The 68,981-nt window shown below is 60.7% G+C and overlaps 2 protein-coding genes across 2 annotated transcripts in view; one reads left to right on the top strand and one right to left on the bottom strand.

The window, feature by feature from the left end:
* Nucleotides 1–19,003: 19,003 nt before the first annotated feature.
* TESK1 (testis associated actin remodelling kinase 1) lies at nt 19,004–41,343 on the top strand. The gene is made up of 10 exons (XM_067530869.1): nt 19,004–19,234; nt 34,373–34,494; nt 34,788–34,836; nt 35,199–35,345; nt 35,754–35,836; nt 36,095–36,185; nt 36,734–36,817; nt 37,959–38,048; nt 38,583–38,724; nt 39,274–41,343. Exons 1-10 carry the CDS (start codon nt 19,019–19,021, stop codon nt 40,296–40,298), a joined length of 2,049 nt encoding a protein of 682 aa, XP_067386970.1. The 5' UTR covers nt 19,004–19,018; the 3' UTR covers nt 40,299–41,343.
* Nucleotides 41,344–51,717: 10,374 nt separating this feature from the next.
* Nucleotides 51,718–68,981, bottom strand: part of CD72 (CD72 molecule) — a 25,277-nt gene continuing 8,013 nt past the window's right edge. The window contains exons 3-6 of the mRNA XM_067530878.1: nt 63,883–63,972; nt 62,398–62,754; nt 60,643–60,791; nt 51,718–51,819 (exon numbers count right to left, since the gene is read on the bottom strand). Coding sequence (XP_067386979.1) covers nt 51,718–51,819; nt 60,643–60,791; nt 62,398–62,754; nt 63,883–63,972 — 698 coding nt within the window. The remainder of the gene's footprint in view (nt 51,820–60,642; nt 60,792–62,397; nt 62,755–63,882; nt 63,973–68,981) is intronic.

Here is a 68,981-nt window from a genome sequence, read left to right on the forward strand (position 1 = left end):
TCTGCAAACTGGACACAATCCGACTGGGTCTGAACAGGGGCTTGGAATGGTTCTCTCATTACAGGATGTAATTGTCACTGCTCACACATTCTCACCCTCTAATCAACGGTTGTGAATAGGCCTCATCTACTCTAACTGAATGGACTTTGCTTCCCCATTGTTGTTCCTTACCCTCTGTTACCTCACAGACTGGGATCTGCTATTAGTGTGCTCAGGAATTGACACGACTCTCGTTCGATAATGACAGAAAGGCTTTAATTACTATACTTATAAACATATAAAATGAGCCCCCAAACCAAAAGTCCAGTATATTTTAGCTGCAAAAGCAATTATCCTCACCAATGCAGGCAAGAGGCGGTGATGGTTTCTTAGCAGCTTCCCCCGAGAGCCTGGATCCGTGGTCTCAGAAGGCAGCTGGGTAAGATGGTAGTTCTTCTCAGTTTCTTGTCAAGAGTGATTCCTCTTCTCTTGAAGTTTGCCTGCTTGCTTATTTCCATTGCTTCTCTTTTATATTCTTGAATCCAATGTTTTTCAAAGCATTTTGGTAATTTACATGAGTAAACACAGGAATTCCAGAAAACAAAACAAGAGGGAGAGACCCATGTGCTTTAATTAGTGAAAAGGTGCTAGCCACCTTGATTTGTTCTTTAGCTTCAGTGTTCCACCCTTCAAACAAAGGGGTATTGGAGTTCTTGTGATTAAATTGAGCAACACCTGAGATGGTATCCAGCCATTAGCTTTGATCACAAGGTATTTTGAGAGGTCTGGAGCCATGGAGGTATAGCACGCCCTGCATTTAACACACTTCTGTTTACTGCATAAATGAGTTACTCCCAGAGGATAAGTTCATTAGGGAAAATGGTCCAGACAGAGAGGCAATTAATAAACAGTTATCTTAATGAAATAACAGACATACTTTGAGAATAGAAAGACAGCATGGGTGTGTTGCAATGAGAAACAATCACCTCTTTTCAAAAGGGACTCCAGCCACCATTTCACATATTCTGCAATGTGCACTTATTAATTTGGTAGTTTAATTTTATAAGTAGGCCCATCTTAGCTGAAATTTCACAGTCTATACCCTCAGATATGTATATATGTACACGCCTCCTATGTGATTTCTATTCCTTACATCTGACGAAGTGGGTTGCAGCCCATGAAAGCTTTGCCTTCACAAATTAAATGTGTTAGTCTTTAAAGTGCTGCAGGACTCTCCTTGTTTTTGCTGTGTACAGACTAACACGGGACCCTTCTGGAAGTTATTATAAACATCCAGTGCCTCCTTCCCAGCAACCGGTAAACAGACAGCTGATTTTAGGTTTTCATGTTTATTCTGTGCCCCAGTGGCAGACAAATACAACAGAAATCGCTGCTTAAACTTTAGCCAGTTCTCTGCAACATTGCCTGAATTTGCAGAGGGGAAGGAGGTTGTAAAACATCCATTCCTAGAGCTTTCACTTACCCACTGAAGGCTTCAAGGCCCTGTCCTGTGTTTGTCTTTGCGTTCAGATATGCCCTGGTTTGTCTGTGTTTTCAGCTGCAAACACAGGAGTTTTCCTCCAAATCCTTGTAGTTTCTGAACTCATTCACCACTGCTGACACCATGTAACGATCTTGAGGGTTCATTGAAGAAGAAACTATTGAGTGAGTGAGGAATAGAACTTCAATAAAGCAGACAGAAGTGATCCCTAGGTGTGCAGCCGGGAGCAGCCATGTTGGATCTGATGTAGGGCACATCTCCCAGTTCACACAACGCTGTCCCATGCTAGTGTAAGTGGGTGAATGGTCCCACTCACACACATCTCCCGTGGAATTGGCTACCAAAAGGATCTGAGTCCTTGCCCCCACTCCCTTTGTCCAGAGGCCAGCCTGACCTCAAGGGCTCCCCTCCCGCTCTCCTGTGTGTTGGGATCCTTGTAACCCCAACAAGGCTGGGCCCAGGATCTCTGGGGGGCTCAACCCCCAACCTTGTCATGGTCACTTAGGGCTGGGGTTGGGTGTCTCCACTCCAGGGCACTCTCTGCACTGGTCACTTCCCTGCCCCACTAAGCGATGCATGCGGCTCAAAGCAAATACAATTTATTAAACAGCCACCAATTAGACACAAGGAGAACACAGGAAAGGTTCAAGGCAAACACCCAACACCGCCCTGGGGGCCTGGTGGGGACTCGGCACCCAGCGTCTCTGGGGCGGGAGGGACGCTCACAGTCTGTGTCTCATGGGTTGCAAGGCCCTGCGCAGGCCCAGCTTCGCGGCAGGGACACCGCGGGTCGGACACTTGCTCTGGCAACGGCCACACGGCCCCTGGCACTAGGGGCAGGGCCCTTCTCCCAGCGTTGCCCCCGTCGGGGTCATGACCCCCCTCCCCATCCGGCCTGTGCAGCCTCTGGGCTGGGGGGCGCCGGGCCCTGCCCAAGACCCACCTCGCTGTGCCCAACCGCTCGCTCACCGCGCCCGGCTCTGGACGCCTCCTGCCCCTGCCCCTGCCCCACTCCACTCTGCATCAGTGCAACCGCTGCTGCTCGGCCCCCGGCCTGGCCTCTCCTCCGGCCCCCAGCCACCGGCTACTCCGGCCTTAGCCGGCCCCGCTCTGGCTCCCCCGTTGCCCGCCTGCCCTGTCAATCAGGCTGACCTGGCGCGTTGACTTCTCCCCACTGGCCCGGCTCAGGGTCCCGCTCCCTGAAGAGACACCAGCCGAAAAGCCGGGCGAGGTTTCGCCATGGGGCTCACAGCCCCTTACACCAGGGCCCCTAAATCATGACATTCTCCAGGCGTATCTGCACCGCGGCACACGGTCCTTTGGGGCCACCCGCACCCCCTTTCTGAACACGCCGGCAGCGCCCCCCAGCGGCCCGGCTACGGCTCAGGGCCAGGCAAGTTGTGAAGCTCTGGCGTTGCCGGCCCAGGGCAATTTCTGCCCCACATCTGGATGGGAAGCGTCTTGGCCTGTGCTGAGCCCTGAGGCGTCGCCACTTCTCCCACCTCCCAGCCCTGGCTCTCCCCGCCCTGCCGCCCAGGCTGGCCCCAGTCCCCCTCCTCCGCGGCGCTTGCTGGTGCCCGCGGAGCGTGTACGGCACCCGCCGAACTCCCGACCCAGGGAGCAAGCGACGGCCTGAAATCACAGCCCAGTCTCCTGCCCCCGGCCTCTGTGCTGCCCCTGGCGTCAGACCCCAGCTGGGAACCGAAGGGCAGAGTCCTCGCCACCAGCCTGCTGGGCCATGCTCCTCGCAGCCCTGGGGCAGCACGAGGCCGGGGCTCTCCGTGGGGGGAGAGCCAAGCTGCTGCTCTGAGGAGTGCCGCTGCTGGGACCTGCCCGCACAGTGAGGGAGAGCAGGATCACGCAGACGGGATCGGGGGGCGGAGAGCCTGTCTTACGCGAGGCGACACAAGGAGCTTGGCTTGGTTCACCAGCAAGACGAGGGCTGAGGGGATGCAGGGTCCAAGGCTGCGCCGGGGAAGCAGGCCACAGTGAGGGTGTGTGGTGTGTGCTGCGGGGCCTGTGCTGGGGAGTCCTGGCCTGTGGCGCCGGGACCGGTTTGGTTACGATTTACGTGCCGGGGACTCCAGTAACGGCTACTGGGGAAGATGCTTTGGATTATTTCAGGGGCATCTGCAGGAGGGAAACTGAGGCAGGCGTGCTGGTGGTGCCGAGCTGCAGGAGGGCGTTCAAGTGGGGGCTGCCCGACGACAGAGCCACTCGTCAACCGTTGCTGGCCCCGAGGGTGAGCAGAGCCTGCCCCGCAGCCGGGAAAGCGGCCGGGCTCTCTGCTCAGCCTCCCCCCGCTGAGCTGAGTGTGCAGGGGCCAGGCTCCCAGAAAGGGCCTGGCTTAGCTCCCTTTGCCGCCCCGCGCCTGCCCGGCTCGCAGAGCACTGAGAACACCGGCGAGCTCGGAGTGCAGCCGGCTCAGGGAGCCCCACAGCTTGTTCCTGCCATTGGCAGCCCCGGGCGTCTCCCCGCCCCTTGCCTGTGGGCAGCACCAGCGCTGGCGGGCGAGCCTGCCCCACATTCCCCAGTGGGCGCGGTGCCGGCACAGGCGGCTGGGAAGGGGTGTGGGGCAGCGGCTCCCCGATTGTAGCGTGTCATCTCCTCAGCGCCCACCAGGTGTCTCTCGGGATCCATTGGCCACGGCCCCTCCACGGGTGCCAGCCTCCCGGCCCTGTGCTCTGCAGAGAGCAAAGCTGGCCAGGCATCCCCACCGCACAGCACCAGGCCTGGGCCGCTGCAGGCCCTGGTGAGGGCACAGCGCTGGGCACCAGGGGCCCTGGCGTCTATTCCACGGACCTGCCAGTTCTCCCTGTGGCATCGTGTCTCCCGGGGAGACCAGGATCCCCCTCTCCTGGTGCTGATTACCAGGTGCTGACCGGAGAGCCGGAGTCTCTCTGCCCCAGGGCGCTGGGGCCAGGGTCACGCCGGGGCTCGCATGCGCTCCTTGTTCTGAACACTGACTGCTATTCCTGAAACGCTCCGTGGCGGATCGCTCGCTGTCTGCGAGGAGCCTGGCCAGGAGAGCCAGCCCCACTGGCTGCCCCACTGCTGGGGCTGAGCCGCGAAGCTGCTTCCCGGCTGTTCCACCCCGTTGGTCTGTGCGGGGTCGTTTTATGACAGCTCCTGTCCTGGGGACGGGATGGCAGCGGGTTATTCGGAGCACGCCCCTGGTTCCCACAGCTGCCACCCTGGGTACACACGCCCCACCGGCCCACCCTGCATGTGCCCCCGTGTGCTGGAACCCTACCCCACCCTGAGTGTACCGGGCTCTGGAGCCCCCATCACACACCGGTGCGCACCAACCCATGAAGGGAGCACAGGGTTTAACAGACTCAGTGGTAATAAAACTGCAAGTGAGAAAAGGGAAGTGGGGGCTGGGGAGGCGGGAGCCTGGCTCCGCGCTCGGTGTGGGGAAGCCAGGGCTGCGGAATGGGGTTTCCGACCGCACGTGAGCAGCTCTGCCTCTGGCCCAGCAGTTCCCACACTTGTTCCCACCGCAGCCTGCGGCATGTGGCACGCAGGTCATCGGACACGGGACCTCAGCCTGAGGGGGGAGGCTGGAGCTGTGAGACCAGCCTGGCTCAGCCTGGCCAGGAGCAGGGGGCTCCCGGCTGAGCCGAGGGGAGAGGATCCCCCTGGGGCCAGTTTGGCACAGCTCCTAGAGCTCCTAGAGCTGTGCCTGGCTCGGGTCCCCGTTGCAGTGACGTGCAGGCTGCCCGCAGTCTCTCTGCTAGCAGCCGGGCCCCTGCCCTCTCCTGGCGGTGTGGAGAAGCAGTGGGGACGAGGGGGATTGTCTTTCTCCCAGGCCATGGTCCTGACCCCTGGGCAGCCAGCACTGACCCGCCGCACCCCCTAGTCTGGCTTGCCAGGTCTAACGCTGAGCATGGCCCTGGCCCAGCCCAGCTTTTGCTTCACTGCCCCCAGTAACCCACGGCTGCCGAGGGCCGGGGAGAACACAACTCTGAGGCCTGAGGCGCCCTCAGCGCCCTGCTGCCCAGCGCCACGGCCCGGGGCCTGCAGCAACCCTGACAGCTCCGGGGAGTGGGCAACATGAGCGTAACGCAAGGGACCCAACTCCCCCAGCACCCATAGGCCCCCTGGACCTCTGCCACTCCTGGGGGCAGCTCCCGCACCGTGGGCTAGTGTCCATCAGGGCAGATCTCTGCCCGCGCACTGGGGACGGGAGCCCTGCGCCTTGGCCTGGTTCGTTCTCTGGCTCCGTCTCTCCCCACATCAGACTGAGCCCAGTGGGTTTCACGCCGACCTGTGCCTGGGGCACCCCCACTCCATGGGGCGTGTGCTCACGCCAAGACCAGAGCCACAGCTATAGGGGGAGGGAGGATGCTCCAGGGTCTCCACCCCTTTGGAGCGAGCTCTGGCCCTTGGCCTGGAATAGCCTGAGTCTGCTGCTCTCCCACCCCTGGCAAGCCCTGGGCCCTGGCAGCGGCGGGTACCACAGGGCGCTGGCTCAGGAGGGCAGTGGGCCGGACAGTGGGCCTGGGGGTCACTGCTGCCCTCTGCCATGTGCCTGGGGGTAGTGACGTGCCGGGGATCGACTGCCCCAAGCAGGGAGGTTGGTGGGGGCTGGTGCCCTCCCCAGCACCCCTGTGGCAGCAGGTTCTGCACAGAGAAGGGGGAGGCCCTGGGCCTGGGTGGGACGAATCTCACCAGATACCCCCATTGCCATGGGAATGCCTGGGCGGGATCTGCTCCCTCCACCCCCGACAGGCCCTGAGGTGAGGGAACCGCTTCTCACTCACAGCCCCACACCAGGCCCGGTGGAGCAGCTCTCCTGCCCCCCGGCATTCTCCAAAATGCCAGTGCCTGGTTCTGCTGCTGCCCCAGGGCCCCGGGCGCCGGACGTGCTCCTGGCACCAGAGCCACATCTCTAGCCTGCTCGCCTGCCCCGGAGTGCCCCGGCGTGCTGCCCCTGACACCTGTAGCAGCTCACGGCCAGCCCTAGCCAGGGAAAGAGCTTGGAGCAGCCCCAAGGGCTCAGCTGGTCCAGGCCTGAGTCTGGCTCTGGGGTCCTGGGTTCAAACCCCGCTTGCCATGCAGGGCCAGGGTTCTGATACCCAGGGCCTGGCCTTTTCACGTCAGGCTCCCGGGGTGGACAGGGCAGCTGGGAACAGGGAAGTGCCCCAAATACCCTGTGTCCGGAAGGGTCTGGGCTTGTTTAGTCTGCAGAAGAGAAGAATGAGGGGGGATTCAATAGCAGCCTTTAACTACCTGCAAGGGGGATCCAGGGAGGATGGAGCTAGGCTGTTCTCGGTGGTGGCAGATGACAGAACAAGGAGCAACGGTCTCAAGTTGCAGTGGGGGAGGTCTAGGTTGGATATTAGAAAAAGCTTTTTCAGTAGGAAGGTGGTGAAGCACTGGAATGGGTTACCTAGGGAGGTGGTGGAATCTCCATCCTTAGAGGTTTTTAAGCTGCAGCTTGAAAAAACCCTGGCTGGGATGGTTTAGCTGAGGTTAGTCCTGCTTTGAGCAGGGGGTTGGACTAGATATCCTCTGAGGTCCCTTCCAACTCTATGATTCTATGAATAGGGAAGGAAAAGCCGAGCAGCTGCTTCCCAAACCTGCTGGAGCCGCAGCGCGAGGGGGGGCAGCGGAGCAGGGGCACATGGGGCTGCTCCAGCCTCTTCCCCCTGGGGAGCCAGACCAGTGATGCCTGGCACTACCACGCACATGCCCTCTGCGGTCCCAGCCCCCCTGGGCAGGTCCGTCATCCCCCTGCCCCGCCGGGCTGGGCCGGGTTGGAGCAGTGACACCCCGGCCGTGCAGAGGTCTCCGGGACCTGGCCGTGTAAATCGTCAGAGAATTCCAGGGACCTCTGCCAAGCCGGGCGTCACGGCGGGCACGAGAACGCTCCAGGCAGTATAGGGCCTGAGCACTTGTCAGCAGAGCCGGGGCATGAACCCAGGCGTCCGGGCAGGCGCCCGGGAGCAGGATGGCAAAGGATGGGAGAAGCCAGGCCTCTGGCACCGCGCTGATGCCAAGGGCTCTGCTGGCTGGCCAGCTGACCCTCCCCGGGCCATGCAGTGCCAGCTCCGGTCTGACCCTCAGCCCCTGGGAGTCAGAGAGGGGGAGCGCTGGCAGGGCATTGCCATGAGAGCCCTTTGAGTGTGGGCTTCACCCCGTGTCCCCCTGGGGCTGAATCAGTGGGAACCTGTAGCCCTCGCCCTGGGGTTCCCATCAAGCCAGTCCACCCATGTCAGGCCCCTTGCAGGCTGGAGGACAGAGCCACGCTGGCTGGCTGAGCGAAGGCACAGGTGGGAGCCCAGCCGTGACGGAGCCCCCAGGACAGGGCTCGGGAACCCCTCGGGCGCAGCCAGGCAGTGCTCCAGTGCTCAGAGACCTCCCTCCCCCCCCGGGTCCCCACACACCAGCACAGCCGCCTCCTGACCCTGGCCTTGCAGTGTTCAGCCCCCCTGCTCCACCTGAACTCCCCATCGTCCCCCTGGACCGGACCCTGGGGAGCCCTACACGCCCCAAAGGGCCAGGCACCCGCCGTGCAGTCCGAGGTGATTCCCAGCCAGCGTGGGAGTCGGAGGGTTGTTAGTTCCCAGGGTCACACGTTGAGACTTCGTTAGCAGCGTAACTAGGAGTTGCAGCAGCGACCAGCCAAGGAGCCCCCGAGCCCCAACCATGGGCTCTGCTCCCATGTGAACCCCCACAGGAGCCTGGGGTCTTCCAGCCAAACACCCCCAGACCGGTCCCCTGGCCCTCCCCCGTCCTTTGTCTCCTTCCCGGGCAAGGGGGCCACTTCTCCTGGTCCCCACCTGCCAAACCTATTTCAGCTGGCTGGGCCAGGGCAGGTTCCTGGCCAGGTCTGCGTACCTGTGGCTGGGGGAGGCCCATCCGCCCTCCAGTGGCCTCTGCAATGATCACACACCCGGGCCCCAGCACCGAAACACATGAGTAACATATGGGGAAACTGAGGCACACACACAGCACTCAGAGAAAACCCCAAAGATACCTCCACTTCGTCACACCAGCTCCCCCTCCCCAGAGGCAGTCGCCTTCCTCCCACCTGCTGGCATCACTCTGTGGGCAGGGGAGTGTGGGACCTATTCCTCTGCAGGGCGCTCCATGGCCGGGGTGTGAGCAAGTGGGAATAGTTTGTGATATTTGTATGAGGCCTGTTTGTGCCTCAGTTTCCCCTACCTGCTGAGACAGATCCTGGGAGAGAGAACGCGCCAGCCAGGTCTGCGGCGATGCTGTCTGACAAAGTGGGAATACATGCTAATATTTGTATTTTAAATGATGTGCCTCAGTTTCCCCTACCTGCTGCATTGTTACCCGGCGGTGGAAGGGGACTGCTTGCTCTCAGAGGCTGGTGTGGATGTGGGTGGCTGGGCCTTGGTCCCCACATCTGCAGCGCATCTGCGAAGACAATGGCAAATCCAGCCGCCAGGACCCTGGCACCTCGCACCCAGCGCCCCAGAGGGAGGTGGATTCCCCGGCTCTCCGCAGGGAGGCTGAGCAGCATGGCCCAGCTGGAGAGCTAAGGACGGGGGCGGGGTGAGGGGGGGGTCAGAGCTGGCTGCTGGCAGGAGCCGGGCTCTCGCCTGGAGTCTGACCTGTGAGATCAGGGACGCACGGAGCTGGAACCGAGGGGCTCGCTGCAGCGTGGCCGGGCGCTGGCTGGACCATGCTTTCACCTCCCGTCTGCTGTGCTGAGCCCAGGACTCCCTGCGCTGGTGCAGGTGACTGACAACCCGGCTGCTGTGGCAGCGTGTGGGTGTCACTGCACGTGCCGGGCGAGGGGCGCTAGTTCCTGCACAGCGGACAAGGCTCCCTCGGGGTCTGGCTCAGTGGGACTCGCTGAGTGGGGCAAAGCAGGGGGCTGCAGGCCCAGAGATGCAGTCTGGGGGGGCGGTGAAGCTGCATGGCTCGCCCTGGAGGAAGAGTGAAACCCCCGGGGGGGGGCCTGGCCCCCTGACCGGTTCTTCCCAGCGATGGTTCCAGCGCTGTGGCTGTGGCACCGATCCTGGGGGCCCGGGGCCCGGCACAGAAGGGCCTCGGTCCTGCTCAGGGTCTGGGGGTGCCACTGAAGGGCGAAGAGGGACTAATCCCACCTTGCCAGGGGCCCTGCCCCCCCTTGCCCGGGTGTCCGTCACGGCCGTGCCCCAGCCCTGCCGCTGTTGCACTGGGTTGCACGCACGCGTGTGAAAGCCCCTGGCCCACTTGGCTGCTAATCTCCTCTGGGGACCTGTCTGTCCGGAGCCAGGGGAACCCGCGTGCCCAGGAGGCAGGCAGAGCAGGGCGGGGTCACTGGACAGGACAGGCGCAGGACTAGGTCATGTATTCATGTCATGGAAGCACCCAGAGACCCAGCTAGAGCCGTGCCCGGTGGCACCAGGCGCTGTGCCAGGTGCTGCTCAGACACGGTGGGAGGGAGTCTCCATCCCCGGGCAGAGAGAGGCGCCACGGGGGCGATAGCGCCGCGGTCCTGTCTGCACTAGCACAGACACAGCTCCCGCTGCCGCAGGGCTGGGGGGCTCCCGCCACGGATGCAGCCACGCTGGTCTCACACCCAGAGCCCCCACGGCCCCACGCCTTCCTGGGGAGCTGCTCACACGGCTGCTGTTTAAACCCTACCCTGACCTCAGCGTGTCCGGGACCCCGCAGAGACCGGCGTCACCCCATGGCCCCAGGGGCTCTGTCTGCGCCAGGCTGCGGGAGCCAGGCACACACGGCCAGGTGGAGAGGCACGGGATGCCCAGAGCAGCCAGCCTGCGGCTCGGCCACTGCCACGAAGCTGGCTCTTGACAGGCGGCTGCGGGAGGTGGGCTCCCCCCGGCCGGCTGGTTCTGATCCAGGCCCCATGGCGGGCAGGCTGGCTTGGCTCACGCTCCTTCCGGCAGGTGCGGGCGGCCTCGGCGCTCAGTGCAGGAGGAGAGGATGAGAAACGTCGCCGAGCAGCCCTGGTAGCTGAGTCAGCGCCAGCTGAGATTTGCCAGGCCGGGAGACGCACTAACGGGCAGTGTCTGAACCGGCTCTGAGCAGCAGCATGGCTGGTGCCCCACGCACCGTGCCCCAGCCCAGCCTGGCAGCTCCGAGTGGGACGGGCCCGACCTCTGAGGGTCTCTAAGGGTCAGTGCGGCTGCTCCCGGGGGAGCTGGGGCTCCAAACACAGCCGGTCCCCGCTGGCTCCCTGGGTTCTGAGAACAGCCAGGGTGGATGGCCTGCGGCTGGGGCCGTCTGCTCGCCTTGTGCTTTGCAGAATCTCTTGGTTCAGTTCGTGGCGGTTACTTAGCAACAGCCCCAGACGTGCCCTGCCCAAACGACGCCGTCCTCCACCCCACGGGAGGGGCGAGGCACTGCTCGTCGTGCCCCCTCCAGGCCCGGCACTGCTGGGGTAACACCCCCAGCTGCCCTGGGCAGTTCGGAGCGATGGGGTGAAACGCACCATAACCTGGGCACTTTCTCTTGGGCTGGGGAGAGGATCCAAGAGGCTCATGGGGCAGCTCACGGGGGCTCAGCATGGCCCCATGGCAAGGATCCCCCCACAGCCAGGCCCCAGGTCCCAGCCTTGTCTGAGCCTGCGGGGCACAGCCTGGCTGGTGAAGGACAAACATCGGTCAGATCGGCTTCCTCTCCTGCTCCCTGAGCCTGTGCATTGCCGTATCTCTTGTCCTCAGCCCTGCCCGGCTCTCGGCTGCCCCCGACTGCCGAATCTACTCACCTTCTCTGCCCCCAGTCCAGCTGGCACCAGTCCCACGGTGCCCCTACACCCAAAGCAGCCCCCTCTGCATGCCCAGCAGCTTCCCTCCCCTCAGAGCAGACTCCTGGTGCCTCCTCCCATCAGGCCTGATCCTGGCCTCGGCACCCGGGGACCTGCCGCACCGCCTGGCCCTGGCTGGCGTGTCACGTCTGGTCTCTGCCGCCAGCTCAGGACTGGCTGCTTTCACGGTCACTGCAGGAGGCTGCTTTGGGAAAGGTGGGTAGTGCACTGGGAGCTGCACAGGGCGGGTTCCCAAGACGGGCGCAGGAGGTGAGACCTGTCACCTGAAGCCGGTGGCTCTAGGCGCTGACGGCTCCATGAGAACGACGGACTGTGACACCCCCCGACCCAGCCCTGCGCTGAGTTACAGCCGGGGAGATGCAGGCTGGAGCACTGGCAAAGCCAAAGGGCTGAGACTGCAGAGAAGGAAAGAGGGCACAAAGGCTCCCCTCTGCCGGCGGGAGTGGTTCATGAAAGGTGGTGCCCAGCTCTCTGGGCTGGACACGCTGTGTGGACTGAGCTCTGCCAGTGAGGGAGATGCACCGTGTTAGACAGGGCGGGAGCGTGGGAACAGGTGTAGGCTCTAGCCTGAGTGGGGTGTTTTCCTTTTATCCGTAGCTGCTGTTTGCAAACTGTTCATTTGCGTTTCTGGCTCTGCTAAATAAAACTCAGTCGGATTTTGCTATTCACCTGTCCACGGGCCATGTGCTGCGCAGAGCGCGGGACGGAGGTGAAACCAGCCAGCTGGGTGCACTGCTTCCCCGCGGGCCGCCGATTGGTGTGCACGGCGGTGGCCAGAAGATAAGGGACGGGTACTGGAGTGTAGCAGAGAGGTGTGTGTACATTACTAGTTTGCAGAGGGACAGATCAGGGCTTGCGGTTGCCCAGAGCGGGGCGCTTGTGTAGGGGCAGCCGGCAGCTTTGGGAGAACGTCCCCCAGTGGACACCGACAAGACACTTCCACACTGCGAGCACAGTACCAGGGCAGGGGGAGCGGGTGGGGAGATAATACCAAGGCTGGGAGAGGATAAACCCACCCCGCTCCCCCGGGCGCCTCCCCCAGCTCGGTCTCCCTCTCACTGCCGCTGGGACGCTCTGTGGGGCACAGGCCTCAGCTTACGCTGCACCCAGAGATCTCACCACCGACGCCCGGGACCGGTCCCAGGGCTGGAACACCTCCCAGCAGCAGCCCCTCGATGGCGCGACCCTGCACCCGTGTCACCAGCCCCTGCCGGGCTGCGGCTCTCCAGCCGGCCCGGCGTGGCCAGGCAGCCGGGGTAGCCCTGCCCCAGCCAGTCTCCTGGCTCTGAGCTGAGGCAGTTTTGCCTGAGCAGTTCCTCTCCCCAGGAGCCAGGCAGCCAGGCTGGGGACTTCTCTCTCTGCAGTGGCGCTGCTCACGGGGGCAGGGGCGTGGGAGCTGGGAGGGAGCAGAGGGGAGGAGCCGCAGACAGAGTGGTCGGATGCTGGGGTAGTGGGGGGTGAAAATGGCCGGGGGGCAGGGGGAAAGAAGGCTGTGCCCCAGAGAGCTGTAGCAAGTGTAGCAGGAGCTGGGGGACAGAGCGGCAGGGAAGCTGTCGGGGCAGCAGGGAGAAGGGCTGCGTCAAGGTGTCACAGACCCATGGGATCGGGGCGATGCCCCAGCTTGGGAACTGTCCCTTGGAGGATCCCTTCAGTGGGCCAGACCCCCCAGGGCCCCGCTCTTCCTTCAGAGGACCCCACGGCCTCAATGCCTCCGAGACAGCCCCTGGGCTCCAGCCCTCCTGCGCCACACCCGCAGCCCTGCCCGGCGAGCCCGCCTGCGCTGGACTCTGGCATGGACTTGCCCGCTCCAGGGGACCAGCGCAGCCCGTACCTGCAGCGACGCCCGGCAGCCGTTTCCAGCCAGAGCAGGGTGCATTGGTCTATGACCAGCGGCTGTGGGATCCAGCCTGCCCTGGTCTCTGTCTTTGTCTGCCAGCCCCAGGCGAGAGCTGCTGGGCCTCGCTGGGCACAGCTCTGAACACAGACACCGCTCACCTCTCGGGCCATTGCCCTCCTGCCGCCCGAGCCACGCTGGGTTCACAGGCTCTGCCTGCTGGAGATTCCCCTCCGCAGTGAGCTTGGGGCTCCCTTTGTCTTCCTGGGTCCTCCACTGAGCCGGCTGGTTCCAGCCAGTCTGTTAACACCCCCTGCCCCGAACCCCTCCTGTCGCCTGCTTCTCCTTCTAGGCTGTTCTCGGTGGTGGCAGATGACAGAACAAGGAGCAACGGTCTCAAGTTGCAGGGGGGGAGGTCTAGGTTGGACATTAGGAAAAAGTTTTTTACTAGGAGGGTGGTGAAGCATTGGAATGGGTTACCTAGGGAGGTGGTGGAATCTCCATCCTTACAGGTTTTTAAGCTGAGGCTTGACAAAACCCTGGTTGGGATGATATAGCTGAGGTTAGTCCTGCTTTGAGCAGGGGGTTGGACTAGATGACCTCCTGAGGTCCCTTCCAACTCTAATATTCTATGATTCTATGATTCTATGATTCTCCCCAGGAGCATTGTAACCTTCTGTGCCCACCTCGGAGCAATCCCAGGCCAGGCCAGGCACTGCCCGGCACAGCGTACGTACAGGTATCACGGACGTCCCACTTTGTCACACAAGGGATGGTTTCTTAATGAACCAAGGGCCAGGCCCCGGAGACGGGCTGCGGGGCGGGGTGGTGGTGAATGCTGCATACCGGGGCAGAGGGTGATCGCGGCTGTTTTCTCTCACCTGGCTCAAAAGAAAACAACCTGAAATTCACCAGAATGTGAGCAACACCCAGACCCACCCCTAGGAGAGCTGGTCCCCCGTGGCACCTCCATATCCCACCCTGCCCCAGGGACCCCTATCTCCTCAGCAGCCCCCAGACCCCCCTCCCAGCCTCCCCTTGGCATCCCCCTTCTGGCTCCCCGTCTCCTGGTGTATTTGGAGATTCGTCCCTGGCACATTTCCTCCCGTCTCGGCCCCTCTGCTGCTGTACGTGCCAGGCAAGGGACCAGGTGCCGGACCGGCGCGAGGGGCCCTGGCCTACAGGGAGAAGGTCCCAGCTTCATTGACCAAACTCCAGCTAAAGCAGGGGCCCAAGGCAGCTCTGGGATGGGTGACCCGCTGTAGGTGACCAGCTGTCCCGGTGTTATAGGGACAGTCCCGATATTCGGGGCTTTGTCTTACACAGGCGCCTACCACCCCCCGCCCCGTCCCGATTTTTCACACTTGCTCTCTGGTCACCCTAACCGGCAGGACTACAGGCCCCGGCATGCAAAGCCTCCTCTGGCTCTGAGCGGCCTGGCCCCGCTGCGTGCTGGGATCTGCAGTCCCGCCCCGCCACCTTCTCGCTGGGAGGAGGGTCGGTGCCACTCTTGGCCTGGGCCCGCGCCAGCGAGCGACGCCCTGCGAGCGTTGCAGCGCGAGGCGGGGCAGAGGGGGTTGCTTGCTTGGAGGGCGCGGCTGGGAGCCGCAGGGCATTTGTTACTGGTCACGTGGCCGTCGCCGGGCGCGGGCTGACGGGAACCTGCCGTGCCAGCTGGCTGCTGACATATGCCTGGCGAACGAGCCTCCTGCACATTGAGCCGCCCTTATCTCCTCTTCTCACAGCGATGCTGGGCTCTGCAGCCACGGGCCGGGCTGGCTCTGCACACCCAGCAGTGCTGGGAGCCACCAGGGACCCGTGGAGCCGCAGCGCCATCAGAACCCGGGCTGGCCTAGCCCTCAGCCCCGAGGAGCAGGCCTGGCCCAGCAGCCCCTCAGGGTCTCCATGAAGCCAGGCCAAGCCAGCCCCTGCTGCGGCCGCCCCATCTCCATGGGTCACTGAACAGAGTGACTGAGGTCAGGGGAAGGGGGCACCCCAGCGCTCTGTCTAGCCCATCCTGCGCGGCCTGGCCAGGGCTGCTCCCAGCGCTCTGTTCTCACGGCTGCCTGGCAGCTGGGCAAAGGGGCTCTGGCGGCACCTGCCCTGCAGGAAGGGGGCTCACAGATATCCAGCCTTGGCTCTTCCTCTGCGCTTGCTCTGGGATGCAGCCGCCATGGGGCTGGTGTCGCAGGGCGGCGGAGCAGAGCGGCTCCAGGGCCCGGGGGCCAGTCCTGTCAGCCCTTGCGCGGGTACGGGAAGCGGGCGAGGTGCTGGGTGCCAGGCTGTCCCCGGAGCACAGGCAGCCCAGGCGATGGCAGGAGGAGCCCCTGTGCGTCGAGGGGGATTGGGGCGTAGGGCGAGTGCTGAGCACGCGGGGCCGGCTGACAGGGCTGGCTGGAGGCTGAGCTGGTTTATCACAGGCTGGGGGCCGAGCACAAACCCAAGAACCCGCTGGGCACAGGGCAAAGGTGAGTTTTCTTTGTGCGTGTCCAGGGCTGGAGGCAGAGAGGTTGGGCCCAGCCTGCTTTTCCCTGAGCTGTTCCACGGGGGCAGCCCCGGCACAGACTCTGAGACGCCGGGCACGCCCTTCGCCCCCTGCCACCCCCGCACTCCTGCCGACACCCTCTATGGAAAAAGAGCAGCCACAATCTTCTCTCTCACCCCTTCCTCCTCTCAAATCTATGGCAAAGAACGTACATTCCCCAGCACTGGCGAGCCGCTCACAGACTCCTAGCTGTGGCCAACGTCACCTCTAGCCAGGTACACACCTGAGTTGTGCAGCTCTGGTGTAACGGTGGTAACCCAGCCCACACTAGCTCTGACACCTGTCAGATCACGGCCTTGTATACTCAGCCTTCTTCCAACACAGGGCTCACCGTAGTCTGTACAGATAACATCCCGTGGCAGATGGCGGGCTGGGCACTTGCTAACACGTTCAGAAGTTAGGGGTACTTGCTACTTACAAGGCTGAGAAACACGGCCTCGGCAGAGCCCTGCGGGTGCCAGACCCCCGCCCCGAGGGGTCCCACCCATCCTTCAGGAGAGACCACGAGGACCAGCCCACCGAGACGGAGCCCTCCGGCTCCACACCCTCAGCCCTGCCCAGCGAGTCCCACCGAGCCAGGCTCTGGTACTGCCGAGTCCCCTCCGCAGGCCCAGCGCGCCCAGCCCGTGTCTGCAGCGGCGCCCGGCAGCGTTTCCAGCCAGAGCAGGGTGCATTAGGCCCGGGAGCGCAGCATGGGCAGCCCTCAGGTTCCCCCGGTGTCAATGCGCTGGTCACTGGGGACTCCCGTCGCCTCGCTGGGACGTTGCATTGCCAGGGGGTCGCTTTCTGCAGGGTGTGGCCAGCTCCTTAACGACCCACTTCACTGGGGCCCAGCCATGGCCCCCGCCCCTGCGCTGCCCCCTCGAGCAGACTGAACACCCCCCCCGGGTAACAGTGCAAAGTGCAGAGGGAAACTGAGGCACACCGAGGATTCATAAAGCCATCACAGACCATTCCCCTGAGCACCTGCCCATGCAGCCTCCCCAGAGCGAGCCGTCAGAGCTGTGCCAGGAGAATCTCTGCCTTGGCAGCGCTGGCAGCACCTTTTCCCTGCCAGGCTTTGTTGTGCACCCGCCATGCATGGCCCCGTCCCTGCCAGGAGCACGCCGCCCTGCGGGGCCCGTTCCAGCGGTGCTGCAGGACAGAGACTCCGATCCCGTGGCTGGGCCGGGGTTATCAAAGGCACTGAGTCCAGTCACCCTTCAGACTCAGAGTCCACTCAGCCCACGGGCCCAGGTGCCAGCTGGAAAAGCCTGGAGCCATGGCAGCAGCCACCAGAGCGGTGCGTGATGGGAGGTAGGGGGAACTGGAGGAGGGCTGGTACCTGAGGGCAGGTCCACACACCCAGCCTGCAGCTGAACCGCCATAGCGCGTAGATTGACCAGAGAGCGTCTCCCATTGCCATAGTTCATCCCCCCAGAGCGGGCGGGAGAAGCTCTCTCTTCGTCACCGTAGCGCTGTCTACACCAGGGTTAGGGCGGTGTAACGGTGTTACTCGGGGGCATGCATGTCACACTCCCAAGTGACATCATCATAGTGATGTTCGTCTGGAGCGTAGGCCTGACCCGAGCTGGGGGCTGGAGGAAGAGGAGCCGGGTGAAGAAGGGGGATTTGGCCAGGCCAGAGAGAACAGACATGGGTGTGGGAACGGCAGAGCCCTGACTGTGGGGAACCGCTGGAGAAGGAGACAGGCAGGGGCAGAGGCGGGATGTGTGGGGCAGGCGGAGGAGAGGAGGGAGCGGGGGGTAGAGGAGGAGGGGGCTGGCCTAGAGGACGGAAAGCAGAGACTTCTCAAGGGCTGGGGGCAGAGCCCCAGCGACCCCTTGACAGCGGCCAAGGTAGAACTGGCCCCTCAGCAGCCTGCCCCCAGACTCTGACCCTGCTCTCTGCACCCCCTCCTTCCTGGGGTAAAGCTGCCCTTCCTGGCTGTGCCCGGAGCGCTCGGGACTGCCGGCTCTTCCGGGCACTTACCCTGCTCACGCCTGCCCTACCAAGAAAGGGGCCCACGCAGCACACCCAGTGCTACACCCAGGGCTGCTCTCCGGGCCCAACCACTGCCCCACCCTCGCGCTCCAAGAACAGGAATAACCCGCGCAGACAGGGGGGCGCGGAGCCAGCTCGAGCCCCCAGTGCAGGGACTGTGTGGTCACCGGGGCGGAGCGGGACTGGGACCCAGGGCTGGAAATGGGACAGGCAGGGCAGAGTCCTCAGAGCGCCAGGAACGAGGCAGGCGGTGCCCCACGCCGGGGGAGGAGAGAGCAGCAGGCTGTGCGACCCACACCCACCCCAGAGCTCTCCCCCACTCACCCTGAGACCCCCCCCTAGACACCCTCCAAACCTGGCCCAGCAGAGATCATACCACGCTGCGCAGCTACCAGCACCCAGGGGATGACATAAGAACGACCGGGGGGGGGGTCAGACCAATGGTCCATCCCGCCCAGCGTCCTGTCTGCCGACCGTGGCCAGGGCCAGGCGTGTCAGAGGGACAGAGCAGCGACCCGTCCCGTCGCCCAGTCCCAGCGTCTGGCAGGCAGAGGCCAGCGACACCCAGCGCAGGGGCGTGTGTCCCAGACCCTCTGGCTAACAGCCATCGAGCCCCGTGATAGCCTCGGCCTTCACGATGCCCCGGCGAGGAGTTCCACAGGTAGCCTGTGCCTTGTGTGAAGCAGAGCTTCTTCCTGTTTATCCGACACCTACTGCGGGTGTCCTGGGGGGGCTCGGACCCACATGCCGCAGAGAGCCCCGGCCCAGGCAGGTGCAGCGCGCCCTGGGGGGCTCGGACCCCCGCTGCGCCAGGGAGCCTTGTCCTGGCAGATGCTGGGATGGTGCCTGGGGTCCTTCGCAGCGTGAGCAGCGGGGCGAGGCTGAGGCAGGGGCTGAGGGGACGTGGGGGAGCGGGCAGAAGCCGGGGCGCAGGAGGGAAGGGCCGGAGGGAAGGAGCCGGGGCCGGGGCCGGCGCAGGAGCGAGGCGGGGGCCGGCGGGGAGGCGAGGCCGGTGCCCAAGGAGTTAAGGGCTCGCGTCGCCCCGCCCCGGCTCCGCCTCCCCGCTCGGCTCCCAGGGCCGCGGCCGCAGAGGAGCGGAGACGAGCCGAGCCGGGCCGGGCCCCTGGCGAGCCCCGCTGCGCCCCGAGGCTGCGCCGCGCTCCCTCCCCGCCCCCTCCCCGCCCTGGCTATTGCCCCGGGGCTGCCCCACCCCCGGCTCCGGCCCCACCCCGGGGCATGACCCCCCCGCCCCCGCCCCGAGGCCGGCTCCCCAGCGCCCCTGGATCCCCCCGGCCCCGGGGCCCCCGCGGCCCCGCAGCGCCCTGCGCCCTGGCCGTGCCCCGCTCCCCGGCTGCGCGCCGGGCGGGGGCCGCGCCGGGCGCCATGTGAAGGGCGCTGCGGGCGCTCCGCGGGCCCGACATGGACCGGGCGAAGCTGGCCCGGCGGCCCGGGCTCTCCCTGCGGCGGGACCGGCTGGAGGAGGGCGACGGGGAGCCCCCGGCCGCCTGGCCGGGCTGCGGCCGCCTCCGGCCCTCCTCCTACCGCGCCCTGCGCAGCGCCGTCTCCACCCTGGCCCGCATCGACGACTTCTACTGCGAGAAGATCGGGGCCGGCTTCTTCTCCGAGGTCTTCAAGGTGCGGCCGGGCGCGGGGCGCCGCGGGGACGGGCCCCTCCGAGCGGCGAGGGAGGGGCACGGCGCTGCAGGGGCCAGGGACAGGTGCACGGCGCTGGCCCTGTGGGCGGGGGCCCGTGGCCGGGCGCGGGGGCAGCGCGCGGGAGGTGCCGGGGCTGCTCCGGGCAGTCGCCTCTTTCTTCTCCTGGGTCGGTGGCTCCAGGCCAGGGATGGGGATGGGGCGGGGGCGGCTCGGTGCCCTGACAGCTCCAGTTCCCCGGCTCCTTGGGGCTGTGTGAGCGCGGGGCCGGGGCTGGGAAGTAGGCGGATGGGTGCCAGCGGGCACCGGCCACTGGGCTAAGGTGGGGACACCCCACTCCCTCCCCTAGGTCCCTGGCACCGCTTCCCTCCCAGACAGCTGCTTCTCCTGCTCATTGGGCCTTGGCCCAGGCCTCCACCCCCCCAGACACGGCCGGGGGAACCCTGCATCCGGCACCATGGCTCTCGGGTTCCAGGACAATGGCTGCCCCCTCCCGCACCCAAACCCAGGAGCCCAGGGTGCCTGGTGCCGGGACACGGACCGGGCAGGGCTCTGCTGTGGGCAGCTGGAGGGGCACCACGGTCAGTCGGGCAGCGTGCCCGCTCTGCGAGACCAGAACACGCCCCCCCAGCACTCCTGGGGCTGCAACATGCCAGATGCCCGCCCTTGTGCTCCCTTCCCGGGCCTCGTGCTCTCTGTAAGTCTGGGGTGGGCCCGGCCTGCTAGGCAGGGGGCCTGGGCACGAAGCGGGGGCTTTGTTAGCGGGGATCCCAGCCCCTTGGGTCTCGTGCTTTCTGGCCGGGCGCGTGTGGGGCTGTCGGGTGTTTCAGACACCCTCCTTTGCTGAGCTCGTGTGTGTGTGTGTGTGTGTGTGCGCGCGTGTGTGACAGGGCTCCATGTGTGTTTGTGTGTCTGTCTGTCTGTCCACCCCCCGGGCAGGGGCTGCTGTGTGCTGAGCCGGGGGGACTCCCTGCCCCGCCTGCGAGGACAGAAGGCCGGCAGCTGTGCCAGGCAGCGCGCAGGATTGTGCTGACGCTGTGCAGGGCGGGGGTGTGTCCGGGGCTGTTTACAGTTGGCGCTGTCGGGAAAGTGGGAAGCCAAGCCAGGAGCTGTGGAATGCTGCCGCCTGGCCGTGTGCGGAGGCCGTGGGGCCGGTGGGGTGGGGACAGGGGATCCCTTGCAAAGCCGTGGGGCAGGCCTGGGAAAAAGCGACATCCTCGTACCTCTGGACAGCGGCTGCCAGCGGGCCGGCGTCGCCGGGTGCAGCCGTGGGCCCCGTGTGGGGGTGCTGGGCCCAGATGAAGTGGGTCCCACCCACTGCTGAGTGCGGTGGTGGGGGGAAGCGGCCCTTCCACGTGCCCTGCCCAGGGTACGGGGTGCGCAGGGTGCCGGGGGCAGCTCTGCCATCGCTGTCCCGGGTGGTGACTGGGGCCGGGGAAGCAGTTTGATCACGGACTCGCGGCCCAGGAGAGGTCGGCTCTGGTGGGGGGGGTTCACAGGGAGCCGGTACCTGCCCCGGCGGCAGCAGAGCCCATCACGCCAGGAGCCCCGGGCCGGTGCCCTGCCTGCCGCAGGGCTGGGGGAGGGCAGGCGGCGGGGTGGTGCGGCCCAGGGTCGTTGCCAGTCGAGGGTTTTGTGGTGGAAGGGGCGGCAGGGCCTGGCCTGGGCTCTCCACACAGCCGGTCGCGGGTTGTGTGGCGGCTGTTGCGGTGCGGTGTGGTGTGGTGTGGGGAGGGGCCGCCAGGCGGGGGAGGCTCCTTCTCTGCCCCTCCCTGGCAGAGCTGTATGCATGTGTGTACGTGCCGGGCGCCCGGCTTGTTTGGGACGCGAGGCGCTGGGTGTTCGAGGCGCCCGCAGGCCATGGGCAGGTTACAGCCTCCGCCTCCCCTGCCTGGCCCCATGTGGCTTCGCCCCCGGGATCCTCCCTGGGGTAGCAGACAAGAGGGGGGCTCCCCAGGGTGCTGCACAGCGTGACTGTGCGTGGCCCGCCCCCCGTCGGCAGCACGCCCGGGGCTGCGGGGTCAGCCCGTGTTGCTGGCTACACTGGGGGATCCCCTTTAAACTCCCCTTGCCCTGGACTCCTGCCGTGGCCCCTGGCACCTGGGCCTGGTGCCTGGCGTGCTGCCCCCTCCGGGAGGTGCTGACAGAGGGGACGGCCCTGGGCTCTGAGCGGGAGGGCTGGCTGCCGTGGGGACCCGCTAGTCTCCTCGGCGAGGCTGCCCGTCCCCGGGAGAGGCCGAGGGGTGTGTTTAGTACTGCCGGGCGGGTGGGGGGTCGCTCAGGGGATGTGGCTCCATCTGACAGTGGCTCTGTCCTGCTACCGCACCCGGCACCCCCAGCGGCTCGCCCAGGCCAGGGCCGGGCCCACCTTGCTAATGAAGCTGCCCAGCCCGCAGGGGAGCCACTGGGGTGGCTGCGTTTCTCCTTGCTAGTGGTTCACCCACACGCAGGGATATGGAGGGGCAGGGAGGTTGTGGGGGTGGTGGAAGAGTAGGGGGTTGAGAGGCAGGGGCGGGGGACGGGCAGCGCAGGGCACTCGTACCCGGAGAGGTTTAGCTCCACACCCAGGGGACCCTGCCTGTCAGCATCTCGGGCAGGCCAGGCGCCTGAGCAGGGGTGGATGAGCATCAGCAGGTTCTGTGTGTGTGTGGGGGGGATCTGGAGCTGGGGGTGTGTCCTGGGGGCAGGTCCCCCACACTTGGAGGGTTCTCACTGGCCCTGTGTGGACTGTGAGCCTCCCCCTCCTCTAGCCGGGCTTCTCTGAGCAGGAGGGCTGGCTGCCGTGGGGACCCGCTCGTCCTCCCCAGCCCTGACCTACCCCCTTCTACCAGCCTTCTCCTACTATCCCCGACCTGCCCCCTGCCTCATCCCGGCCTGGGCCCTGGATCTCCGGCGGCCGGCACACACCGGCCTGCTGGGGCGGGAGCTGGCCACCCTGCAGTCACCCTTGCCTGAGGCTGCACAGCTCCATGCAAGCGGCTGCTGGAGCACCTGGCTTTGGTAGTGCAGGGCGTGGAGCGGGCTGGGTGCGTGAGCCGTGTGCTCCCCCGTGGCCTGGCTGTGCCCTGTGCTGTGTGCATGGGAGCCCCTCTCTGCCTGGGCGGGACCCCCTGCCAGAGCCCCCGGGTACAGTGTAGGGTGTGCTGCATACCGGGGCCAGTTGGGGGGATCGCGGCCCAGGCGGGTGTCACTGGGATCCGGGAGCGCTGGCTGTGCTTTTCATACGGTTTGAGGCCAGAGGGATCCGTTTCTGTCCCCTCGTCTGGGGTCCTGCTTGGCACCGGCCAGAGAATCTCACCCACTCCCCTGCGCTGAGCCCACGCCCTTGTTTGGCCAGAGCACCCTCCGCAAAGGCTCCGGTCTGGCTGTGAGGCAGCATGAGAGGGAGAGTCCACCACTGCCCGGGGCCGCCTGCGCCGGTGGTCAACCCACTGCACTGATACCCAGCGTCGTCTTGCTAACGTGAGCGTGTCCGGCTTCAGCTCCCAGCCGGGGCTTCTGGTCCTGTCTTTCTCTGCTAGAGTCCGGAGCCCGCAGGCGCCGGGGAAGATACATGCGCACTGCAGCTGTCTCTCAGAGCCGGCTTTCCGAGGCGCTCAGCAGATTCAGCTCTGCCCGCCTCTCGCTCGTCATTTTCTCCAGCCCTCGAGTAATTTTTGTGGCTCTTCTCTGCACCTCTCCAAGTTTTTAACACCTTTTAAAAAATGCGGAGGCCAGAACTGGACGCAGGATCCGGTGTCGGCCTCGCCAGCACCGTGTACAGCGGTAAAATACCCTCCCTGCTCCTGCTCCCCTGTTTATACGTCCCCTGGGTGCATTAGCCCTTTGCCCCACAGCATGGCACGGGGAGCGCTGTTCACGCTGAGCCCGGGGTCCTTGGCAGAGCCACCATTTGCATTTGGCGCTTTTAAAATCCATTTTATGTGAAGGGCCCCGCTTAGCCAGTGATCCAGATCGCGCTGTGACGGCCTGTCCTGCTCATTGTTTGCTGCAGCGCCAGTCGGGGCCCCCTCCACGGATTTTCCCAGGTCATTGATGGAGAGGATCGCTCACTTTTTCACCACTTGCTCTCAAGGCACTTTACAAAGGAGGGCCGTATCATTCGCCAATTGCACAGAAGGGGAAACCGAGGCACGGAAGCAACTTGTCCCAGGTCACCCAGCAGACCAGTGGCTGAGCTTGGCATAGAACCTAGGTCTCCTGAGACCCAGCCCAGTGAAGTAGTCCAGTATTCTAGCCACTTGGCCATGCTACGCTTACCTTGATTAGGATCAGGCATAGGACCAGTCCCTGCAGAGCCCCCCTAGAAACACGCCCATTCTGTGATTTCCCTGTTGATGACCACAGCTTGAGATCCATCAGTTAGCCAGTTCTTAACCTATTTAGCAAGTGCTTTATTGGCAGGGTACAGCGCTCGTCTTTACCCAGCATGTCAAACACCTTACAACAGTCTGTTACATCTGCGCCGTTGCCTTCCTTAACCCAGTTTGTAATCTCATCAAAGAATGAAATCGGATATGTTTGACAAGACCTCTTTTCCATGAAATCAGGCTGATGGGCATTCATTATATTCCTATCCTTCAGTTCTTTGTCAGCGGAATCCCATATCAGTTGTTCCATTATTTTGTCTGGGATTGATGTCGGGCTAACAGGCCTTTTGCTACCCAGATCATCCCACTTGACCTTTTTTATTATTGACGCGACTTCAGCAATTTTCTAATCTTCTCAATTTCCCTGGTATTCCAAGATTTATTAAAAATTTACCATCAGAAGCCAGTGATTTCCTCAGTCAACTCTTTTAGGACTCTTGGGTGCACATTCTCAAGACCTGATTTAAAAATGTTTACCCCTAGTAAATATGGTCTCACATGGTCCTTAGTTACTACTGGACTGGAAAGTACTTCCACCTTGTGTGATTTGAGTATCTCATCCTGCTTCTTTCCAAATACAGAACAGAAACATTTTTGAATGCTGCTTTGTTTTCTGCATCATTGTGAACAATTTTGCCATCTCCGTCTAACAACGGGCCTATGCTGTTGCTAGGATTTCTTTTATTCCTGACATACCTGAGAAAAAAAAAAATCCCTCCTTTTTACTGTCCTTGGCCCTGTTGATTTTTAGCTTCCCCTATCAATTTTCTACTCCATATAACTTCTCATTTATATCCGTTATAATCTGTTTGCCCCATTCCTGTCCCCCCCATTTCCATTTGTTAGGTATTGCTTTTTTATTTCCATTCGCTGCCTTCGCTCGCTTTGCCACTGAACCTAGGTGGGTTTGTAGCCCATGTGGCTAACATGCCTAAAGCCTGTGGTGTAGACTGGCCCCCACGACTAAGCACAGGAGTTCTGGCCAGTAGGGTCAGGAGCTATGCATGCTGGGATGCGTGGCTTCACAGCCACAGGGCCGTACTGCAGCAGCCTGCCACGCTGCAGCGCTCCGTGGCTCATGCTCTGGGACCCCGCGAGGGCCGGAGGGCACAGTGCAGCTGTAGGTGCCCAGAGGAGACGCTGAAAGCCAGGGCCCGGAGAGGCTGACCTGGAGCATGGCAAACGGCCGGTGGTGGAGGGCAGGGTGCCCGCAGCACGGACACGGAGACTTGTGAGCGAGGAAGGCTGGCGGGGGGAGCTACAGGCGGATGATGGGGATCTCATGCTCAGACTCCGTCCTAGCAGGCCGGATCAGCGTGGCCCGTTGGGACGCTCGGACCCGGGCGACCCCAGTGGGCAGCGCAAGGCCCCCGCGACCTGCCACCTGCGCCTGGGGGCACGCTGTGTGTCCATTCCCGGCACGTGGCAGGTTCCCTGCCGTCCGCCGGGTGTCCAGCAGCGCTCAGTCACCGACGGCTGGGGCATGCCTCCCTGCGCCCCCGCGGGCAGGTCTGTCCCCATCTGCAGGAGGGGGCTGGGGCTGGGGCAGGGGCAGACCTGGGTCACAGCATGGCTGAAAGGCTCCCTGGTGCATGGGTGTCCAGCTGGGATGCCCCCTTGGGGGGCTCTGCCAGGTGGGGCAGCCGCCCCCTGGGGAGCCCTGTCACGGGGGACTGGCCCATGGGGCAGGGGCGGCCGGGCTGCGGCTCGTGGGGCTGAGCCGTCTGCTTGCCCTCGTCTGGGTGCTCGTTAATCACTTCTAATGCCGGCTGCTACCACAGCTCAGCTCCTTTGTGCCTGGGCGCGGGGGGGGGGGGGGGGATGGACCTGGCAGCCAGCGTGCGCCAGGGCCCGGTGCCGGGGTCTCAGCGATGGACTGACCAGACAGGAAGCCAGGGCGTGGGGGGAGCCCGGGGGCGCCGGGTGGGTGTCAGCGGGCTGAGGCTGGCAGGCAGACGGGCCCGTCCAGCCCTGTGGGTGGCTGCAGACGCAGCTGCCTGCCCGACACCCGGAGCGGGGCCGCGTGCGGCTGCCCGGCTGAGCTCAGCTCTGGGGAACGTGCCGGGATTCCAGGGCGCAGTGCCAGGCCACGGGGAGGCCGGGGGCGGGTGGCGTCGCTCAGGGAACCTCTGCTCCTCCCCCGGCCCCGCGCTGGGCTGCAGGGGATCAGGCAGCCCCCTAACGTGTCCGGCCAGGGGACCGTCACACACACCCCGTGCCCAGGGCACACGGCACAGCTGCCCCCCACGGGGCTGGAGTTGCAGGCCCCAGGGATGGCCCTGGGCTCATCCTCTGTCCAGGGGCCATGCTGGGACCGGCCCTGGGGGTGAGGTGCTCACGTGGCCCTGGGGAGTCGCGGCCCAGGCAGAGGAGATGCCCCGACGCCCGATGGCAGGGGCAGGGAGTGGGGTTCAGGCACCCCCCGCCAGAGACACCTGGTGCACTGGAGCCCTGCCTGGAGCTGAGCCTGCCCGGGGGTGCCGTGGCTTCCCCCCCCCCCCCCCGGGTCCCCACACAGCAGAGGGGGCGGCCCTATGAACGTGGGGGCAGCTGGCTGCAGGCACACAGCCTTAACCCCTTCACCACTGACACAGGGCGCCCGCCGGCTGTGGGGGAAGGGTGATGCGGGGGGCCCGGGGGCTCTGCCCGTGTGCTGCAGCGTGCCCTTTGCCCGGCCAGAGAGGAGTTCCTGGGGGTCCCGGCTGGTCTTGCTGTGGGGTGTGGGGGGAGCAGGCTCTGTCTGCCCCATGCAGCCCCTGCCACATAAGGGGGAATCTGGGCACCCGGCTGCCTGTGGGACTGGCTCCTGCCCAACAGAGCTTGGCAGCCTGTGGCCAGTGTCTGTCCCCCTCCATCCCCACCCCCCGCTGTGGGATCCTGTTACGGGATCCGGTGACCTGGGGCCTGGGCTGACCCAGGGCTGACATCTCTCTCAGCGCCCGTTCTCCAGCCCTGTGCGGGTTTAGCCCTCCCCGCGCACGAAGGGGGGTGTTCGGGGAAGGTTTAGGGGGCAGGCATGGGGGGGGGGGTGACTTTGGCAGAAGATGGGGCAGGGCTGGACTGGGTTGGCCCTACGGCAGGAAGTTGGGGCAGGCAGGTTCCTGCTGCCCTGGGCTGGCTGGGCCCGGAGATACGCAGGGGTCCCTGGCCCCACTGCACGGGCAGTGTCTCGTCTGCCCCCGCCTTTTCAGACAGCTCCTCTTGGGGGGCCCTGCCGTGTGCCAAACCCCCCTTCCACTTCCCCCAGCCCACCCTGCTCCCCTCCCCCGTTCCTGGCCGCTCTCCGAGGGGATTAGGGCACATTAGTCTCCGTCTGTCCTGGCCAGTTACAATGGAGGGAGGGTTATTAGCGGGGAATCAGGCCGGGCGTTTCCCAGCCACGTGGGGCTGAGCCAGCTTACCCCTCCCCAATGGCCCATCTACGACAGTGGGAATTTTCTGTGATGTTTTTACGACCCCCCTCAACCCATGTGTGCCTCAGTTTCCCCTTTACCTCACATTGCTGCCCGCTGGGGGAGAAAGGCCTGTTTGCTCTCAGAGCAGGTGGGGACACAGCCTGTGAGGGGTCACGCGCTGGAGGTGCAACATCTGTAGGAAAACGGCAGAAGGGCCAGGCTGCCGAGGCTGGGTGAAATAAGGTTTGCCCAGGACCAAGGGGCTCACTCGTCCTCGGCCCAGCCGGGCAGCCTGCGCCCAGGCCCACAGAGCAAGCTGTGGGGCTGACCTCGGAGGAAGCAGTCACCCAGCCAGCTCCTGGGAGGCACGGGTGGTGACGGGGGCAACCAGGCCAGGCCCCAGTGTACGTGTCCTGCTGTACTCTGACCCCCAGTAGCGGGAGGGGGTGGATAATGGGGAAACATTCATGGGGTGGAGAGATTGGGGGGTAGAGGTGACCCCTTGTCAACCCCATCAAATGCTGGGGGGCTGGGGAGCCTGGGCTAAGGGCCTGTACGGGGAGCCATTCCCCAGCCTGTGGCTCAGGCCCCTGGACAGAGCCGGGAGGGACCGGGGGGGCTGGTCGTTGGGGCTCTCCGGGATACCGGCTCTGACGTCCTGTGGGGGAAGGACTGTCTCTCTCTCTGACAGGATTCAGTCCCTGCTGCGGCACCAGCTGGGACTTGAAGCCAGCGAGCCGGGGGGGCCGAGAGGGGGTGTCAGCGAACATGCAAACAGCCTGGCTGGCGGGGAGCGGGGAGGGTCTTTCCCCCTGTGCTGGCCACACACGGAAATGCTGCTCAGCTCAGCACCCTTCCGGTCTGTCCCCAGACCTCGTAAGTCACATGCGGGGGAGCCTCCCTGCGGCCTGCGCTGTGACCCGGGGAGCCGGCTCCCAGCCTGTCCTCGCTGGGAGAGCACAGGCGGAGCTGAGGCCCCAGCTGGGCAGGGGAGATGCAGGCGGAGAAGGAGCTGCCAGACGTCCGGGGGCGAGAGCCAGGCACCGGCCAGCCGGTATCCTGTGTCTGACAGCGGCCGGTGCCAAGTGCCTCCGCGGGAATGAACGGAACGGGGCATCCCCTGTCATGCAAACCCAGCCTCTGGCAAGCGGAGGCGAGGGACGCCCAGAGCCGGGGGTTGCGTCCCTGCCCATTTTGGCCAATAGCCATTGATGAACCGATCCTCCAGAACTCAGCCAGTTCTTTTTTTGAACCCTGCTATAGTCTTGGCCTTCACAGCACCCCCTGGCAAGGAGTTCCACAGGTTGACTGCTCGTTGAGTGAAGAAATGCTGCCTTCTGTTCGTTTTAAACCTGCTGCCTGTTCATTTCATCGCCTGGCCCTTAGTTCTTGTGTTAGGAGAAGGGGTAAATAACACTGCCCTGGTCACTTTCTCCACACCAGCCGTGACTTTATAGACCTCCATCACATCCCCAACCTGAACGGTCCCAGTCTTATTAACCTCTCCTCAGACGGAAGCTGGTCCATCCCCCTCGTTGGTTTTGTTGCCCGTCTCTGCACCTTTCCCAGTTCTACTGTCTGGTTTTGAGCTGGGTGCCCGGAGCTGCCGGCAGTATCCGGCTGTGGCTGCACCATGGATCTCTGTAGCGGCAGGATGACGTTTTCTGTCTTTCCCTTTCTAACGGTTCCTAGCATCCGGTTCGCCGGTTGGGCTGCCGCTGCCCACTGAGCAGGTGTTTGCGGTGAACTACCAGGACGACTCCCAGATCTGTCCTGAGTGGTAACAGCTGAGTCAGACCCCGAACCTGTGTGTGGAGAGTTGGGACGAGGTTTTCCGGGGATGTTGTACTTTGTATTTAACCACGTTGAGTGTCATCCACCATTTTGTTGCATGGTTGCCCAGTTTTGTGGGATCCCTTTGTAACTTCCCGGCACGCTGGCAAAGCCAGTGACTCCCCATTGTCACGGGGAGAGGGGGGTGCACCCCGGGGTCTGTGGGTCAGGGTCGTGCTGTGGGGGAAGAGATGTGAAGTGGGGAATTTTCTTTAATATTTATGAAGCCTATGTGTGCCTCAGTTTCCCTCTCTACATTGTATTGCTACTCAGTGGGGACAAAACGATTAACGCTGCTCCAGGCCCGGCACAGGGCACAGATGTGTGTCTGCGTGTGTGTGTACCCAGATCGACACGGGGCCGGAGAGACGCTGCCAGCTGCAAGGACCCAGCGCTGGGAGCTCTGCCCGGGGGGCTGGGAACGCAGCAGGGTCCTGCCCAGAGCCCAAAGGACGCGGAGGGACGAAGGGAAGCCAGTGTCGGCGTCTGGAGGGCGCTGGCTGCTGGCTCCTGGCCCTGACCTGCCGTGGGAGTGAGACAGGGACACGTGGCTGGTGAGCTGCCCTGGTGCACCAGCTGGACCATGCCTCAGCCGTCGGTTCCCTGGGCTAAGCTAAGAGCTGCCCTGCCGGGCTCCGGGCCGGCCGCACCCGGCTCTGCCTGGAGAACGCTGCCGTGCCGGGTGTCGCTGCAGACACAGGCTGGGCGCGCTGGGCCCTGCGGAGGGGACACGTCTCGCCCAGAGTCTGTCCCCCAGGGCCTCGCTGGGCAGAGCTCCCCGTGCGGAGCAGGAGGGCTGGCGCCCAGAGGCTCCGTCTCAGACCATGGAGCCGCGTGTCCTGCCCCGCAGGCAGAGTGGGACTTTGCACTGGGAGGTTCCTCCAAGAGACGGTTAAAACCTGGGTGCGTCACGGATCAGGTGGCTCCGTCCCCACCTCTGGGCCCTCTAGCTGGGTGCTGGCGTTTGCATTGCAGTGTCGTGCCAGGTGCTGCACGAACATAACAAGAGCACGGCCCTGCCCCAGAGAGCTCGCCCGGGACACGAGGCAGCTGGCAGGTGCAGGCAGACGGATGAGCCCGAGGAGACGAGTCCATGTTGGCCAGGGCTCGGGCCGTGATCTGAGCACCCCGCTGCCTGCCGCGCTGCCTGCGTGTTCCCGGCCCTGCCCCGTCCCCCCATCCTGCGCTGGGAGAGCTGCCAGGTGCCCAGCACAGAGGTCGGGTAGTGGTGGAGCAGGTCTGTCAACAGGCGCCTGGGGCAGCCCCATCCCACCCCCTCCTCGCGACGGGCCTTGCGCTCCTGCCCCAGGGCTGGGAAGCTCCCTCTCAGGGAAAGGCAGCGGGGAACAGGACGAACTCAGGCCTGTGCTGGGCATCCCTGGGGCTCCTCGGTTCTCCTCCAGGCTCTGCTGCAAATGTCAGGGCCCAGGGCTTCCCTCCCTGCGCCTGTCCTGTCCCCGCCTTGTGCCGCTGGGTGGGGGCAGAGCGGGTCAGGGGGCTCCCCAGCTCTCTGCTCGCGGGGCTTAGACCAGGAGGGGTGGAGGCTCGCTCTGGCTTGTCTGCCTTCCGGGGTGCAGCTCTGCCCGTGTGAAACGCCTCCAGGGTGGCAGAGCTGCAGCGAGGCCTGGCTGGTCAGAGACTCAGAGAAGATGAGGGGTGGAAGGGACCTCGGGATATCTAGTCCAACCCCTGCTCACAGCACAACCACCCCGACTAAATCATCCCAGCCAGGGCTTGGTCAAGCCAGGCCTTAAAAACCTCTAAAGATGGAGTTTCCACCACCTCCCTAGGTAACCCATTCCAGTGCTTCACCACCCTCCTAGGGAAAAACATTTTCCTAATGTCCAACCTAGACCTCCCTCCCTGCAACTTGAGACCGTTGCTCCTTGTTCGGTCATCTGCCACCACCGAGAACAGCCTAGCTCCATCCTCCCTGGAACCCCCTTTCAGGTAGTTAAAGGCTGCTATCAAATCCCCCCTCATTCTTCTCTTTTGCAGACTAAACAAGCCTAGTTCCCTCAGCCTCTCCTCATAAATCATGTGCTCCAGCCCCCTCATCATTTTTGTTGCCCTCTGCTGTACTCTCTCCAACTTGTCCACATCCTTTCTGTAGTGGGGTGGCCCAAAACTGGACACAATACTGCAAATGCAGCCTCACCAATGCCGAATAGAGGGGAATAGTCACTTCCCGTGACCTGCTGGCAATGCTCCTACTCATGCAGCCCAATATGCTATTAGCCTTCTTGACAACCAGGGCACACTGCTGACTCATATCCAGCTTTTTATCCACTGTTACCCCCAGGTCCTTTTCTGCAGAACTGCTGCCTAGCTCGTCGGTCCCCAGTCTGTAGCTGTGCATGGGATTCTTCCGTCCTAGGTGCAGGACTCTGCACTTGTCCTTGTGGAACCTCATTAGATTTCTTTTGGCCCAATCCTCCAATGTGTCTAAATCACTCTGTATCCAATCCCTGCCCTCCAGGGTATCTACCACTCCCCGCAGCTTAGTGTCATCCGCAAACTTACTGAGGGTGCAATCCACCCCATCCTCCAGATCATTAATGAAGATGTTGAACAAAACCGGCCCCAGGACCGACCCCTGGGGCACTCCACTTGTGACCGGCTGCCAGCTAGACATGGAGCCATTGATCACTACTCGTTGAGCCGATGATCTAGGCAGTTCTCTGTGAAAAACTTGTCTGTGAAGACAGGCACAAAGCGTTGAGTACTTTCTTTTCCTGCATCCTCTGTCACTAGGTTGCCTCCCCCGTTGTGTGAGGGGCCCCCACTTTCCCTGCCCACCTTCTTGTTACGAACACACCTGCAGAAACCCTTCCGGATCCCCTTCCCGCCCCTTGCTAGCTGCAGCTCCAGCTGTGCTTTGACCGTCCTTTCTCCCCTCTGCGTGCTCGAGCACTATTTTTATACCCCTCCCTCGTCATCTGTCCAAGTTTTCACTTCTTGGAAGCTTCCTGTTGGTGTTCAAGCTCCCTGAAGATTTCTCGGTGAAGCCAAGCTGGGCGCCTGCCAGGTTTACTATTCCTCTGCAGCTCGGGGTGGTTTGTTCCTGCGCCCATCCCCCCGAGGGCCCCGCTGGAAGGGGCTCGTGAGGTGATCTACAGGCCCGCTGACCCCGGGTCCGATCTCCGTGAAGTGGCTTGGGGCCGGGCCCTGCTCCGTGGGCGGGTTGGGGGCAGGGGGTCGGGCTGGGGGACGTGACCCGTGTGGAGCCGGCAGGGCGTGGGGTGTGACCATGCCTTCCTCTCGGTCCGTGGTGCAGGGAAGGCAGGTCTGTGGCGATGCGGGGCACAGGCACGTGGGGCTGGTTGTGCAGCTCCAGGATCTGCAGGCTGCCGGCTCTGCAGGGTGGGGGCAGCCACGGGGCCAGGCAGGGCCATGACCTCTCCCGGGCGCAGGGCAGACACCCCGCCGTGGGGAAGGGGGGCCCTGCCTGGGCCAGGCCCGGCTCTTGCATGCCATGCGTGTCTGGGAGTGCAGAGAGTCGGCTGGGGGGCAGGGGCAGCTGTCGCCCCCTCACTGTCTGGCCCAGAGGGGGCTGCGGTTTGAGGCAGGCTCACCCCAGGCCCTGCTGCCCAGAGCTTCCAGCTGTGGCCCCCCCCCCCCCCCCCCCCCCCCCGACTTGCCTGGCCCCGCCACCTGCAGTCAGGGCCCTGCAGGGACCCTCGCGTCAGCCTCTGCTCCCGGCTCGATGCTGTCCCGGGATTGCAGCAGGCTCCGCTTGCACCGGGAGGGGGGTGGGCATCTGAGCTGGGCCCTGTGGGGTGGGGCCGCCGCACCCGGCGTGACGCACTCTGTGTGTGAGGGGGGACGGGTGGGCAGGCAGCAGAGCGAGGCAGGTTCACGGGGTGATTATCATTCCCAAAGGTGTGCTCGGCCGGCGCTGACATGCAGCCACCTCTGGGGCAGGCGTGGCGGCTCTAACAGCGCACAGCAACGGCGCACCACTGCTCAGGACAGCAAGGGAGGCGTCAAGCCGGGTGCTGTGAGGGGCCTGGCCGAGCTGGGTTTGGTCTGGCCCCTGGGCCCCCACCGCCTGCCCCCATAGAAAGCGCCATGGGGCCTGCACAGGACCTGTCTGCCCCCAGCCGGCAGCATTGCCGGGACGGAGCGGGGGTGGCAGACTGCCCTCACCGCGTCCTGCTTTGCCCAGCTCGGCTGCCCTGACCCAGCTCTGGCGACAGCTGAGCAGAGCCCTGGCTGGGGGAGGAGATCTCCGGGCTGGGTGGGGCGGGGGGGCCGGCCTGGCACAGACGCAGCCTCGGTGCAGCATTGACTAAAAAGGGCAAGCGTGGGGCGCTGACGGCAGCGCTGAGAAATGCCAGAGCCTGCCTCCGGCTGCCTGGGGGCAGGGCCTGCTCCCTCAGCTGCTGGGCTCACACACGGCGCCTCCCAGCAGGCAGCTGGGCTGAGGGGGGCTCTCCTCTCCTCTCTGGGAATCGGGGGGCCCTCCTGCCTGGCACCCACCAAGCCCACAGACCCCTCCCTAGGGAATTGGGACCCCGACAGCACACTTTGACCCTGGTGCCATGAGCTTCCTCACAGCAGTGCCGTGCTGCTGCATGCATGCGTGTGTCAGATGTGTGTGCACGGCGGGGGAGGGGACGACGGGGCTGTGCGTGTGTGAGACGGGGTTTCTGGGCCTGCTGGGAGCACGGACCCAGGCAGCCGCCCTCCCTCCCAGCTGCTGTTTCCTGGAGCAGACCCAGTAATGCAGCCTCTGGTCGGAGCAGGCTAAATATACCGCGCTGCTCCGACTGCCGGGCTGGGCCCAGAGTCCCACGGGGCCCACGCTGCTCTCCGTGGTTCTGGTCAGTCGCAGAGTGTTGGACTCCCGGCTCCTTCCCCAGTGCGGGCTGGGAGGGGAGCCTGGGCTTCGTGGCCCACTCCGGCTTCTGCTAAGCGGCGCTGACGTGCCAGAGCCGGCCACCTGCAGCATGGCTGCAGCCCTTCCGCTCCACTTCAGATGGGGAAACTGAGGCTCATGGCAGGACGGGACCCAGCAGGTCCGTGTCAGCACTCAGGAGGCTGGCTCCCAGTCCTGTGCTCTGCCCACTAGGCCCTGCTGTGTTCCACCCTTGGGCTGGTGGTGTGACATGGCCCATTAGGAGCTGGGCTGCAGCCCAGCCACTAACTCCTCCCCCCTAAGGTGCTGCGTGGCCGTGGGGCAGCTCTGTGCGAGGCGGTGTGGGTCAGTGGGAGCCAGCAGTTCCTGGGGCCTGTGCCCAGCTCTGTCGCTCTGTGGCTGGGCCAGGCCTTTCCCTCCTTGTGCCTCAGTTTCCCCCCAGGATGGGGACTGTGACCCGCGACTCCCCCGTCGGGGGCTGTGGGCATGGTTTGCCGTGGGCTTTGACAGTGGTTGACACCCATGTACCTGGAGCTGCTCTGCCCCCAGGCGTGGGGCGGGTCCCTAGGCTGAGGGGGGCCCTGCCCTGGGCAGACCCGGCCGCGGGGGCGCCTGCTGCAGCGCCTGGAGGGGCATGACGCGGGCTGTGCTCTCCCCCCAGGTGCGGCACCGCCAGTCGGGCCAGATCATGGTGCTGAAGATGAACAAGCTGATGAGCAACCGGGGGAACATGCTGCGGGAAGTGCAGCTCATGAACCGCCTCTCGCACGCCAACATCCTCAGGTGAGGGGCTGCAGCGACCCCCACACACCCCCCACGCCCCTGCCACGCCCGTGGCCTCGGCCCTCCTCTGGGGAGACGGGCAGCTGGCCCCTGCGCCCAGCCTCCCAGCCCAGCGCGGCCCCATCTGGCACGGCCCGGCCCAGCTCTGTTGCCCGCGGGGTCTGGGCTGCCCGGGGAGGCTGGTTCTGGCGGGGGTGGCCCAGGCTGGGCAGATGGAGCAGATTGTCTCTCCTCTGCGGGGATCTGGCCTGGCTCGGGGCAGCTGCTGTAACCTGCCCCCGTCTGTCTCCCAGGTTCATGGGCGTCTGTGTGCACCAGGGGCAGCTGCACGCGCTCACGGAGGTAAGGGGGGGTCGCGCTGGGGCCCTGGCTGGGGCTGGCCTGGGGCCCATGCAAGGCAGCCCCCACGCAGGCATCGTTCCCCTGTTCTGGACACGCAGGTGGTCCGAGAGCCCCCCAGGGTCCCCGTGCGCCGAGCCGGGGTGCCCGGGGGCAGGGGGGTGTGGCACTGGGATGGGGGTGGAGGCAGGGCCGACGGAAGGTGCGGTGGGGGTGGCCCCGTGGAGGAGGTGGGCGTGGTGCTGGGGTGGCGTCAGAGTGGCGGGATCAGGCCCTGTGGGAAGTGGGAGGGTGGGCCCCATGGGGAGGCGGTGGGAGACGGGCCCTATGGGGGTGCCGGGGCTGACGGCCCCTCTCCCTGGCAGTACATAAACGGCGGGAACCTGGAGCAGCTCCTGGACAGCCCCGTGCCGCTCTCCTGGGCCGTGCGCGTCAAGCTGGCCCTGGACATTGCCCGCGGCCTGCACTACCTGCACTCCAAGGGCATCTTCCACCGCGACCTCACCTCCAAGGTAGGGACATCCCTCCCCCTGCCCCCGCCCCTGCCCCCCACCCGCCAGCTGACTCGCCCGGCCCCCAGGAGCACGGGGCCTCGGTGCAAACCACCCCGCGACTGCCCGGCCCCGGGGAAGCCGCACGCGCCCCTGGGACGAACTGGGGTCAGTGCCATCCCCTCGGCTGGGGTCTGCCCTGGGCACCGCCCCCGGACAGGGCAGGGCATGTGGGGCCTGCAGAGAGGGCATGGCTGGATTCCCATGCTCCCTTGGACGCTTGGTGCCCGGCCCCAGGATAGCGGGGGGGCAGCGCCCCTCCCCACGCCCCTCTCGATTGCCCATAGGGGGTCCCCGGGGGGCGGCGTGCCAGGGGCAGGGGTGCCAGACCAGGCGGGCGGCGTGACGTCTCCTCTCCTCCGGCTCCAGAACTGCCTGGTGAAGTGCGAGGGCGGCAGCTACACGGCCGTGGTGGGCGACTTCGGCCTGGCCGAGAAGATTCCCACCTACAGGTGAGCGGGAGCTGCCCCCGCCCTGGGGCAGGCCTAGGCAGAGGGGCCGGCGGTGCCCCCTGGAGCTTTCCCGGAGACCAGAGCCAGCGGGGGCTGCCCTGGCTGGAGCGGGATGGGGAGGGCTTGGGGAAGGGGGCTGGAGGTTGCCCTGGCTGATGTGGGGACCCCAAGAGGGTGGGGGCTGCCCCGGCTGGGGGAGGGGGCCGTGGGAGCAGCTGGGGCTGGAGCTAACCCTAACTCCGCTGCTCTGCCCGCCAGCGAGGGCGCTCGGAAGGAGCCGCTGGCCGTGGTGGGCTCCCCGTACTGGATGGCGCCGGAGGTGCTGCGTGGGGAGCTGTACGACGAGAAGGTAACGCGCCGCCTCGCCCTGGGTGGGTCCCGCGCTGCGCTGGGCGCCGGCTGGGGGGAGGCTGGCGGGACGGGGGCCTTATTGCCTTTGCCCTGCTCTGGGCGGGCATGGGTGCTGTGAAGGGGGAGGCTGGCGTTTGGGGGGTGCAGGTGTGGTGTGGGTGCTGGGGGGCAGCTGGGCATGGTGGGGGTCTCGGGTGCTCGGGGTGGCTGGGAGTGGGAGTTGCTGGGCGGTGGGGTGCTGGGGGTGGCTGGTCACAAGGGGTGGGGGTGAAGGGATGGGGGTCCATCTGGGGTGCTGGGGGTGCCCGGGTGCTGGGGGTTTTATGCTCAGACGGGTCCGAGCTCTGCCTTCAGAACTGGGGGGCGGTTTTGGGGTGGGGGTGTGAAGGACGAGGGGTGCGATCACTGCCCCCCCGCAGCGCCCCCCGCTGGGAGAGGCCAGGGCTGCGGCTGTGAGCTGAGCGTGGGCGCCTGTGGGCAGCGGCTGGGACTCCGGCCCCACGGCAGCGCTGCCAGAGCCCCTCTCCCCTCCCGCCCTCTCCGCAGGCCGACGTCTTCGCCTACGGCATCATCCTGTGCGAGACCATCGCACGGGTGCCGGCCGACCCGGACTACCTGCCCCGCACCGAGGTGAGGCTGCGGCGGGCGCGGGGATCGCGTGTCCTGCCGGCGCTGGGAGCCGCACCTGGGGCTGGGCGCTGGGTTCTCGGCGGGAGGCCGGGACCCTGTCCAATGCCCGGGCGGAGGCGTGGGGAGCCGCGGCATCCCCGGGCGATCTCCCTCCCTCGAGGGTCTGGCCCTGCTCCCCCCTCCCATGACCTGGCCAGGGCTGTGGGGTGGGTTCGCTCCCCAGGGGCTGCGGTTCCAGCCGGGCTGAGCCCGTTGGGTGTGAGCATGGCCCCAGGGGGGACCAAGGCAGGGCCCGTGTGCAGCCGGCCCTCGGGGCGCACGCGGCTGAGGGATCCCGCCAGTCACATGCGCTCCAGCCCCCAGCTCACTCAGCGCCGGCAGGCAGCACCACCGCTGCTCCCCCGGCCACGCCCAGTCAGGTACCAAGGTGACGGGCGCCCTCCCCACATGACACCTGGTACCCCAACTGTGAGAACCCCCCCACTGCTGCAAGCCCAGCTGGGTCACACTCCAGAACCGGCCCCAGGGCCTGGCCCGTCCAGGGATGTTTGGGCCCGAAGCCCGGCAAGCTGTGGCTGACTGAGCGGGGCTGCCCGGGCAGCCCTAGCACTGGGTTCACTGTCTCTCTCGCGGGGGCATCACACCCCGAAGGCCCTGGGGTGCCAGCCCATCGCCCAGGCTGTGCCCGCATTGCCAGGGCTGGGGGTGCTGCTCCCCCTCTGCGTTGTTCTGGGGTCGTGTCTCTGGCGTCAGTGTGGCGTAACTCAGTGGGGCCGTGCTGCTCCATATTAATCACCGCGCCTGGCGTTCAGAGCACGGACCAGCCTGCCCAGTGACCCCATCCAGGGAGCCAGGGACAAGCCGGGGCCACTCCCAGCTATGGCAGAAAGCAAGGCCGTGGCCCAGCAATTCCTGGCACCAGGCCTGTGTTCAGGCCCAAACACTGGGTGCGGGGAGGGAGGCAGAGCCCCTGCAGTAACCGATTGGGCCGAGCCTGGCTCCGGCACTGTCCCAGGAGATGACTTGTCCTCATGGCAGGGGAGCTTGATGCAGAGGGGTGCTGGGACTCTGGGAGGGGGGCAGGCTGCCTGCCCTGGGCCCCATCATTTGGTCACTGACCCCCGCTCTCCTCCCCGGGCAGGATTTTGGGCTGGACGTCAGCGCTTTCTGCAACATGGTGGGGGACGACTGCCCGGCGGCGTTCCTGCAGCTGGCTTTCCACTGCTGCCGGGTACGTGGTGCCTGCTTTCCTGCCCTGCCCGGGCCGGCTCCCTGGGCCGCCCCGCCCCCACACCGAGCCATGGGGCAGCAGCTCCTTGCAGCCGGGTGATTCCCTCAGATTCCTGGTACCCCCTCCCAGCCTGTCCCCGAATGGGGGTGCCCCTGGTGGGCCCCTGGCACTGCAGATCCAACCTCTGGCCCCCAGAACCAGGCGCTCTCCCGCTCCCAAACACTGGGGAGGTTTTCCCACTGGCTGGCACCCACGTTGCAGCTGCAGGGACTTGGGGCCTGTGCCCGTCCTCTCCTCCCCCATCCCCAGCATGCAGGATGGGGGCAGCCCCCTGCCTGGGCGGCCCAGCCTCCAGCCCTGGGGAACTGAGCTGCCCCTGCTCTGGGGGCCCGCATCGCTGCACCCCTGGGCTGAGCCCGGCAATCCGGCTGCACCAGCTCCTCGTGGAGGCGGGGGGTGATGTGGTGCAGCCGGACAGGCGGCTCTGAGACGTGCACCCATGGACGTGGGTGACGTGGCGACTCCCCCACCCAGATGGAGGCGACGGCCCGGCCGGCCTTCCTGGAGATCACACAGCGCCTGGAGGGCATCCTGGAGCAGCAGCTGGGAGCCGGGGCCGGCCCGCAGAGCGATGGGGAGTGCACATCCTCGCCCGGGACCCCGGCGACGTTGAATGGTACCTGCCCTGTCCCGCCCCCCCCCCCCCCGGGAGCCCGTCTGCCCTGCTATCCCCGCCCCGGGGGCCCGTCCCAGGCTCCCCCCCAGCTCTTGACACTGGGCTGGGCAGGGCGCTGGGCACGGAGAGCTTTATTCAGGCACCGTAGGACGTGCTGCGCCCGTGGGCCGGGGATGTGCACAAGGCGCTCGCTGGACGCTGCTGCAGGGAAGGGGTGCGTGGGCGGCCGGCTGGCCCCCAACGGGAGGGGCACGTGAGCCCCCCTGGGGCCCGTCTCTCACCCCGCTGAGCTCCTGATGGGTCGGCCCCCAGCAGTGGGGTGGGCTCTGTCTGACAGGCGAGCCCCACTCCGCTGGGCGTGAGGGGAAGGCAGAGGGGCTGCAGGGCACGAGCCAGGCATGCAGTGGTGGGGCAGCGCCCGGTGCCCAGGGGTTCTCCCACCCGGTGCCCACACCCCCTGGCCGGGCGCTCTGCACACTGGGCCGGGAGGGGCTGGCCCCGTGTCCGAGGCCGGGGTGGGCGGCTAACCCGGTGTCTATGCTCGTGCAGGCGAGGCAGCGAGGGGACCCGCGCCCCCCGAGCGCCAGCTGCGGCGTGATCCGACCTGGCCGCGCCTCCAGCCCGACCCCCGCCTGGCCCGCAGCCGCTCGGACAGGTTCCCCGCCGCGGCCGCGGCCCTGCCGCCCCCCCCGGAGCCCGCCGCGGGGCCCCGCGCCCAGGAGACGCCGCCCCGCCTCAACCCCTTCTCCCAGCGCGAGGACCTGAAGGGCGGCAAAACCAAGCTCTTCGACACGCCCAGCAAGTCGCTCATCTCGCTGACCTTCGCCCTGCCGCCGCCCGCCCCCCCCCCGCTGTGCACGCCCGCCACGCCCGACCCCGTGGTGGAGGTGCAGTGCGACTTCTCCGCCCCCCCGGGGCCCACGCGCAAGTGCCGCTCGCTGCCCGCGTCCCCCGAGCCTGCCCGCCGGGGGGCCCTGCCACTGGGGAGCGAGTCCCCGCCGCCCGGGGGGGGCCCCCAGCCTGGCAGCCCCTTCCCCGCGCGGCGCCGGCGCTCGCCCCTGCCCAGCCCCCCCACGGCGGCGCGGACGGACTGCAGCCCCGACAGCCCGGAGCCGGCGCCGGCGCCCACCCCGCCACTCCCCAGCAACGCCTTCATCAGCACCGCGGCGTCGGGCGTCCGGCCCTGGCCGCCGGGGCCCCCCAACGGGCTGCTTCTCGGCAGCAGCCGCGTGGTGGTCAGCACGCCGCCGGGCGGGGGCCGCGGCCTGGAGCGCGGCTTCGCGGAGCTGAGCGTCCCCCGCGCGGCGCCCTTGGCACGGACGGACCGGTCGAGCCCGCGTCCCCTGCGCGGCTCCCGCGCGGCTGCAGAGCAGGACGAGGTGCTGGCCTGTCCCGGCTGCTGCCTGGGCCCCTTCAGCTTCAGCTTCGCCTCCGTCTGCCATCGGCCCGCGCCCAGCCCGCCCCGCTACCAGCCCCTCAGCTGCGAGGCCAAGAGCCTCCTCTGCCAGGACCGGGGCCGCCCCCCCCAGCGCCCGCCCGAGCCCAGCCGGCAGCTGCCCGAGGCGCAGTCCTAGCGCTGGGCAGACGGGGCGACGGACGAGCCGGAGCTTGGGTCCTGGCGGGCCGAATGTGGCGGGGGTGCGGCTGTCAGCACGCTGGGCGCACGGGCTGGGCATGGGCCTGCTGCATGCCCCAGCCTGAGGCCAGCCCAGCCTTGCCCTGGGCCTGCCACAGAGGGCAGGGCTGGGTGCATCGCGCTGCCATGAGCCCTGGGCTGCCGTGCAGCAACCTGGCTGCCTCGTGCGCGGCCGCGGTGGGGCCAGGGCTTCCCCTCGCGGGGGGACCGGTGCTGGTTCACGGCCCACCCTGGGGACGTGGCTGGGGTGTGGGGCTCTGCCCCTCCCCTGTCCAAAGCTGGGGGCTCTGGAGACCAGCCACTCCTCCGCCGAGGTGCGGCGCTGATGGATGAGCGGGCGTGGTGCCCTTGGGAGCCAGGGTGTCTGTGGGAAGGCCGGCCGGGGAAGGTGGGCGAGACCAGCCCCCCATCCGCCCTCCCTGCCCGGGGCTGTGGGGAGAGGAGTGGGGCTGAGCCCTTGGCAGGTGCAGTGAGGGGTCGCTCCCTGGCCCCTGCACGCCGAGGCGAGGGGGGCACTAGCGTGGGGGGGCCCTAGCGGGTGGGAGCGGTCGCTGTGGGGCAGCAGTGTGCTGGGGGGGGGGCCTGTGTCCATCACACGGGGTAAAGGGCTGAGTTTCTTTGGGCCAGGTACCGGGTGAGGGACAATGCGATGCCTCCCCCATGGGTGCGGTGGGGAGGGGCCGTGGCATGCCGGGCACTGGCAAGTGGGGATAATACGTCGCCTGCATCCGTCCCCGTCCCTGGCGGCCGTGCAGCGGGCGGCCAGCAGGGCAGGTCTTTGCAATATGGTGGCTGGGGCACCCCCCGGCTGCGTCTCCGAGCTGCCCAGCCGAGCTGCCCAGCTCCTGCCAGGGGGCGGCACCGGGCTCTGCCCACGTACTCGATGCACTGGTGAATGCAACCTCTTGTTTTTTATTATTAACAGTAATGGCAGTAATATATGCGGCTTATTTAAGGTGTTCCAATAAAACCGACTTGCAGAGCCTGCTGTGTCTGTGCCGCGCCGCCAGCGCTGGCAGGGTAATGGAGGCTGGTCGCGGGAGATGGACACAGCCAGGCCGGGGAGCGTGAGGCAGGAGAGCCCACCTCAGCCACTGCCCCTCAGGTGAGGCCCCTCGGCACTGTGCCTCAGTTTCCCCATCTGTGTCCTCAGGATTGCCCAGGGCCCTGGGGGCGGGGAGCATGTTAGCAGCGCTGGGCTGTTCCTGAGGACCCCGCGTTGCAGCGCTGGGAGGGTGGGGCAGGCGCTTGGGCAGTGGGGTGCGGTGGGGTGTAGCAGCTGCTGGTGCAGAGGGAGGGGTCGCTGTGGAGGGGGCTCAGGAGGATACACGGAGGGATGGAGCCGGGGTCCTGTGCTGGGAGCGCAGCGGCTGGGGCGCTCAGCCTCCATCCCTGCTCCACGGCGCTCGGGGCAGCATCTCTGCGGGTGGGGGGTACGGGCACCACCCCCTTCTCTGTGCCTTGGCCCTGCGCTGCCCCCCGCCTCGCCAATGGTCCGAGCCCCAGCCGGCCCGTCTCACCTGCACGCGACCCTCCTTCGGAGCCGCCACAGCAGGGCGTGAGTTGGAATGAGAGCAAACGTTTATATTCACAAGTGATGCGGCCAGGCCCAGCGGGGCTGGGGGCGCACAGTCAGCACTGCCTACATGCTGGCCCCAGGTGAACTCAGGGGCCTGCCCCAGCCACCCACCCTCAGCCCGCCTGCCTGCTGCCTCGCTCTCTGGAAGGCTGCTGGGATGCTCTTTGACAGACCTCTCCATGCTGGAGCCGCGTCCCCTGCAAGCCCGAGGGGGGGCTGTGTTGTGTCTGAAGCCCGGGGGAGGGGGCACGCTGGGTTTCTGACACCCCGGGGGTAAGGGTGGGGTTGTGCTGTGCTCACCCAGCCTTTGCCCTGCTGACCTACACGGCCCAGAAAGTCCCGGCTCCAGTGTGTCGTGTGTTCCCCCCCCCCCCCCTGCAGAAGGGCAGGGATGGTGAGTGCCCCCGGGCCGGCTCTCACACCCCCGCGCCCAGCTGCTCCTCCGCCTGACTGCTCTGCTGCCCCCAGATGCGGCCCTGCCCAGAGAGCAGCCGTGCCCGGATGTGGGCTGGGGAGCGAGCGAAAGGGCCCATGCGGCAGCCTGGCACCGGTAGAGAGGTGCAGGCAGATTGCCCTGGGAAGGGCCGGCCCCCCACAGCCATGGGGTGCAGTGGGGTAGAGAGCAGGTCCCTGCTCCCCCCCCCCCACATTGCAGCACACGCAGGGGGTCTATGTGGGCAGGTGTCAGCAGAGGGGTGAGCACTGGGCACCCCTCCCCGGCCCCTGCCCTGTGGAGACAGGGCCCTGCTCTCTGTTTAGCTGCATTTAGGGCAGCAGGGTGGAACCGCCGGGGAGCCCCCCGTGCACTATGAGACCCACCCCCCACGTGGGGCAAGGGTGGGGGACTGGGGCTGGCTGCCAGGTGGACAGCAGATGGCTCTTTTCCTGGGGATGATCCCCCCCCCCCTCCCGGTCACCCCCCATCACCCCCAGCCCTTCTCTGCGATCAAACGCTGCTTCCGTGCGCGTGAGCTGGCACCTGCTGGCCAGGGCGGCGTGTCCTGCTGTGTCCTAGTGTGTCCCGGCATGGCAGGGCTGGCGTGGCAGGGGGAACAGGCAATGTAGCGTCCTTGGCGCTGGGAGCAGCTGGTGCGAAGGCAGAGCAGGAGCCTGTAAGGGAAGGAGCAGGTGAGCTGGGCCCCCGGCATAGCAGAGCTCAGCCCCCCTGGGCCAGCCCCCCGCCCCTGCACTGGGGCAGTGCTGAGACCCACCGGCTGGACTGGCAGCGTGAACTAGGCCCCGGGTGGAGCTGTGGGGGGCAGTGGATGGTGCAGGGGTCCCTGATCCAGTGACTACACCGCCGGGGGCATGGGGCGGGGCTGTGGGGCTGGCCCCAGAGCCAGCTGAGTGCATGCCTGCACAGGGCAGCGGGTGTCCCTGAGCGCTGGAGCCTGCAGGGCAGCCCGGCTGGTGCGTTACTTCCCACACGTCCCCAGTGGGACTGAGCCGGGTCTGGACGGTCACTGTCACGGGACCCCTAGGCCATGACAGGTCCGCATGTGTCTCCTGAGCACACGGCCCTGTGCCCCTGCTCCGCCCCCTGCCCCTGTGTGTCCTGTGCCCTCAGACCCCCTGTAAACCCTCTGCTCCCCCACCCCTGCCCCGTGTGTCCCGTGCCCCCAGCCCCGCCTGCAAGCCCCCACTCCCCAGCCACCCGTGTGCCCTGCCCCCCCAGCACCGCCCTGCAAACCTGGCCCTCTCTCAGGACGTCCCCAGTGTGAGGAGGGTGGCTCCTAGACTCACAGTAGCCCTGTCACCGGGCCATGGTCTCAGTGACTGTCTCCGCAGCGACTTTAAGGAAACACCAGCGCGGCTGGGTTGCACTGGCTGGATGTCTTCTCACAGATCCAGAGCTTTGTGGCAGAGCATTTTTCAGGGTGTATGTAGCCATTTTTTATTGTTCCACAATAATTATGTTCAACCCACATCCATGACCTGGAAAGAAAGAGGGTGTTACTGAGGTGCTGCTCCCATTCCACACTGGCCCTCAGCAGGCCCACGTCAGCACGCCAGCTGCAGCACTCAGGCCAGTCACCAGAGATTTTAAGGCATGCTTCAGCGGGACTGGAGCGTTCAGAATGTGATCCCGTCTTCACTTCACGTACAGCCCGGGCCTCTGGGCGAGCTGTGCTACTGCTAATGCCCCTCCTGCTTTCCTTCTGTCTTTTTTTTAAGTGCCTTATTTCCAGCCTGATTTTTGTCTCGCTTCAGCTTCCAGCCTTGGGTCTCATTCTGCTTTTGTCTGCTACACTGAGGCGCCATCTCCTTTCAGAAAGCGCGGCTATATATAAGCAGGGGCTGAATGAGCTCTCTGGGGGGAGGAGAGGCTTCCAGACCAGACTGTATTTAGGTCCCCCCCAGCAGAGCTGTGTTTTGCCAACGTGACCAGCTTAGGCTGGGCTGGGTTACAGACCACTTTACAAACTCACTTCACCGGAATGCAGGGAGTGAAATGTTGTGCGCCTTATCGCATGAGTAAAGGGCAGCAGAGCCGTGCGCGCCCTCAACTGAACTGACCTCGGGGCTTGAATGCCAGGCCCTGTGACAGGGAGGGGGGTACTGGGGCCAGGAGTCCCTGCTGGGAGGTGGGGTTCTGCCCAAGAGCCCCAGGCATGGTTTAACTTCCCGCTGCCCACGTTTCAAAGTACACTAATTAGGGCTAATTAAAGTAATTTGGTAAGTGTCACTAGAGCTGAAATCACTTCTTGTGGGACAGCATTTCCTGCCAGCCGGCTTCAGTAATGACGTTCCCCCTCTGAGAGCTGACAGTCACTAAGAATGGGCTGGAACCTCCCAGGCCCAACCAGCAGAGGCCTTAGTAGCGACGTAGGCGGCACAGGAGGTGCTGGGGTGTGTCTGTGATGTCTGGCAGGAGAGTCAGCGGAGAGGGTGGCTGGTGAGCGGCCAAACAACAGAGTGAGCAAAGGGGCTTCTTTCCCCACGGCCCCCCAAACCAGGCTGTGAAGTGAACTCTGCAGCTGCGCCTCTGAACTCCGACTGGCGGAAGGGCTGCAGATATGGAGGTGCTCAGGCCCAGCTCCACAAAGGCACACAAGTCACAATCTCAGGCACCCTGCGATCCAGGAAATCTCCTCGGCTACCACCAAACCTTGGAGGCACCTGAACTCGCTCAGCACCTACAGTTCTGCTGTAAAGGTTCCCTTGACCTGCCTGCTGTTGACCACAGCTTCCTCCTTGGAAACCTGTCGCCCTGGGCATTCACACTGCCATCTTCCCTGCTGTCCCTTCAACCTCTCCTGCCCCTCTGCCCCTCTGCATGGGGTTAGCACAGGGCTCGTCCCCCTTTGCACCCTGTTCTGCTCGTGCTGCTTCTGCTTCCGTCTCTGCAATGACTCAGCTCTGCCTCTCCACACTCACAGCTTCATGGAGTCCAGGGCCAGAAGGGACCTCTGTGTTCATCTAGTCTGACCTCCTGTGTAACACAGGCCAGCGACCTGCCCCAAAATCATTCCTAGAGCAGAGCTCTTAGAAAAACATCCAATCTTGATTTAAAAACTGTCTGTGATGGAGAATCCACCTCAACCTTTGGTAAGTTGTTCCAGTAGCTAGTTACTCCATGAAAAATTACATATTATTTCCAGTCTGAATTTGCCTAACTTAAGCTTCCAGCCAATGGACCATATTAGACCTTTCACTGCTACACTGAGGAGCCCATCATTAAATATTTGTTCCCCATGTAGGTGCTTTTAGACTTTGATCAAGTCACCCCTTAACCTTCTCTGTATTAAACTAAATAGACGGCGCTCCTTGAGTTTCCCACTGGGAGGCAAGTTTTCCAATCCCAGTGAGTCTCATGGCGTTTCCCTGGATCCTCTTCAGTTTGTCAACATCCTTCTTGAATTACGGACCCCAGAACTGGACACAGGATTCCAGCAGCGGTCGCACTAGTGCCAGCTACAGAGGTAAAATAACCTGTCTGCTCCGACTTGAGATTCCTGTTTGTCTGGATCCCAGCATCGCATTAGCTCATTTGGCCACAGAGTCACACTTGGAGCTCATGGTCAGCCAACTATCTACCATGACACCCTCTTCTTCAGCGCCCCCAGCCTGTAAGTATGGCCTGCAGTCCTTCTTCCTAGGTGTGTGGCCTTACATTTGGCCGTATCAAAACACGTATTGTTTGCTTCTGCCCAATTTACCAAGCAATCCAGATCGCTCTGTATCAGTGACCTGGCCTCTTCACTATTTACCATCCCCAATCTCTGTGTCATCTGCAAACTTCATCAGTGATGATTTTATGTTTTCTTCCAGGTCATTGATAAAGATGTTAAATAATGTAGGGCCAAGAACCAGTAACTGCGAGACTCCCCTGGAAACACATCCGCTCAATGATTTCCCCCTTTACTATTACATTTTGAGAACTATCAGTTAGCCAGTTTTTATCTATTTAACATGTGTCGTGTTAATTTTACATCACTCTACTTTTCTAAACAAAATGTTGTGTGGTACCAAGTCAAACGCCCTACAGCAGTCTAAGTAAATTACATCAACATTATTACCTTCACCAACCAAACTTGTAATCTCATCTAACAAAGATGACAAATTAGTCTGACAGGCTCTATTTTCCATAAACCCACATTGATTGGCATTAATTATATCCCCTTCCTTTAATTTTTATTAATCGAGTCCCATGTCCCATGTCCATTACCAACAGGCCTATAATTACCTGGTGTGACGAAGTGGAGATATTCTTGGGGTTTTCTCTGAGTGCTGTGTGTGTGCCTCAGTTTCCCTCATCGGTTACTCATGTATTACTATGATGGGACCCGGGTGTGTGATCATTGCAGAGACAGCTAGAGGGCGGATGGGCCTTTCCCAGCCACACATAGGCAGACTTGGCCAGGAACCCTGCTCTGGGCCAGCCAGTTGCAACAGGTTGGAGCAGGTGGAGACCAAGAGGAGCGGCCACCTTGGAGGAGAGGAGACAAAGGACTGGGAGGGGCAAGGGGACAGCTTGGGAAGTGGCTGGGGGAAGAGGCCAGTCCCCCGTGAGGAGCCAGCAGGGAGGAAGCCCCGAGAATGGGGCTCTCCAGGTGGTTGCTGCTGTAACTCCTAGTTATGCTACTAGCAAAGTCGTGCTACGCTGTGATCCTGAAAACTAATAAACCCTTCTGACTCCCGCGCTGGCTGTGACTCGTGTCTGACTGCAAGGCGGGTGCCTGGCCCTTTGGGGCGTGTAGTAGCTCCCCAGAGTCCTAGCTGGGGGGGCTCATAGGGGCAGCTCAGGCAGAGCAGGGGGGCTGAAAGCTGCAAGGTCAGAGTCAGGAGGCGGGTGTGCTGGTGTGTGGGGATCCAAGAGGGCGACAGACTCCGAAGCACCAGAGTCCGGACTGGCTGAATCCCAAGTGAGTCCAGAGCACAGTTCCTGGGAACTCTGTCACACTGAGTCATTGCAGATGACACTAAGCTGGGGGGAGTAGTAGATACCCTGGAAGGTAGGGATAGGATACAGAGTGACCTAAACAAACTGGAGGATTGGGCCAAAAAAAATCTGATGAGGTTCAACAAGGACAAGTGCAGAGTCCTGCACTTAGAACGGAAGAATCCCAGGCACAGCTACAGACTGGGGACCAACGAGCTAGGCAGCAGTTCTGCAGAAAAGGACCTGGGGGTAACCGTGGATAAAAAGCTGGATATGAGTCAGCAGTGTGCCCTGGTTGCCAAGAAGGCTAATAGCATATTGGGCTGCATTAGTAGGAGCATTGCCAGCAGGTCACGGGAAGTGACTATTCCCCTCTATTCGGCATTGGTGAGGCCGCATTTGGAGTATTGTGTCCAGTTTTGGGCCCCCCCACTACAACAAGGATGTGGACAAGTTGGAGAAAGTGCAGCGGAGGGTGACAAAAATGGTGAAGGGGCTGGAGCACAAGACTTATGAGGAGAGGCTGAGGGAACTAGGCTTGTTTAGCCTGTAGAAGAGAAGAATGAGGGGGGATTTGATAGCAGCCTTTAACTACCTGAAAGCGGGTTCCAGGGAGGATGGGGCTAGGCTGTTCTCAATGGTGGCAGATGACAGAACAAGGAGCAACGGTCTCAAGTTGCAGGGGGGGAGGTCTAGGTTGGACCTAGGAGGGTGGTGAAGCACTGGAATGGGTTACCTAGGGAGGTGGTGCAATCTCCATCTTTAGAGGTTTTTAAGCTGCGGTTTGACAAAGCCTGGCTGGGATTATTTAGCTGAGGTTAGTCCTGCTCTGAGCAGGGGGTTGGACTAGATACCTCCTGAGGTCCCCTCCAACTCTATGATTCTATCCCATGTTTTTAATATTGGCACAACACTGGCTTTCTCCTGGGAATTCCCTGGTGTTCCCAGAGTTACTGAAACTCAACGTTAACTGGCCAGTTTCCCAAAGGTGCTGGTTAATTAAAGGGCCAGTTTCCCAAAGCTTAAAGCAACTGTTGGCCTAGCTGCCTGGGAACATACATTTAAGGTGGGACGTGTTAACAAGAACTGGGAATTGCTTAAGGACATCCTACCACATGCCCCAAAAGCCATGATTTCAGAAACAAAAGTTACCATGGTCAAAAAAACATCCTGCTTAAAAGGAAATGTGACAACAGCAACAACTACAGCAAAAGCCAATGGAAGGCAGGGGCCGCCTAATGGCATGCCTACCCACAGGTGGTGAAAAGGTTGCTGGAGGCTGAGAGGTCAATTAACACACCTGGTTACACTGGGGAGATGGGCCAGGCCTAATGAACGAGGAAACCAAGCTGGGGATGGCTGGGGTGGTGCTATAAACAGAGGTGTCTGCACCGGGAGGAGTTCCACAATCCCTCTCCCGGCAGTGGGGAGCGAGGAGACCTGTAGGGACAGGCAGGCTCTTGCAGGGCAAGGATGACGCCCAGGGAAAGGCTGGCTAGGAAGAAGTCTGACAAAAGGAAGAAAGGAGAGCAGCAAGATACGGACTCTGGACTTCAGAAAAGCGGACTTTGACTCCCTCAGGGAGCTGATGGGCAGGATCCCCTGGGGAGGCTAATATGAGGGGAAAGGAACCCAAGAGAGCTGGCTGTATTTTAAAGAGACCTTATTGAGGGCACAGGAGCAAACGATCCCGATGTGCAGAAAGAATAGCAAATATGGTAGGCGCCCAGCATGGCTTAACAAAGAAGTCTTTGATGAACATAAACACAAAAAAGAAGCTTACAAGAAGTGGAAGCTTGGTCAGATGACTAGGGAGGATTATAAAAACACTGCTCGAACGTGCAGGGGTGAAATCAGGAAGGCCAAAGCACAACTGGAGTTGCAGCTAGCAAGGGACATGAAGGGGAATAAGAAGGGTTTCTACAGGTATGTTACCAACAAGAGGAAGATTAGGGAAAGTGTGGGCCCCTTACAGAATGGGGGAGGCAACCTAGTGACAGAGGATGTGGAGAAGCTGAGGTACTCAATGCCTTTTTTGCCTCTGTCTTCACAGACAAGGTCAACTCCCAGACTACTGCACTGGGCAGCACAGAATGGGGAGGAGGTGAACATCCCACAGTGCTGAAGGAACAGGTTCAGGACTATTTAGAAAGATTGGACATACACAAGTCCCTGGGGCTGGATGCAATGCACCCGAGGGTGCTGAGGGAGTTGGCTGATGTGATTGCAGAGCCATTGGCCATTATCTTTGAAAGCTCGTGGCAACTGGGGGAGGTCCAAGACGATTGGAAAAGGCAAATCTAGTGCCCATCTTCAAGAAAGGGAAGAAAGAGGATCCAGGGAACTACAGACCGGTCAGCCTCACCTCAATCCCTGGAAAAATCATGGAGCAGGTCCTCAAGGAATCCATTTTAAGGCACTTGGAAGAGAGGAAGGTGATCAGGAACAGTCAACACGGATTCACCGAGGGTAAGCCGTGCCTGACCAACCTGATTGCTTTCTATGAAGAGTGACTGGCTCTGTGGATGTGGGGAAAGCGGTGGACGTGATATACCTTGACTTTAGCAAAGCTTTTGATACAGTCTCTCACCGTATTCTTATCAGCAAGTTAAAGAAGTATGGGTAGGATGAATGGACTATAAAATGGATAAAGAACTGGCTAGATCATCGGGCTCAATTGTAGTGATCAATGGCTCCATGGTTAGCTGGCAGCCGATAACAATTGGAGTGCCCCAGGGATTGGTCCTGGGGCCAGTTTTGTTTAACATCTTCATTAGTGATCTGGAGGATGGGGTAGGTTGCACCATCAGCAAGTTTGCAGATGACACTAAGCTAGGGGGAGTGGTAGATACCCTGGAAGGTAGGGATAGGATACAGAAGAATCTAAACAAACTGGAGGATTGTGCCAACCGAAATCTGATGAGGTTCAACAAGGACAAGTGCAGAGTCCTGCACTTAGGATGGAAGAATCCCATGCACAGCTACAGACTGGGGACCGACGGGCTAGGCAGCAGTTCTGCAGAAAAGGACCTGGGGGTAACAGTGGATAAGAAGCTGGATAGGAGTCAGCAGTGTGCCCTGGTTGTCAAGAAGGCTAATAGCATATTGGGCTGCATTAGTAGGAGCATTGCCAGCAGATCGAGGGAAGTGATTATTCCCCTCTATTCGGCATTGGTGAGGCTGCATTTGGAGTATTGTGTCCAGTTTTGGGCCCTCCACTACAAAAAGGATGTGGACAAGTTGGAGAGAGTCCAGCAGAGGACAACGAAAAAGATGAGGGGGCTGGAGCACAAGACTTATGAGGAGAGGCTGTGGGAACTAGACTTGTTTAGTCTGCAGAAGAGAAGAATGAGGGGGGATTTGATAGCAGCCTTTAACTACCTGAAAGGGGGTTCCAGGGAGGATGGGGCTAGGCTGTTCTCAGTGGTGGCAGATGACAGAACAAGGAGCAATGTTCTCAAGTTGCAGTTGGGGAGGTCTAGGTTGGATATTAGGAAAAAGTTATTCACTAGGAGGGTGGTGAAGCACTGGAATGGGTTACCTAGGGAGGTGGTGGAATCTCCATCCTTAGAGGTTTTTAATGGCCAGTTTGACAAAGCCCTGGCTGGGATGGTTTAGTTGGGGTTGGTTCTGCTGTGAGTAGGGGGTTGGACTAGATGATCACCTGAGGTCCCTTCCAACCCTCACCTTCTCTGATTGTATGATTCTGTGAAAATGTAGCTGCTAACAATTAGCAGGGCTGTTTCTAGCAGGGTCTCCCAAGGATCGGTTCTTGGTCCAACACTTCTAGATTGTTGATAACACTGATCTTTTCTCCCCCAACTCTTTTACCCACTTGATCCTGCCTAAAGTGGTTGTAACCAGTGGTTTTAACATTCCAGTCCCTGTGGCTCATCCACCAGGCTTCAGTGCTGACAATTACACCTAATTTCCTCTCACCAATGAGAATTTCCAGTACCGCTAGCTTGTGCCAGCACTGGATCAGAGACAATCAAGAAATGTTTTCTCTTCACGTTCCTTGCCCCACCTCCCCGACAACTGGATTTGTGTTTTATGTTCATTTGTTCTGTGTTTTGCCCCTTGGCCTGCCAGTAAGCCACCTAACTTACTCTTTGGCACTACTGATCAATAATTTAGTCAGGGGACTTGAAACGGCTTGTAACTCATTTTTTCGCCGCTTTCAAGTAGACGGTGTTGCTTTAAATAGCCCCCTCTGGGAAAGGGGTCTGCATACGAACCGCAGGCCGGTTGGTTCCATTCCAGGGAAGCCACTTCTAACCCTTCCAGGGCACTTTAGTTAGCAAGTTTAACTACAGTTACTGAAATGCACGTTTCTTTTGGATGGTGCCAGTGGTTAGCAAACGGAGCATCTCTCTTAAGAAATAAATATTATACTTACTTATCAGAGGGTGACTTTTCAACCCATTTCCAGTCCCCCTCACTCCAGGTTTTCCAGAGTCCAATCCAATACTGCCCATCAGTATTTTTCAGAAAATCCTAGGAAGAAAAGTGTTAAATAACGACATCCTTGTCAAGTGACTTTGCTGAAGAAGCAGAGTGCGCACATGCATGTGCGGGTGGAGACTGGGCACTGAACTGCAGGGAAAGGCTCAGCTGGTGGAGATAAGGATGTTTCCATGAAATCAAAATCATGCTCACAGTGCTCCAGTAGTTGGGTTACCCAGCTAGCCATGTGTGGAGCGACTAACAGCATCCTCCCAGCAGCACACCCTGCCATTGGTTAGCCATCCTACTGGATCCCACTCACCCCAGCCCACCAGAAATGAGAGGCCCTAGGTACTTTCCCTGCTAGGATCTGTTGGGATAACTGGGGCTATGAGTTTCCCCTAAGTGTGAGCTCAGCTGTGGAAAGTGTGATGGTTCCTTGGATGTCACAATAACCTAGAACAACAAATGTGACGGGAAAAGGTGCAAAAAGGAGACAGATGGAATCCATCCAAGCAAAAAGCTCCCCTGGGATAACTCAAGGTCTGTGCTAAGGCCTTCCCCGGTAAACAAGAGCCGTGTGGGACCGAAGTCAGGAGCTGAAATTGGTGGGTTGGAAATGAGGCCTGCTTGGTGAACAAAAGAAGGAGGGAGGGGCTATTCCACCCCCTGCTCCCTTTGGGATCCTAAAGAAAGAGACTTTGGGAGAAAAATTGTCTCCTGGAGCCAGCTTCACCATCCTGGCTGCCTCCCACCCCATCTCCTGGGACCTTTGTCCTGACCCTGAGAGAGGTCCTGTCCTGACCAGACTGGACCAGAGAGAGGGACCCAGATAACACCGGCTCCGGCTGAATCCTGAACACCACTTGGAATGTGGGACTTCATCTCCCCATCTGCCTTGCGTGTCCTTTTCGTCCCCCACCCTTATTTCTTCTCTTCCTTACCTTCTCCCTTTACCATCTGTCTAATAAGAGGCAGCCGGCCAAGATGGTACATTTTGCAACACAGCTGTGAGCCTATTTCCAGAGAGGCAGCTGAATGCAATGCCTCAACAACGCGATGCTGGTACAAGTCTGTCAGGTCTGGGAGTGGCTGATCAGACCGTGCCGCATTTTCTCTAGTTGCTGTTCCTTTCTCTCCCCTTTCGTGGGCGGTTTTGTCTTGTTTTGCCTTCTGGGACGTGGGCTCGGACTTTAACAACAGCAATAATGACAGCTCCAGCCCAGCTCAGCTAACACCAAACTGACAGTCATTACCATCTTTGATACAAGCTAAGAGACTGTCAAAAGCAGGGAGGTTCTTTTTAAAAACTCTCTCCAGCTAAAGGGAAAGGGAACAAGGGACATTGTTCAAATAAAAGCCTTACTTAATATCTTACATTTCGAATGCTTTAACTGCTTTATCTTTACTAGAAGGTTAAGAGGATGTGTAATGGTGTGTTTGCCCCAGGATTAAGCAGGCTGATGTCTCTTAAACCCTGAACCTTGCTTAAAACTGTTTACTGTTGGACAGTGACAGGGTCATGTTAACTCCTTGAACTCTTTGGGCTCCTATATTCCCTCTACATTCATACCACAGGCCTGCTGGGCCAGGAACAGCCCAGGGCTCCATGACTACAGCAGAGGAGTTTGCTGCTGCACAATTGGGGAGAAGTGCATTTATCCTGCCTGGCCCTAGCTGCCCCACTCACAGCGTACATGCCCATTGCATGAAGAGGGGCTGCTTCTCCCCAAGTTCCTGAGCCCTTTCTCCCTGATCTTCAGTCCAGGTGCACCATCAGCCATGGCCTGTGCCAGGTCCCACGAGTCTCAGACCTCTCCTGTTCTCCCTCCACTCACCCCTCGTGCTGGGTGACCTCATGTCCATACCAGTGAGTGACACAGATTTGCCTCTCTGCTCCTGCAGTCTCCTCCCTCCAATCCCGCATCTCAGCCAGTCTCAGTGACATCTCCTCCTGGATGTCTCACCAGCAGCTTAAACTCACCCAGAACTGAACTCCTGATCGTCCCATGGACAAACGCATGGGGAAAGCAATAATTGGTGTTCAGAGCAGGGTTTGAAAAATGGGCAGGGGCCACACCTTGAATAAGGATGAAAGAAACAGCCCCAGAGCAGGTCTATCCTGTGCCCTGAATGAAGTAGGGGTCCTGGGGGAATGGCCATGTAATTAAAATGCTGAATGATAATACATAAACATCAGGAGGCGAATTAAGGTAGCACCTTTTCACTTTGCACCCAAAGCTGGACACAGTACGAGTAAAGGAGAGCTTTAAACTAGTTCTTACGGGAGATGGTGACAAAAATCCAGTCAATGCGCATCTAGGGTCAAGTAATGAAGCCAAGTAACAGGGGCTAATTTCTTTAGAGGGGACTAGAATCCACAACTGCATAAAAGAGGCAAGAAGAAAAGCAACAGGGCAGTCTGAAAAATATCTTCGATCTCCTTGCATTGTCCTTCAATGCAAGGAGAATGGGGAACAAGCAAGAGGAATTGGAAGTCTTGGTATATGAAGAAAATTCTGACTTAATTGGCATCACAGAGACTTGGCGGGACTGCTCCCGTGATTGAAGTATCAGCACTGAGGGATATAGCTTGTTCCGAAAGGATGGATATGGGGAAAAAAGGAGGAGATGTTGTGCGGTACGTCAAGAATGTATACACTTGCTCCCAGGTCCAAGGGGAAGTGAGCAACAGACCTACTGAGAGTCTCTAGGTGAGGATAACAAGGGAAAAGAACAGCAGCGATGTTATGGTGGAGGTCTATTACAGACAACCAACTCAGGAAGAGGAAGTGGATGAGTAATTAGCTAACACACATGAGCTGGTATTAATGAGGGATTTAACTTCCCCAATATCTGTTGGAAGACTATTACAGCAAACCATAATATGTCCTGCAAGTTCTTAGCATGTGCAGGGAATGGCTTTCTGATTCTGAAAGTTGAGACAATTAAGGGGCGTCCATTTTGGATCTGGTTTGGACCAACAGGAATGAATTAGGTGCAAATGTGAAGGTGGTTGGGAACTTGGGAGGATGTGGTCATGATCTGATAGAATTCAAGATCCTATGGAAAGGAGGAGTGAGAACAGCAAAGCAAGGCCACTGGATTTCAGAAAGGCAGATTTCAACCGACTCAGAGAAATAGTAGTTAAGGTCCCAGGGAAAGACCAATTAGGAAGAAAAGGAGTTGAAAGGGGCTGGCAGCCCCTGAAAGATGTAATTCTTGAAGCTCAACATCCAGCTATTCCAGGGCAGGGGAAAGATAAGAACCACAGGAGGCCAGTGTGGCTGCACAAGGAGTTTTTTTTGCCATCTAAAACCGAATACAGGAAATGGGAGGAGAGCAGGTCACCAAGGAAGTATACGTGGAAATAGTGTGAGCGTGTAGACACAACATCAGGAAAGCCAAGGCAAGGAATGCGTTACAGCTGGCAAGAAATGTTAGCGACAACCAGACGGGTTCTTCAAATGTGTCAGACAAAAAAGGAAGACTGAGGACGGTGTGCGTCCGCTGCTCAGTGGCGAAGGGGAGCTGGTAGCGGAAGATGATGGGAAGGCAGAGCTGCTCAGTGCCTGCTTTGCTTCAGTCGTCTGAGAAAAAATAACATGTGACCAGACAACTAGCGATGTTACCATAGACAATGAAGGGGAAGGGAGGCAGATCGGGAAAAGTAAAGAACATGTCAGATCTTCTGACCAATCTGAATGAATTCAAGTCACTGGGGCCGAATGCTGTTCACCCCAGGGTGCTGAAGGGATAGAATTCATAGAAGATGAGGGTTGGATGAGCCCTCAGGAGGTATCTAGTCCAACCCCCTGCTCAAAGCAGGGCCAACCCCAACTAAACTTTCCCAGCCAGGGCTTTGTCAAACTGCAACTTAAAAACCTCTAAGGATGGAGATTCCACCACCTCCCTAGGTAACCCATACCAGTGCTTCACCACCCGCCTAGGGAAAAAGTTTTTCCTAATATCCAACCTACACCTTCCCCACTGCAACTTGAAACCATTGTCATTGTAGTTCTGTCATCTGCCACCACTGAGAACAGCCTAGCCCCATCCTCCCTGGAACCCCCTTTCAGGTAGTTAAAGGCTGCTATCAAATCCCTCCTCATTCTTCTCTTCTGCAGACTAAACCAGCCTAGTTCCCTCAGCCTCTCCTCATAAGTCCTGTGCTCCAGCCCCCTCATCATTTTTGTTCCCCTCCGCTGGACTCTCTCCAACTTGTCCACATCCTTTTTGTAGTGGGGGGCCCAAAACTGGACACAATACTCCAAATGTGGCCTCACCAATGCCGAATAGAGGGGAATAGTCACTTCCTGTGATCTGCTGGCAATGCTCCTGCTAATGCAGCCCAATATGCTATTAGCCTTCTTGGAAACCAGGGCACACTGCTGACTCATATCCAGCTTTTTATCCACTGTTACCCCCAGGTCCTTTTCTGCAGAACTGCTACCTAGCTCGTTGGTCCCCAGTCTGTAGCTGTGCATGGGATTCTTCTGTCCTAAGTGCAGGACTCTGCACTTGTCCTTGTTTAACCTCATCAGATTTCTTTTGGCCCAATCCTCCAATGTCTAGGTCACTCTGTATCCTATCCCTGCCCTCCAGGGTATCTACCACTCCCCCCAGCTTAGTGACATCTGCAGACTTGCTGAGGGTGCAATCCACCCCATCCTCCAGATCATTAATGAAGATATTGAACAAAACCAGACCCAGGACTGACCTTTGGGGCACTCTGCTAGTTACTGGCTGCCAACTAGACAACAAGCCATTGATCACTACCCATTGAGCCTGATGATCTACCTAGTTCTCTATCCATTTTATAGTCCATTCATCCAACTCAGATTTCTTTAACCTGTTGATAAGAATACTGTAAGAGACCATATCAAAAGCTTTGCTAAAGTCAAGGTATATCATGTCCACCGCATCCACAACATCCACAGAGCCAGTCACCTCATCATAGAAGGAGATCAGGTTGGTCAGGCATGACTTGCCCTTGGTGGATCCATGTTCCTGATCACCTTCCTCTCCTGCAAGTGCCACAAAATGGATTCCTTGAGAACCTCACCAGCAACCATACACCATACAAGAAGAACACTAACCCAGGAACCTATCCCTGCAACAAACCCGCTGCCAGCTCTGCCCACACATCGACTCTAGTGACACCATCACAGGTCCTAACCACATCAGCCTCAGCATCAGGAGCTCATTCACCTGGACATCTACTAATGTAACATATGCCAGCACATGCCAGCAATGCCCCTCTGCCATGTACATTGGCCAAACCGGACTGTCACTACTCAAAACAATAAATGGACACAAATCAGACATAAAAAATGGTAACATCCATACACCAGTCGCAGAGCACTTCTGTCTCCCAGCACAGTCTGTAGCTGACTTGAAAGTTGCCATACTTCTACAAAAAAACTTCAAAAACAGACTTCAGCAAGAAACTGCAGAGCTGGAACTCATCTGCAAACTTGACACAATCAAACTGGGTCTGAATAGGACTTGGAATGGTTCTCTCATTACAAGAAGTAATTGTCACTGTTCACACATTCTCACCTTCTAATCAACGGTTGTGACTAGGCCTCATCTACTCAAACTGAATTGACTTTGTTAGCACTTGCCTCCCCATTGTTATGTTTCTCACCCTTGGATGTATATATACACCTCCAATCCTTGGCTTCCACTTCATGCATCTGACGAAGTGGGTTGCAGCCCACGAAAGCTTATGCCCGCAGGAATTTGTTAGTTTTTAAAGTGCTACAGAACTCTCGTTGTTTTCGCTGTATACACACTAACATGGCTACCCCTTTGGATCTTCTGAGGACCTGCTTCATGATTTTTCCAGGGACTGAGGTGAGGCTGACTGATCTGTGGTTCCCGGGTTCCTCCTTCTTCCCTTTTTTGAAGATGGGCACTAGATTTGCCTTTTTCCAATCGTCCGGGACCTCCCCCAGTCACCACAAGTTTTCAAAGATAATGACCAATGGCTCTGCAGTCACATCAGCCAACTCCCTCAGCACCCTTGGGTGCATTGCATCTGGCCCCATGAACTTTGTGCATATCCAGCCTTTCTAAATAGTCCTGAACCTGTTCTTTCACCACTGAGGGCTGCTCACCTCCTCCCCATTCTGTGCTGCCCAGTGCAGTCGTCTGGGAGCTGACCTTGTCTGTGAAGACAGAGGCAAAAAAAAAAAAGCATTGAGTACCTGACCTTTTTCCACATTAGCTGACGAAAGCTCGGAACCGCTGGCACTAATATTTGCAAACCCCCGGATGACAGGAGAGGTCCCAGAAGACTGGAGAAGGGCTAAGGTAGTGTCCAACTTGAAAAAGGGGAAAAAGGAGGAGCTGGGGAACTACAGACCAGTCAGCCTGACTCCGATACCTGGGATGCTACTGGAGCAACGTATAAAACATTCAGTTTGTGAATACCTGGCGGACGAAGAGGTGATCACTAGCAGCCGGTGTGGATTTACCAAGAACAAATCATGCCAAACCAGCTTGATTGCCTTCTTTGACAGGGTAACTGGTTTGGTGGATGGGGGAATGCGGTGGACATAACACACCCGGCCTTCAGCCAGGCTTCTGACACAGCCCCACAGGACATTCTGAGAAGTAAGCTGGAGACATGTGGGCTCGACAGAACTACCTCTGAGTGGATACATAATTGGTTACACAACCACAAACAAAGAGTAACTAGTGATGGAATGGGGTCAGATTGGAGGGAGGTCTCAAGGGGTTCCACAGGGATCTGTTCTGGGTCCGGTGTTATTTAACATCTTTATTAATGACCTGGATGGAGGAATACACAGCACGCTGCTCACACTTGCAGACGGCACAAAGCTGGGAGGTGGGGGTGGGGGGTTTCCAACTCTTTGGAGGATAGAGCTAAAATTCAGAGGGATCTTGATAAATTGGAGAACTGGGCTATAGACACAAAATGAAATTCAGCAAAGACAAATGTAAGGTGCTGCACTTATGGAAGAGAAACCAAATGCACAAATGCAGAATGGGGGATAACTGGCCTGGCAGCAGCACTGCTGAGGAGGATCTGGGAGTGGGGGTGGATCACAGCCGCACCATGAGCCAGAAATGTGATGCTGCAAAAACAGTAAATGCGATGTTGGGTTGTGTTAACAGAGGCATGGCAGCAAGCCAGGAAGGTGATAGCACCGCTCGACTCAGCGCTGGTTAGGCCTCAGCTGCAGTGCTGTGTCCAGTGTTGGTCACCAACATACAGAAAGGACGTAGAGAAACTGGAAAGGATCCAGAGGTGAGTGACAAAGACGCTCAAGCGGATAGAATGGAAGCCATGTGAGCAAAGGCTGAAGGCAGCGGGTACATTTAGTTGGGAAAAGAGGAGATTACGTGAGGACATGATAGCTGTCTTCTAATACTTGAAAGGCTGCCATAAAAAAGATGGAGAAAGGTTGTTCTCTCTTGCCACAGAGGGCAGGACAAGAGGCCATGGCTTCAAACTACAGCACAGCAGATTGAGCTTAAATCTCAGGAAAAACTTTCTAGCTGTAAGAACAGCAGGACAATGGCACAGACGCCTCAGGAGGTCATGGAAGCTCCTTCACTGGAGGTGTCAAAAGGAGGCTGTTTAGCCCCCTGTACTGGATGGGTTAGACACAACAAACCCTGCACCATGGCAGGGGTTAGACCAGCTGACCCCGGTGGTCCCGTCTAGCCCCACGGTTCTAGGATTCTACTCCAGCTGAGGCCTAAGCAGAGCAGAACAACTCCCTCCCCCGTGTCTTACACACAACTCTCCTGCTAACACACAACACCCCAGAATGATGTTTGCTTTTATTACAACAGCATCATATTGTTGGCTCATATTCCACTTTTGTTCCACTCCCACCCCAAGATCCTCTTCAGCAGCACTGCTGCCCAGCCAGCCAGTCCCCAGTTTGTAGTTTTTCCTTCCCAAGTGAAGTACTTTGCACTTGTCTTTACTGAATTTCATCTTGTTGAATTCAGACCAACTCCAATTTGTCAAGGTCATTTTGAATTCTAATCCTGTCCTCCAAGTGCTTGCAACCCCTCCCAGCTTGGTGTCACCCGCGACGTTGATAAGCATATTCTCTACCCCATTAGCCACGTCCTTACTGAAAATAGTGCCAAACTTACGCCAGACCCCTGCAGGACCCCACTAGATATCTCTTCTCAGTCTGGCAGCAAACCTTTGACAACTACTCTCAGAACCATTTCAGCCAGTTGTGCACCCACCGTATAGTGAGTTCGTCTAGACCGTACTGCCGTACGTTGAGTATGAGAATGGCAGGTGGGACGGTGTTGAAACGCTCCCTGCAGGGGAGGATGGAACTCCTGCCGGGACCAGGGGCTGTGCTAGTGCATCTTCTGGCAAGACCGGGGCTTTAGCCTGGAAGCTATTTGGAGCAGGGGCCGGGTTGTTCTGTGCTTGCTGTGAAGCAACGGGTGCACTGTGGACGCTCTAAAGCAAGGTAATAAATACTAATCCAGGGTTCCATGGATGGTGAGAGAGGAAACGGCATGAATGGGCTCAGTGGCAGGTCCTCAAGGGCAGCCGGGGCAGTACATTATTCCTTTCCTAATTTTACCTCATTCCTCTCGTTTTACCCCCTTTATCACTCTCTAAATGGTTCCTCTCCTGCTTTGGGCTCTATAAATATTTGCAGCCTGTCCCTAGCCCCTGCAGTTGTCACTGAGCCCAGCTAGACCAATTCAACTCTTTTAGCCTCCCCCATCAATCAATCCCACCAGCCCCCGGACCATTGCCATTGCTCTGCTCTGCTATTTGCCAACACCCTCCCGGCATGGAGATGCCCCTCTTTATGCAGTATTCCGGCTGTGGTCACACCGGCCACGGATGTACTGTACCGGCATTGTCCATAGGTTCCAGGGTTTGATGATAAGAAGCTGAGCAGATTTCTTTTCACAGTCTACTTTGCTTTCAGACCAACTCTTCTTCTCCCTGGAGACAAACAGGCACTTGCCTCTGTACAACAGCCACAGCTCCGGGCAGCAGTCTGCAGGGAAGATGGGGCGGAGTTCAGACGCTCCCTGGCCCTGAGTGCAGTTAATGGGCTCATGCCCTGGGCTGTACAAAAAAGACCTGGTCCTCCCCTGGGGCTCTCACTCACCCAGACTCTGGGCTGCCCTGGGCTGCTGCGAGCTGGAGGTGGGGGTTGGGGGGTTCTCGAGGGGTTGGGACGGGCTGGAAGCTGAGGCCAGAGTTCAGATTCAAGTATAACTGTCTGTGGGGTTCAGGGGAGCTCCCAGGCTGCCCGGCACATCCTGCAGCCCCCGATTTTCCCTTCCAGAGCTGCGACCATCAGCCCCAGCAGACTTTCACCATCCCCTGCCCCCAGGGTTCAGCCGCTGGGAGGACGTGGACACTGCTCCGTTACATCTCTGGTGGGAGGGAGTGGGCTGGCTGGGCAGTGATGCACAGACAGACTGAGCCATTGCAGGGATCAGACTGTTTCCCTCATTCTCACAGAGCTCCTTGTTCAGTGTGAGCAGTCAGCAACTCTCTGCCCTTCTCCCCTGGCAGCCGCCTCCCCCATTGCTCTGCTCTGCCCGTTTGGGAGGCCCCAGGCTCTCTGCGCTGGTGCGTCATCCTCAGGCCTGGAACTCTGCCCTGGGCAAGACTGCGGAGCCTCAGATGTTTCCACCACACCAGAGCCCTGGCTGGAAAGTCGCCCAGCTCGCCTGCCAGGGAACCCGGGGCAGGACTGGCAGGGGGCAGTGCCCACCAACAGGGGAGCTGAACTAGCCTTTTAAGGCCTGGGGTAGTTTATTTGCCTGCAGTGGGTGAAGCACCAAGAGTGTGATGGGTACAAAATGTGAGTCAACCTGCCCTGCGTGTGGGCGTCTGCTGCAAAAAAGCCCGATGGCGAACAGGCCACTGTGTTCTGGGCCCCATGGGCTGTTTGTGCACATCACCCAGGTCTGAACACATGGGAGCCTCTGCTAAAGAGAGACCTGGACTGTGGGGCTGCAGGTCGGGTTTGAGGACAACCTGCAGATCGGGGGGGGGGGAGGGGAGCAGGGAGAGGGGGTGCTGTGGGGGAGCTCAGTGGTGGAGAAGCAGCACTGCCACTGTGAATTCAGCGAGTGCAGGTGTTCTCTCTTCTCCAGACTGAGTCTCTGGATCTTGTCTGAGTAATGATCATGTTTATATTTGTATTTATCCAGCCCCTGTCCAACAGCCATCCGAGCTTGGTTCTCCAGGTAATCTGTTAGACCAGCTACATGTGGGCATTGCTTCATGCACCCCTGAAGTGCATCCACCTCTGGGGTGGGATGCAGCAGCTGTTTAACAGTGGGAACAGCAGGGGCACTTAGGGGGGCTGGTTGGAACTGGGCCAGGATGGTGGGGTTCACATCCTGACTCTTATCCCATGGAACTGTCCAGTGGCCCCCACCCGGCGTTTTGTGTCTCGTCTCCAGCAGTGCCAGTCCCCACCCCCAACACGCACACTCCCCCAGCGCTATGCAGGGCCTGGGGTCCAGCACTGGTTGGGGGAAGAGCTGTCCCCCCGAATCACCAGAGCTTCCCCTGGGCTTGGCTGTCCCTGCTGAGGGCTGGGGTGCCACAGTGACTTTCCGCTCACCCCGAGGAGGCAGTACCTGTCTGCTCACAGGGGCGGATTCTGGACAGCGCGAGCTCCGTTTCGTTCAGCTTCACTTTAATTTCTCTCATCTCCTCTGCCAGCCTCGCCAGCTCCTCCTTCGTCTCTGCTAACTTGGCCTCCTGGCGTTGCATTTGCTTCTGGGTGCTATTCCCCTCCAGCTCCATCTGCTCCAGCTCCCGCCTGGCCTGCTCCAGCTCGCTCTGGGCGCGCTCCAGCTCGCTCTGGGCACGCTCCAGCTCGCTGGCTCTCTGCCCGAGGGTCTCCTCCTGGGTGCTGACTTGCTGGGAGAGGTGGCTGCTCTCCGCCTCGTGCGTGCGGGTCGCCTGCTGGAGCTGCTGGGAGAGCTGCCAGTCTGCAGGGACAGACAGTGTGAGCAGGGACAGACAGCGTGAGCTTCGGCCGCATGCAGGACGCACGTGCTCTGGCACACGCAGGCAAACAGGCACGTGCAGGGCTGGGGCTGCCGGCCGGGGAGGGCAGGGCCAGGGGGGCAACTCGAGAACGTGCTGGGCTCATTCGTCCCCCCCAACCGGCTCCCGGGGGGACGGGGACCCTCCCAGCCGTGCAGAGAACAGCCCGACACGCCAGCGCCTGCAGCAGCGGCGACGGAGATGCAGACACGGTGGCCTCGGCTAATCAAAGAGCGGGAGACGAGTGAGCGCTACAGCCGGCGGGAGGGCGGGCGGCCTCCGAGCCCACGGCCAGGGTGCCAGGACCCGGCCAGCGAGGAGCTGGGCAGAGCCTGCTGAGGGCAGCCAGGACCAGCAGCATCTCCTGGCCCTGCCCGGGGAGCCGGCTGCGGGGGGAGAGGCCCTTTGGCAAGCAGAGCGGGGGAGGCTGGGCTAGCGTGGCCAACAGGCCCCGGCAACGGCCCTGGCAACGGCCCCGGCAACAGCCCTAGGAGGGCGGATGTTAGAGGACCCAAGTGACAGGCCCCTTCACCAATGGGCCCCCCCTCCCCAGAGAGGATTCCCCCATGACAGGGACCCTCCATGACAGAGCCCCCCCCATGATAGGGCCCCCATGGCTCACCCCCAAGTGGGTCCTCGATGACACCCCTCTGACAGGGCCCCCCATGCCACCCCCCGAAGTGGGCCCCCCCATGGCTCTCCCGTGACAGAGCCCCCATGACAGGGCCCCCCCGTGTCACCCCCCCTGAGTGGGCCCTTGATGGCTCCCCCGTGACAGGCCCCCCATGGCTCCCCTCCCCCCCCCCGAGTGGCCCCCGTGGCTCCCCCGTGACAGGCCCCCCATGGCTCCCCACCAGGCTCCGCGTTGCTGCTGGGGCGGTTTCCTGACTTCTCCTTTGCTTGGTTCACCCCTCATTGCGCCCCGTGTCCCCCCGAGCTGCCCTCACTCTCCCTGGGGCTCACACCTCACTGCTGCCCCCCACATCGCCACCCCCCCACAGCGCCTCTCCTCCCCCCCGGTCGGGCACATCCCCCCACATGCGAGCGCCCGCAGCTGGGCCCCTACTCACAGCGCGTCCCGAGTCCGATGGAGGTTGCCAGGAGGACGAGGCAGGCGCCCAGCAAGCCGAGGGGCAGGTACCACGCGCTCCACCAGTGCCCTGCGAGGGAACCGGCCGCGTTAACGGGGGGCCCTGCATGTGCCCTGCTCCCCCCCTGGAATGGGCAGCGTGCCTGGGAACCCAGCCCCATGGGCCAGCCCCCCCTCAGACACCCTCTGGAGGGCAGTGGGAGCTGGGGAGATCCCAGCACCGTGGGGCCCGCAGGGACATGACCGGGGTTTTGGCTGCCGGCTCCGGTTCCCCCACAGCCCGTGGCTGGCAGCCTGGTGGGGCGGGCGCCGGAGCCTGCCTGGGGAGTGGGCTGTGCCCCGTGCGCCTCCCACACTGTCACACTTCCCCACTCAGCGCCCGGCCCCACCAGGAACAGGGACACCCCGGCTCCGGGGGGCACGGCCAGCACCCGCGGCTGGAACCGAAAGGGAGCACCCCATAGGCAGGTCTGGGCTGACCCCACCCCGGCACTGAGTCATTGGCACCTGCCCGCGCAGACAGCAGAGCTACGCAAGCCCCAGAAGCCCTCCCAGGCCATCCCCGGGGCTGGGCCAGGTATCGCCCCACACCCGGGGCCAGGCCCAGCCTCCTGTGGACACTGGGGCCGCTGACTAGGGGCTGTGTCAGAGGGGAGAGCCCGGGCCTGGGGCTGCATGGGGGGCTGAGCCCCTGTGAGTGGGCACCGTCCCCTTGTGCAGGCTCTCTCCATGCCCACCCCACCCAGCCGCTGGGTTTCCTCTCTGTGACCAGGCCAGCCTCCTGCCGCGGGCACCTGGCCTGGGCACTCCATGCCGCTGGCTGGCTACCCTGGGCGCTCACAGCTCCAGTCAGAGCCGGGGGAGCGGCAGGGCCCAGCCCCTCCAAGCGTGTCAGCTCCCGCCTAGCACCCCACAAAGGAGGCTCTAGCGATATCTGTGCTGGGCTCCACGCCCCAGGGCTGTAATGCAGGGACTCTGCAGCCAGTGGGGACACAGGAGGTCAGCCCTGCCCTGCCCTGCCTCCCAGCCCACGCCAGGAGACACCCTATGGGCCAACATCCTGGGATCCCTTGGTGGGGATTTCCACAAACTCTCCCGGCCTTGCAGCCCCACAGATCAGCTCCCCTTGTCCTGCACTGCTCCTCCAGCCCTCCGGCAGTGACTGGGGGGCTGTGCAAACTCTTGCTGGGGGCAGAACCCCAATCGGCGATGGCTCCAGCGCTGCAGGTGTGATGGAGAGTGGCCCCCTCCCCAGCGTCCCTGCCCCCCAGAAGTCAGCTGAAGGTGTGTGGGCCATGCTAAGGGAGGCCCCCCAGAGCACATCCGCCTGGGTAAGGTCACCTCTGCAGCAGATGAGCCAGCACAGCGTGGGTCCTAGAGTCCTAGCGTTCACCGCCAGAAGGGGCCATTAGATCAGCTGGTCAGGCCATGGGCTCACACTCCGGCACCGCGGACTGAGCCCCAGAACTGGTCTGACTAACGCAGGCTCCAGACAGGGTCCAGGCTGGCTCTGAAGACACCAAGAGATGGCGAACCACAACGGCCCGTAGCTGTCTGTGCCAAGAATGCAATGCCCTCAGCGTTAAACGTAGGATGGTTTCTAACCGGCATTTGCCTGGCTCCAGCTTCCCGCTCCCGGCTCTTGTCCTGCCTTTCCCTGCTAGGCTGAGGAGCCCTTCAATGCCTGAGATCTGTGTGTTAGACACTGATCACTGTGTATTTTGTGTCTTGCCTAATTGCCTAGGTTGCCATAGCAACAGAGCTTAGCTTGTTGCCATAGCAATAGAGTTAGACTATTAGGGGATAGCTCAGCCAGTCCTGGCTGGTTTTAGTGTTAGTTCAATAAAGACGCTCCCTGTGTTGCATCTCGCTGTGCTCCTGTGCTGATTTCTCTCTCTGAATACAAGCAATTTAAAAGGATTCAACATAACAAAAGTGGCGATGGAGGACGGGATCAACCTGTGCTGCACTGGCAAAAAAGTAAAAGTCAATGTAAGAAAAAAAACCTTTTCGCTGTTTCGGGGGCTGGGCTGTTTACACTGATGGTTCAAACTGAAACTAAAACAGTCTCAGTGATAGTGAATGGAAATCACCAGCAATTGTGTGTGAACGATGCCAACACACATGAAGAAAAGACACTAAAAGACAAGAGAAAGGGAAAAGAGAGAGAAAAAAAAAGAGGGACAGCAATGGCTATAGTTACTGGGCCCCTGGGTCCTTTCGATGAGGCTCCAGAGGACTGGAACTCATATACTGAATGTTTTCAGCTTTTTGTTATTGCAAATAACATTACAGATGCAAACACTTTTTCTTAAGTGTTGTAGGAGCTAAAACCTGTACTTTATTGCACAGCTTAGCGCACCCTGATAAGCCAGAGACAAAATCTTACAGGGACATTGTGAAAATCCTGGAGGTACATTTTTCTCCAAAACCGCTGGTAACTGCAGAGAGATTTAGGATCCACAAAAGGAATCAAAAGGAAGGTGAAACAATTGTGCAATTTGTAGCAGCTCTGAAGAAGCTTGCTGAGCACTGTGAATTTAATTATGTGTTAAATGACACCCTATGTGATAGGCTAGTGTGTGGTCTGCACAATGAAGCAATACATAAGCACCTATTGAGAGAGGCCCAACTCACCTGGCAGAAGGCCATTGAAATTGCAATCTCTATGGAACTGGCCACAAAGGAAACCCAACAACTCAGTGCATCGACCAGAGTGCATAAGGTGTCACAAGAACCTACCCACAAGACAGTGGGGAGCCAGGAATGTTACCGCTGTGGAAAGCCAGGTCACCATGCATCGGAATGCTGGTGTAAAGACCTAGTGTGCTGACAATGTGGCAAAAAGGGCCACATCAAGTGTGCCTGCAAACAAAAGAAAGAAGAGCCAAACAGAACAGACAAAGCAGAGAAAAAGAAGCCTGCTGCCTGGTGGACAAAAAAGAAAAATCTGCACACGGTCGTGCAAACTCAGGATGATCAAAGTGACACCCAGTCAGAAGAAGAAGTGACACTCCATGTCTTGTCCATGGCAGTTGGCTCACATGAATACTGGGTAACCCCGCTGTTGGAAGGTAAACCTGTACGCATGGAACTGGACACCTGCGCAGCAGTTTTGCTGGTCTCAGGCACTGTGTATAAGGAGAAGCTAAAGCATCTCCCACTTAAGCCGACAAAAAATTGTTCTGAAGATGTACTCTGGAGAAGCTGTACCCATGTTGGGCACTACTGATGTTAAGGTGGTGCTCAATGGACAGACTGTGAAATTGCTACTGTTGTGGTGGAAGGCAATTACCCAGCCTTAATGGGAAGATCATGGCTTAGAAAGATCCAGCTGAACTGGGCAGAAGTGCACAGGATGGCTAAAGAAGAAACAGGTCTGACAGCTGTATTAAAGAAACATGCTGCTGTTTTTGAGAGGACCTGGGAAGTATGAAGGGAATCACTGTGAAACTGAACATTAAACCTGACAGCCAACCAAAATGTCTGAAAGCCAGAACTGTGCCATATGACATCAGGCTAAAGGTTGAAGCGGATCTAGAGTGCCTGGTTAAAAATGGAGTCCTAGTACCCACAGCCAATGGGCAGCCCCAGTCATTCCAGGATTGAAGAAAGATGGCTCCATTCAGATTTGTGGGGATTTTATGGTCACTGTTAACCTGGTGTTGTGTGCAGACCAATACCCTCTTCCCTGCATCAATGACCTCATCACTGGCTTGGCTGGCGGCCAAAAGTTCAGCAAGATTGATCTGAGTCAAGCGTATTTACACATTGATGAGAAGTCCCAAGAGCTGTTGACTATCGTGACACATAAAGGGCTGTACCGATACTGCCGCTTGCTCTTCAGAATAATGTCTGCTCCAGCTTTGTTCAAGAGGGCTATGGACCATTCTTGAGTGGCTTGCCAGGAGTCCAGTGCTATCTTGACGACATCCTGGTCACTGGCAAGAATGAGGAGGATCACCTTAAGAACTTGGAGGCTGCTCTACAAAGACTGGAAGAGTATGGCCTACGAGTCCGCAAAGACAAATGTGAATTCTTTCAGCCCTTTGTTGAATATCTGGGACATATCATAGATGCTACTGGCCTTCATAACGCTCCTGCAAAAGTCAAGGCTATTGTGGAAGCTCCACCTCCTCAAAACATAAGCCAAGCTCTTTTTTTAGGGCTATTGAACTATTATGGAAAGTTTATTCCACAGTTAGCAACTCTACTAAAACCACTACATGAACTCGTTGGCCAGAACAAGGTCTGGAAGTGGATTGAGGCTTGTGATGTTGCATTTAACAAGGCTAAACGCGCATTGCTAAATTCAGAGGTTCTGATGCATTTTGATCCGTCCTTACCTATACAGTTGGCCTGCGATGCCTTCCCTTATGGAGTGAGAGCAGTCATGTCACACATTATACTTTCAGGAGAAGAGAGACCCATTGCTTTTGCCTCACACACCTTAAGCAAAGCAAAAACTAACTGCCCAAATTGAACATGAAGCACTGGGAATTGTTTTCGGAATTCGGATATTTCACCAGTACCTGTTTGGATGGAAGTTCACACTTCTCGTCGACCATCGACCTCTAACATCAATTTTTGGAACACGCACAGGCATTCCACCATTGGCTGCTAGTCGTATGCAACAATGGGCATTGTTGCTCTCCGCACACACATATGAGATCAAATATCGGAAATCCATTCTGCACTGCAACACAGATGGTCTCTCAAGGCTGCCTTTACCAGTTAAACATCAAGATATTGTCCAGAAAGAAATCTTCTATTTTGAATAGGTAGAGAATACACCCATCATTGCTACTCAAGTAAAGAAGGCAACTCGTGTTGACCCAGTACTGTCCCAAGTTATGGACCTAGTGATGCATGGAACATCTCTACAGGACTCTCAGGTCTCATCCGACTTCTTCCCTACATGTCCAGGAGGATAGAGTTATCAGTCCATTCTGGTTGCTTGTTGTGGGGGTTGTGCGTCAGTATTGCACCACCACTGAGATCACAGCTGTTAGAACAGCTACATTTAGGTCACTGTGGAATAGTGCACATAAAAGAAATTGCACAAAGTTACTTTTGGTG

The sequence above is a fragment of the Emydura macquarii genome, unplaced genomic scaffold (genome assembly GCF_026122565.2).
Source record: "Emydura macquarii macquarii isolate MOO-44397 ecotype Brisbane River unplaced genomic scaffold, CSIRO-AGI_Emac_v2 contig_3114, whole genome shotgun sequence".
NCBI lineage: Eukaryota > Metazoa > Chordata > Testudines > Chelidae > Emydura > Emydura macquarii.

Coding starts and splice junctions, on each gene's coding strand:
- TESK1 (XM_067530869.1), top strand. CDS start 19,019: ATGGACCGGGCGAAGCTGGCCCGGCGGCCCGGGCTCTCCCTGCGGCGG. Junction 36,186..36,733: donor GGGAGCTGTACGACGAGAAG/GTAACGCGCCGC, acceptor CCCTCTCCGCAG/GCCGACGTCTTCGCCTACGG. Junction 38,049..38,582: donor TGGCTTTCCACTGCTGCCGG/GTACGTGGTGCC, acceptor TCCCCCACCCAG/ATGGAGGCGACGGCCCGGCC.